This window comes from Vitis riparia, chromosome 9 (genome assembly GCF_004353265.1).
Source record: "Vitis riparia cultivar Riparia Gloire de Montpellier isolate 1030 chromosome 9, EGFV_Vit.rip_1.0, whole genome shotgun sequence".
NCBI classification, from domain to species: domain Eukaryota; kingdom Viridiplantae; phylum Streptophyta; class Magnoliopsida; order Vitales; family Vitaceae; genus Vitis; species Vitis riparia.
In genome coordinates, this window is record NC_048439.1 from 737,604 (window position 1) to 807,936 (window position 70,333).

The 70,333-nt window shown below is 36.0% G+C and overlaps 9 protein-coding genes and 1 non-coding gene across 20 annotated transcripts in view; 8 read left to right on the forward strand and 2 right to left on the reverse strand.

Moving 5' to 3' along the window:
* Positions 1-1,626, forward strand: part of LOC117922343 — a 7,632-nt gene extending 6,006 nt beyond the window's left edge. For all 3 annotated transcript variants that reach the window (XM_034840465.1, XM_034840466.1, XM_034840464.1), the window contains 2 exons: positions 1-114; positions 486-1,626. The exon at positions 1-114 is cut by the window's left edge and continues 63 nt beyond it. In XM_034840465.1, the coding sequence (XP_034696356.1) occupies positions 1-114; positions 486-1,316 (945 nt within the window). In that variant the 3' untranslated portion in view covers positions 1,317-1,626. The remainder of the gene's footprint in view (positions 115-485) is intronic.
* Positions 1,627-8,104: 6,478 nt separating this feature from the next.
* On the forward strand, positions 8,105-10,247 carry LOC117921451. Of its 4 annotated transcripts, XM_034839309.1 has the most exons (4): positions 8,105-8,464; positions 8,705-8,769; positions 9,075-9,601; positions 10,124-10,247. In XM_034839309.1, the coding sequence occupies exons 2-3, from the start codon at positions 8,731-8,733 to the stop codon at positions 9,570-9,572; spliced, it is 537 nt and encodes a 178-aa protein (XP_034695200.1). In that variant the 5' UTR covers positions 8,105-8,464; positions 8,705-8,730; the 3' UTR covers positions 9,573-9,601; positions 10,124-10,247. The 4 variants fall into 4 exon arrangements, with proteins under 4 accessions (XP_034695200.1, XP_034695202.1, XP_034695199.1 ...); XM_034839311.1 differs by lacking the exon at positions 8,705-8,769; XM_034839308.1 differs by lacking the exon at positions 10,124-10,247 and having other exon boundaries at positions 9,075-9,757.
* A 5,608-nt stretch (positions 10,248-15,855) lies between these two features.
* On the reverse strand, positions 15,856-23,129 carry LOC117922584 (aldehyde dehydrogenase family 7 member A1-like). 5 transcript variants are annotated; one of them, XM_034840742.1, is made up of 16 exons: positions 23,037-23,129; positions 22,645-22,781; positions 22,201-22,287; positions 21,943-22,074; positions 21,162-21,237; positions 20,999-21,021; positions 20,846-20,909; positions 19,261-19,306; positions 18,393-18,573; positions 17,686-17,862; positions 17,425-17,595; positions 16,935-17,072; positions 16,757-16,854; positions 16,396-16,500; positions 16,129-16,196; positions 15,856-16,026 (listed from the first exon to the last, which is right to left on the reverse strand). In XM_034840742.1, exons 2-15 carry the CDS (start codon positions 22,777-22,779, stop codon positions 16,163-16,165), a joined length of 1,467 nt encoding a protein of 488 aa, XP_034696633.1. In that variant the 5' UTR covers positions 22,780-22,781; positions 23,037-23,129; the 3' UTR covers positions 15,856-16,026; positions 16,129-16,162. The 5 variants fall into 5 exon arrangements, with proteins under 5 accessions (XP_034696633.1, XP_034696631.1, XP_034696632.1 ...); XM_034840740.1 differs by having other exon boundaries at positions 16,396-16,512; XM_034840741.1 differs by lacking the exon at positions 23,037-23,129 and adding an exon at positions 22,864-22,995 and having other exon boundaries at positions 16,396-16,512.
* A 2,891-nt stretch (positions 23,130-26,020) lies between these two features.
* On the forward strand, positions 26,021-28,701 carry LOC117922598 (cation/calcium exchanger 4-like). The gene has a single exon (XM_034840759.1). The coding sequence runs from the start codon at positions 26,349-26,351 to the stop codon at positions 28,320-28,322; it is 1,974 nt and encodes a 657-aa protein (XP_034696650.1). The 5' UTR covers positions 26,021-26,348; the 3' UTR covers positions 28,323-28,701.
* Positions 28,702-29,921: 1,220 nt separating this feature from the next.
* LOC117921417 (subtilisin-like protease SBT1.4) lies at positions 29,922-32,497 on the forward strand. Its single transcript, XM_034839256.1, has one exon. The coding sequence runs from the start codon at positions 30,006-30,008 to the stop codon at positions 32,310-32,312; it is 2,307 nt and encodes a 768-aa protein (XP_034695147.1). The 5' UTR covers positions 29,922-30,005; the 3' UTR covers positions 32,313-32,497.
* Positions 32,498-33,969: 1,472 nt separating this feature from the next.
* On the forward strand, positions 33,970-36,640 carry LOC117922156 (subtilisin-like protease SBT1.4). The gene has a single exon (XM_034840188.1). It carries the CDS (start codon positions 34,092-34,094, stop codon positions 36,405-36,407), a length of 2,316 nt encoding a protein of 771 aa, XP_034696079.1. The 5' UTR covers positions 33,970-34,091; the 3' UTR covers positions 36,408-36,640.
* Positions 36,641-36,827: 187 nt separating this feature from the next.
* On the forward strand, positions 36,828-36,909 carry TRNAS-GCU. The gene has a single exon. It is a non-coding gene; the product is annotated as a tRNA-Ser (tRNA).
* A 573-nt stretch (positions 36,910-37,482) lies between these two features.
* On the reverse strand, positions 37,483-40,799 carry LOC117921577 (RING-box protein 1a-like). Of its 2 annotated transcripts, XM_034839495.1 has the most exons (5): positions 40,547-40,798; positions 40,409-40,459; positions 40,219-40,278; positions 37,861-37,932; positions 37,483-37,769 (listed from the first exon to the last, which is right to left on the reverse strand). In XM_034839495.1, the coding sequence occupies exons 1-5, from the start codon at positions 40,692-40,694 to the stop codon at positions 37,732-37,734; spliced, it is 369 nt and encodes a 122-aa protein (XP_034695386.1). In that variant the 5' UTR covers positions 40,695-40,798; the 3' UTR covers positions 37,483-37,731. The 2 variants fall into 2 exon arrangements, with proteins under 2 accessions (XP_034695386.1, XP_034695387.1); XM_034839496.1 differs by lacking the exon at positions 40,409-40,459 and having other exon boundaries at positions 40,547-40,799.
* A 14,080-nt stretch (positions 40,800-54,879) lies between these two features.
* On the forward strand, positions 54,880-55,438 carry LOC117922374. Its single transcript, XM_034840508.1, has one exon. It carries the CDS (start codon positions 54,880-54,882, stop codon positions 55,276-55,278), a length of 399 nt encoding a protein of 132 aa, XP_034696399.1. The 3' UTR covers positions 55,279-55,438.
* Positions 55,439-55,785: 347 nt separating this feature from the next.
* LOC117922208 lies at positions 55,786-56,350 on the forward strand. The gene has a single exon (XM_034840254.1). The coding sequence runs from the start codon at positions 55,870-55,872 to the stop codon at positions 56,200-56,202; it is 333 nt and encodes a 110-aa protein (XP_034696145.1). The 5' UTR covers positions 55,786-55,869; the 3' UTR covers positions 56,203-56,350.
* Positions 56,351-70,333: the final 13,983 nt, after the last annotated feature.

Below are 70,333 nucleotides of genomic sequence, written 5' to 3' on the forward strand. Positions count from 1 at the left end.
ACTGTCTATCGTTCTGCTTCGGCTTTGAGTTCCCGTCTTCCATCCATTGCCAGTGCTAAAGCAAAAGTTGCTGGGGCTGGGGCAATTTTACGCCCAGTTTCCAGCAGTACACGGGTAGCCCTTTTTCTCAGCACAATCTATTTCTCCATGCATTATCTAGTTTCCATGGATTATCCCATGTCCTTCCATCAAATGGACATAACAATAATATAGTATCTTATTATTGGAAATTTGGCAAGTAATTTCAACTAAAAACATTATTTTTGTTTCTTTTCCCGACGAGTTCCCTTGCTTATTTCTAGGTCCTCTTGGAAGCATTGTTACCCTTATGAGCAATGAGGGAGCATTCTCCATGTTTTTTGAATACTGTTAGCTGAATCAGTTTTTAACTTCTTAAATTGGTGGTTTATTTCTGTGATCTGTACTCATAATTAGGGCTAAGTGCCCTAGTGACTTTGGTTTAATTCTGTTTCTAATGTCCACAGGTTGTGATGAGAAGAGCCCAGAGCATGGCTCAAGCAGCATGGATTCGTCCTGCACTTTTATCCTCATGGTCATGTATGGGACCTCGTCATCGAGTGACAGCAGTTTCAAACTCAAAAGAAGCAGGAAATTCCTCAGAACCTTCCTCTAGAATCGAATCGTCTGAGCCTCTTATCACATCCCCCACCAGAGCTAAAACTACCATTGAAAGTACAGAACTTCCCATATCTTCATCAGGACTGGAATGGAGTTCAGAAATCGAATGTTCTTGTTCTGATGAAATGGGTCCTCACTCTCATGGGGATGCTTGTCTTGATGAGGATGAGGACATCATGGCCCAGGATGGACATGAAGACCGTATGACTGAAGTTGAGTTGTGGCAACAACTTGAACATGAACTTTACAATCGGCCAGATGGTGAGGAGTCTGATGTAGCAAACGAAATAAGGGAAGAAGAAGCAGCAGCCATTGCAGAGGTCGGTGAGGCGCCTCAGAGCTCTGCTCCAGAAATGAAGGAAGCACACAGATTCTTTCCTCCGGGAAAGATTATGCATATTGTTACCCTTCTCTCTGAAGGAGCAGAATGTGAAGGTGATGGCACCATCTCCAATGATACAGTTGATGCTCAGTCAATAGAGACTAATAAGGTTGGGATTTTTCTCACTCCAAGGTCGTTGTATAGCAAGCTGAGGCTGTCACAGACCATGATCAGTGACCACTTCATGCCAGTTTATAGAAGGCAGATAGAAAAACTGATTAGAGAACTTGAGAAGGAAGAAGTTTCAAATACTGATGATCATTATAATACGGAGGTCGGAGAGGTAGCATTATAGAGAATTGGACCACCAGACCTACCACAATACTGAAAGAAGAGCCAAGTTCTTGTCCCAAGGTTTTTCCAGATCTAACCAACCTAGAAATTGTAAACATTCATCGTCTTCACAAAATTGGGGAGCATGGTGTTGGAACCCACAGGTGTAATGCTCTGACCGGAGTCCTCAATTATGTTTATCATAGGTGAAAGATCTTGGAAGGTTGTATCACTTCATAGCCTTTCAAAATCTCAGTCTTTTGTACAGTATTAATATTTGGGTTGAAACTTTGATTCTTTTGTTCTTTAATAGAATGAGTTGATTTGTTCAATTGCCTTGCTCTATTGAATTGTATTTATTATGACAAGTTCATCATATGATGCTGCCTTTCTTCTCTTGGTTTCATTTATATGGCAAATTGTCAAAAATTACTTAATGGGCTTTGTGAGGAGTCAATTCAGATACAGAATGAGAAGCTCGACTAGTGGCCACTGATGGGTTTTAAGCCTGGCACCCTTGCTTGTGTGCCATCTATGTAACTAACACAACTGGTAAACTAATATTATAGCCTGCTAATGCAATTTACAGGCAGCTTTCTTGATGTACTGTTGTGGATTATGGAAAAGGATCGAATTCTTGATGACCAGATTGATGGTGGAAGTGATAGAATTGTTGGTGACCAGATTTATAGAAGAGACCGCTAAATTTCTGCTATGCGGATGTCAGCTTGGATCTCAAACCCAGAAGGCTAGCAATCAACAGTCATGAGCAAAAGGTGCCTGCAGCAACTCTAACAACCGCAAAACAGGTTATGAGAGTCTTTATCTTTTATGGTCCCAGAGAAAACAACACTTGGATTATGATTTGAACTTGTTGAATATGACTTGAATGTTTTTAAAGTTTTCCCACACACCTATCTATCACATTGCATTATTGCTTTCGTCACACATAACTAGTCTGGTCCAGCTAATTTATTAATTTTGGCTTTCATTCTGTAGGAAGAGCATCAATGAGTCACCACTTGATGGCAATCTCACATCAGGAGCACGATCTTAGACCTAATTATAAAGTAGTTTCTTCATTGATAATTGGTTGTAGTTCATAGAAATGTTTAAACTATACGGGTCATGGAAAATTATACACATGGTATATATATGAATATCCTTGTGACATAAGGCATAATCCCTATACAAGATCTCCAGGTTGTTTAACAAATGCTAGGAATCCATAAAATATGATAGAAATTGTCCATATTCCCGGAACCCTTTTTTTTTTTCCTGGTGTATAATCATAAATTGAAAAATGTTCTAAACCAATCCAGAGACAAAGAAAGTGAAATTCAAGCAATCCATACATAAATAACCGTTAAGAAAAGCAAACTCCAAGGCTATCCAAATGCACAACAGAAGGGTATAGTTAACACTTTGCCTAAGCTTTGGATCTTGGAAGCATCAGGAGAAGGGAAAAAAAGAAAAATTGAAAGAAAAGTAAATTGGAAAAGAAAAATCTAAGGTACTGAATCAATACCTACCCAATATTAAATCCGGGCCGTTCAAACATACCGGATCGAGGTTAAACAAATGAGACTAAAGTGCAAAGGAATGAAGATAAGCTATAAAACAAAGAGACTTAGGTGCACAACTATAAGACCACAAAGTTGTGGGCAATGAGACTTGACTTGTACATGTGGTATCACCTTATGGATGATGCCTTTGGTCTGAAGAAGTACCCTTTGGTACTATAGATGGACCCAACTAGAAATTTTGGTGAAAATTAGTAAACAATGGAACTCTTCATTTTCTATTGTCAAAAACTTGAGTTCTATCTTCTTTCCTTTTTCTGATTCTCTTACTTTTATTCTTCTACTTTCCAGTGACCTAACTTAACCTGAAGAGGAAATGATATGAAACAAATGTGCTTTTGGAGAAGGCGTTGTGGTCTGTGTGGACACCCTTGTCGTGTATCACGTTTCTAGATTATATAATTCCTTTCTTTATAATTTTCTCTGTGCCTTTGCTTGATTTCAGTTGGTCAAAGCAAATAAACTTTCCTTTATTTCAGTTTATTTAAATGACACACTTGGCTCGAAATGTCATTTTAGAACTCTGCTTTCAGCACATGTGCTAATAGAAAAATGATCAAATGATTCGATTCAATCCTGTATTTTGGATTACAGACCGAGTCTAATCCTCTGATAGAGACCCATCTGAACGTGTGTAGTTTAGCTGGTTCTACGCTTTATCAAGTTGCAAACTGTTGCCTCAACCCCCTTTTATTTTTGTAGGTTATTCTACCTACAATCAACTAGTATATCCGTGAATTCAGGGTTGAATAGTACTGGTGAATACTGGTACGAATCAGCCAAGTTGTATCCACTATCCAGCTCGACTAGGGTTGCAATTGCTATTGTGTGATTCGACAATGGCTTGATTCGAAGTCAAATCAGATCACTCGCTAGACACGCAGAACCACCGAGAGTTATGGCAACATGACTCGGGTCTAATGGAAATGGAAGTGAAAATAATTAATGATTTCCCCTCGTGGATCAAGGAAAAATGGAACAAGAAACCATCCAAATTGACTTTTTTTTTTTTAATCATTTTTATTTTTTATTTTCAAGTTACCCCAATTGTCAAAAATTAATGTCTGGGTGTGAAATTAAGATGAGAATGTTTTTATTTATTTGACCAATTCACTATTTTTTTTTTGATTTTTTTTGAGCTTTTTAACTATCATATCATATATATAATTTGCTATCGAGACTGATGCGTCTCGGGATTTGCTCAATAACTAATACAATGACTTTGAACCATATATTAGGTTGATGAATCCTTTATACATATTAGAGAAATGATGCTTATTACATCCCAAAGATATCATCGGTCTATGCGATTAATTGCTTTGATTTGGTGCTCAGTACTTAATATGATTTTCAGACCTAGTCATTAATGACAATGTTCTCAATATAGGAACCTGCAGACCATAATATAGCTTGTAAAATTATTTCCATGATGTTGCATACACCTAACCCTTTGTGGGTTTTTATTAATGACAGGTATATCGAGACATACATTCAGATTTCTTTCTTTTCTGTATGACAAGTCGAAATTAGTATTAGCTACTCAGATGGACCCAGTCATCAATTTCTACGAGTTTAAAGACCTGACAGCAGGATATTTTTCTTCATTAATGAGGGATTAGGGTTCATGAACAGAACTGTACATGAATTCAATCATACAAGTACCCCTGTTGATTTTTGCTTATGGTCTCATCTTCATCTGGGTTGTTTTGGTCAATACATGTACTGGGAAGAATCCCTCCATTTAATGCTAGGACTTTATTGCAATTTGCTTTGCGTGATGAAGACATTTATCGTCTTGATTAAGTTGACCATAGACTTTTAGGTATTTTTATCCGGGTTTTTTTTTTAATATTTAATTTTTTTTATAAGCAAAGTAGTATATATAAATATATATATGAAAAAGGAAAATAGGAACGGATACACAAACAGAATATTACATGCACAAAGTGGCATATTCATGAAAGAGAGAAACAAAGAAAAAACAACTCCCTCTTTATAGTTTTTCTTTTTTCATAAATGTTCTTGATTTTGTTTAAAATTAACAAAAACATTAAGAAAGTACAAAGAAGAGAAAAATCGGTTAAGAAAAATGGTTTTTATATTTGATTTTACTAAATATGAAAGAAAATCAAATTTATTTAAAATTAATTAGAAATTTATGTATTTTTAAATAATATATATATATATATATATATATATATATATATATATATATATTTTTTTTTTTTTTATTTTCTCTTTTCTTCTAATTTTATCTTTTTTTTTTTTTTCATATTTTTGAAACCAAAAGATGTGCTAATTTTTTTTATTTAATTTTTTTGCTAACAGAAAATTTGTGAATCCTCTGGAACTTGCATTGCATGGTCAGCATTGTTTGGACACTCAAAATTTTTTTCCTAATTATTTCAAATAAAAATTTTAGACAAAAAACCCCCCACATGCAATTGTTGTTCAAAGTGATCTTGGAAAAGCATGATCATGTCTCCTTGTGGCTGTAAGCAAACCTATCCAAGAAAAAAACTCAAGTCATTTTACAACTTGTCCTTATTCCTTTCCTACCAATCACTTGTTTTTCCCTCTCTCTCTCTCTCTCTCTCTTCTTTTTCTTATCTTTTATTTACTTATTTTTGGGTTTCTGTCCAAGTTTTTTCATTATTGGTAATGCACCTTTCCCAAACAGTAAAAGGACAGGACTGAATTTTGTTTTTTATAGCATAATGGGAGCAATGATTGACATAAAAAAAAGTATATTTCAAGTCATGCACCAAAAATAATAATAATCATAATATTAAATTTAATAATTTTGAGGCCACTTGATGATGAGTGTGTGCCACGTATTGTCTAATGATCACGTCATATCAATTTTATTTACTTTATCTATCCTGTCATCTTTCATAAGACTTGTGTAGGCTCCATTTTTTGTGGAAGATAAGAGTGCCAAAATTTACATGCAGGCATGAAAAAGAATTTGGCCACTACTTTTTTTTTTTTTATTATAATTTTTTTAATATTTTCAAAATATGGACTTTGTTTTTAAATTTAAAAATGGTCTGAAAATCATTTTTATTTTATATTTTAAAACAGAAGAAATAGAACAAATTCTCTGTTCTCATTTCCGATTTCTATGTTTCAAACTCACCCTCCAAGAACTCACACTGCAAAGGCATCTGAATTCAAATCTATGGTTCCCACTCATTAGGCCCAGTTTCTGAATCCCCCAAGTGTTTCCCACATACAAAGGCCAAGATAAAGAGCACGTTAACAATATGCCATAATTCCCAGGACTGTGAAATGGGGAGAGAGAGAGAGAGAGAGAGAGAGAGAGGGTCAAAGGAATTTAAGGAGGGAAACGCAGGTGGAAAGTGGAGTATTCATCATGAATTATGGGCATATGGTGATGAATGGGTGTAAGTACTGGGGGTAGTGGAGGTCCCCTTCCCCTCGATGGAGGAGTTAATAATTTCCTTTAGGCTTTGGCTGTGGGGCGGATGGGGAGGACTTGGCCGAGTTTGGACCATTGCATTGCCCCTAAACCAAAACAAACTGAAGGCGACTGGTCAGTACAGGAGGGCCACCAAGCCATACCCCCCCATGCCGAGATATAATTATTATTAGGGGTGGGGGGTTGGGTGGGGCTGCTTGCCCTTGCTTCCCATCCACTCCTTCCTGCTCTCTCTCTCTCCAACCTTGGACCAAACCATTGATGGTTAAATTTATTTCTACCCCTCACATCTACCCTTTTGATTTTCGTTGATGTTCTATCACATTCATGTGTGAAAGCCCATCGTGTTTTCTCTTAGATTATGTGGCTATCCCACATGTTCAGACATTATAAATTATAAAAATCACCCTTCTTTTAATATATTTATTAAAAATTTTAAAAATATTTAATTAAAAGGGATGAAATAGTATTCTTATTCATAAAATAAATGAGATAAATCATTACGCGAGTATCGTGCATAAGAAAATTTTCCTTACATCCGATGTAAGATATTATAATTACTTTCTTATATACAAACACCCCCACATCACATGGTGAATTTAGTTTTGATATTATTTATAATAATCTATTTTTAATTATGAAAATATTATTCATTTAAGGTTCAATGTGCCCTTATATATGTAGGATTATAATTTTTTTTTCTCAATTGGCATATCATGTGTAATTTTATTTTTAACATTTTTCACATTAATTTTTTTTTTTTTTATAGAAAGAGAGTATAAAATCTCCTATTTTAAAAAATACAAACAAAATTTTAAACTTTCTTTAAAAAAATACTTTATTTAATTTTGTGGAAAATTTTTTGTCAAAATTTAATTATGTTTTTTTACATAATTGAATACTGTTAATATCAGTATTTATTTTGATATCCCATATCGAATAAAAGAAAATTTTTAACATTAAAGAAGTATGGGTTCGTTTAATTATATAAATGTGTTTTAAAACCATCGAATTTTATTAGGTTTGGTTAGACAATATTTACATAAGGTGATTTGTACATATGCCAAAAAAAAAAAAAAAAATTCTATAATACTCTATAATAGTTTATAAAATTGCTTCTAAGCCATCGAAAAAAAGCTACAAAACAAAGATTTTCCTAATAAGATTAAATCCTTTTTATTCAATCACTTGTTTTTTTCTATATTGAAATGATTAAAATTAAAAAGGACAATCACATTACTTAATTCAACATAAAGGAATATAATAATATTATTTCAATATAAAGATTTTTTTTTCTAAATTTCTATTTCTAAAGAACTCTAAAATAAATAGGAAATAATTTAAAATCTCATTAAAAAATTATTATTATTTTTTCCAAGATGGTAATGAATATTCTTGTTTTATGCTAATATCCACCGAATACGAGATTTTCTTTTTCTGAAACCTTTCTCCAAAACTAAATAAATAAATAAATAAATAAATAAAATGGGAAACCGTCTTGAAAGCTGTATCGTACACGTTGGTGGAACACACTAGGCGGGCCGAGATTGGTCGTAGAATGGGAAAATTTCCGAACAGCACATCTTGGCTAAGACTCTGAACAAAACATGATAATGCTGAGCTGGCAATCATTATTCTACGGCCAGAAATGAGTGCCAGCACTGCGCGGACGTGGAATTAAAAAAAAAAAATTTACTGTCTCCAAACCCACCAATCATTGGAGACTTTGCAAAAGCCAAACAATCGAACATCTCTATATCTATATACACCTATATATATATTCTCTCTCTCTAGACGCTTCACTTTCCAGAGCCAAACACCAATTAATTTTCTTTCTGATTCTCAGCTTCTCTCGCTCTGATTTTCAGTTTGTTTTATTTGTGGAAGTGGTGTTGGATCTCTGGAATTTTTTACTTTTGTGTTTTTTTGAGAGATTGATCTGTTGGCTGATTGATTGGAGTTGTTGTGAGGTGTTTTGTTTTTTCCCTGAAATGTCTTTGATGTGTGAGGTTTTTGACATCGGAGAAGCGAAGGTTGAAGGAGAGTGGGAGAAGGAGAGATAGCGTCGAGAAGAAGAGTGAAAGAAGCAGAGTTAAAGCGAGAAAGAGAGAGAAAATTTTGATTTGTTTGGATTCGCTTCTTCTGGTAATTTTCTTGTAAAAAAATCTCCATTGATTGTTTTGTTTTTCAGTTTTTTCATTTTTGAGATGAATAATGCTGTTTAACTGGAAAAGCTTCTTCCAAGTGCTTCTTTGAAGTTTAAATAGGCAAATAGCCTTGATTTTTATGAAATCGGTTGTTTTACCAGTGAAAATATCCGAGAAACAAATCGGAGTGGCTCTTTTTCTGATTTAGTGTTTTTCTTACGAGTTTTGATTATCGCAGAGTTTGCTAGAAAATCAAGGCGCTGTATGGTTTCATTTCCAGAGAAACCAAGTTTGTCAGAAGAGGTTGGGAGGAGAAGAATGAAATATGTTAGAGTTTTACTATTTCTGGAAATCGTTTTCCAAGAACACCGAAAAAACACACCAGTTTTCCACGTCTCCCTTTCCAAAACAGCTTTCAAAAATTGTTACCAAAAGGTGTTGGCCTTCTGATTGTAGAATACTGTTTTAGAAAACCAAACTCGACGCTCCAAAAGTATAAGAAGTGTTTTCCCAAACATAAAAACAAGAAACAAAAGATTCGAATTTGGATTTTCGAAATCAAAATTTTATATCATGTATTTATTTATATACTTCGGTATTGTTCTTAGGTTTTCCAAGAACGGATGTCTGCAACAGTGATCAACACACAAATACTAATAGTGATGTCGGCGCAAGAAGCTTCAACCAAGATCATTTCACAAATCGAAGTGGAATTCGCAAAATGCGATTGCTGCGGACTCACCGAGGAATGCACGCCTGAGTACATCGAGACGGTTCGAGAGCGATACAATGGGAGATGGATATGCGGCTTGTGCTCCGAGGCGGTGAAGGAAGAGATGATTCAGATGAAGAGGTTCCAGAGGCTGATAAGCACCGAAGAAGCCGTGGACCAGCACATGAACTTCTGCAAAAACTTCAGGTCCTCAAGTCCGCCGTCGAACCCCACCGTCCACCTCATCTCCGCCATGCGTCAGCTTCTCCGTCGAAGCTTGGATTCTCCCAGAGCTTTGAGGTCGACGCCGACTAGTCCAGTGAGGCAAGGCCAAGAGATTCCGTGTCCGGCGCTGACTCGATCGGAAAGCTGCTTTCCGACGTTGTCTGGCTGATTAATTTAGGGGCGATATGAAGAAGGAAGGTAAATGGCTATGAAGAATAAAACAGTTGTAAACATCGAAAAGTTTTATCTCAATTGTGAAAAATAAATATAAAATATTAAAAAAAACAAACTGGTTTTATGATTTAGAACTTGTTCATGTCCCTAGAATTTAAATTTATAACCTTTTTTTCTCTATTTTTTTTCTTTTGTGATTTTCTGCATAAAATAAGTGGAACAGTGATATTTAATTATTTTAAGAAAAATGATAGGCTTCTCATGATTGATATGATAAAGGAAAAAAAAAAAGGGGAAATTTAATAATATTTTTTGAACAACTTTTTAGGGATCAAGTAATTGAATTTAGAAAAAAAATTTCCTCTCAATTATTTCCAATATTCTGTTTGGGATTCAAATATTAGCGGAAGATTATACAATAAAAAATTATTTTTTATTTTAAAAAGTAAAAAAACTAATTTTAAAAAACACTTCAAATACACCCCAAATTCATTCAAAAGCACAAAATAGCAAGAATTATCCCCCTCTTTGGTCCGTCAATTTCAGGAATTTAAACCCAACAAAGGAGACTTTTGCCATGGAGGAGATTCGATGCAACGTGGAGTGTGTACTTTTGGTTCTCATTCGGTCTACTGGGCATTCAATGAATTTTCCAGGTGTTATTCTGCGATTTAAAGTGTATGGAATTTGTCTAATGGAAATCTAAGGGCCTGTTTGGTTGCTGTTTTTGAAAACTGTTCTGGAAAACAGTTTTTGAGAATAGTTTTTAAGAACAGTTTTTGGTGTTTTTTTTAAAAAAATTGTGTTTGGGAACTGAATTTTGAAAAACAGTTTTTGTTCTCAAAAACAAAAAAACATGTTTGGTTGAGTTAATAAAAAAAAATTTAGAACAAATAAAACAAAAAGCACGTTTGAAAGATGTTTTTTTTTTCTTTTCTAATTAATAAAATATTTTCTTCAAGTAATTTTATATTATAAATTTATAAATATTTTTTTAGATATATAGTTCATTTAAATTAAAAAAATTATTTATTTTATTAATTTTAAAATAAAAATATTTTTTATATTTCTTAATAAATCAAACATAATAAAATCATTTTTATTAATATTTTTTTTATTTGATCTTTAACTTTATTAAAAATTATAGCATATTCTTAAGTTGAGATAAAATTGTTCTCGTGATTTGTTAAGTTTTTTTTTTTATCCCTTCTCTCAAAATAATGAAATGACCTTTTCTCACTCGGGCATCAAGAAGCCCTTTTCTGAAGCCCTTTTCCGAAGTTGCCCTCCAGACGAGAGAATCCCTAAAAAGGCCCTATTTTCCTCTGCCACTCTCAATCCTCCCAGGTACTAATCTAATCTTGTTATTTATTTTTATTTTTCTGCAACCCCGTTTGATTCCCAAGAAAATCCATGCCCGTTCAATTTTTGGGAAAATTCATCCTCGTTTGATTTCCGACTCCCTGTGTTTTCTGGATCCGTTTTAGGGGTCTCTTTGCTATTGTGCCATTGGATTTAAATTTCACGAACCCTGAATCAAAACTGAGAAACGGGAAAAATCAAGAAAGAGGCGACGCGACTGTGCTGGAGAAGAGATGAGAATGGGAAGAAAAAAAAAAAAACACGAAGAACAGATGATTTTTTTTTTTTTAATTTTGTTCTGTAAACAGTAAAAAAACGAGGAAAACAATATTTTGTTGTTCTCTAAATAGTGCCATTTTGAGAACACGGGGAACAACAAAAACAAAAACGACTCTCTCAACCAAACGAGTTTTTGGTGTTTTTTGTTTTCAAGAACAGAAAACAGTTCTTGAAAACACTAAACAAACAGGCTCTAACTTTCGATTCTCGTTTCATTATTTAGGGCGTTCGGCACTTTCTTTTTGGGATTCTCCAAGTGTAGTGTTTCTTGGAAGTACGAATCCCCCTTATCTTACAAATTTTGCTCCCTTCACTCGCTTGGGAACAATGGATTAGTGCCTAATTTTGCCTCCATTAGAGAAGAAGATGCAGCTAAGCTAAAGACTAGGGAAAGAGTCTCTGAATAATCCTAATAATTGGCAAAAAAAAAAAAAGAAGTTCATAGAATTGAATTGAGGTGGACGTGGCCACCACCACCTTGTGCATGTGATGATGGATGGAAATGGGGTTGGTGAATGGTGGGCGCACGACCTTACTAGATGAATTATGATTAATCGGTTGAAAAAATAAAAATAAGTGACCTTACAAAAACAATTGTAAACAAAAGAAAAAAAAAAAGAAACACCTGAAATTATCGATAGAGACAAAAAAATAAAAATAAGTGACCTTACAAAAACAATTGTAAACAAAAGAAAAAAAAAAAAAAGAAACACCTGGAATTATCGATAGAGACACAATAATATAATACATGATTATCATTATCATTATCATCATTGTTTCAATTTTTTTTTCAACATCTACAAATCGATCAACATTTTATATATATTTTGAGAAAAATATGAAAGAAAAAAAATAGAAAGAAAAAGTAAAAAAAAAAATATTTTAAATTTATTTTTACTTCTTTAAATAAATTAAAAATATGTAAATTTTTCATTAATTTTAATTATATTTGATATTCTTTTCTGAAATCATACATGAAAAAACAAAATTAATTGTTTTTATCAATTTATTTTTCTTTAATAAATTTTTGAAACTAAGCATAGCATTTAATATATTTTTTTAATCATATAAATATTTTACTTAATTTTATTTAAATATTTATAAAATAAACACGAGTCATTATATATATTAAAATCTAATGAATAATATTGAAGTGCATACTCTATTTCAAAGCTTTTTCATGGTGATTTTTTTTTTTTGGGGTTATTTTAATTTCTTTAAAGGGATCTCAGTGGCACAAATAGAGAGAGTGACAGCAAAGATTTGAGGTTGATTAGTTAATAGGAGTCAGAGCTGCACTTAATTTGTTTTTTTCTTTTTGCTGTAAAGGAGCTTCTGGAAATGATGGTGAAGTGGATCACTGGTTGCAGCGGCCAAAAGTTTTTAAATTTTTAAAATTTTTATTTAAAATATTTTATTAAAAATTCTTTCTCATTAAGAAATAAAAAGTAATAAAAATAAAAAAATAAAATAAAAATTTAACATTTATAAAGTGAGCAAATGATGAAATTAGTCAGTACAAAATGGGTGGCTAAAAAAAAAAAAAAAAAAAAAAAAAAAAAAAAAAAAATTATTGTTCAAAATGGGGTCACCTGCAACCACAAAAACTTTGGACTCATCTGCATAACCAAGCTCATAATTCTCACCACAGATTCTCGTACTGCAAAAACAAATTCTCACATCAGAAAAGGCCAAAACCAAAATCAAAACGAAATGACCTTTTGTAATCATGCTTGTTTGGTGTACCCAACATTGAATCCATTTCTTTAATCTCAATTTAAATGCTTTTCACTTTGGCAGAGAACTAGACTTAAACCAAACAGATCTAAATTCTCACGAACCAAACACCCCCAAGAAAGCAAATTTTCTAGCCAGCTAATATGATGTAGAATATAATACTTGGCAATTAACTGTCATAATCTTTGAAAATGGAGGTTTGCATTTTATAAAATAAATAAATATCTGTACACTACTTCCTTATACAAGTGTGTAGAAACTTCCAACAATTATAAGACTTTGTTTCTCCTACCTTCCTTGAAAATCACTTCACCTAACCAACCCAATAATGGAGCTCTGATTTTTCAGACTTGTTCTCACCCATCTTCAATCTCCTAAATTATACAAGTATACATTAAAAATTTATTCATGTGATTCATTCATCCTTTGTCTTATTTGAATTATGTGTGATTGGACATAAATGTATTCACATGGGGGAAGTTATATTTGACTTTGAAAATTTCAAGGAAAAGAAAAAATTTATAATTTTTTTTATATGAGAAATCTTTAATGAGAAGAGAGTTTAATTATTGAGGAATGCATTTATCTTGACTTTTCTTATATTCATTGAAGAAAAATAAAGTAGAATGAAAATTATAATAAATTAAAAGTGAGTTTGAAGGTATTTCTACTTAAATTATTTATAAGGTCGTGTTTTCTCAAAAACCACTATGAATAATTTTTTCAATATAATAAGTAATTTTTCAAAAGTTTAAAAGTATTTTCCAAATTATACCAAACTTTTAATGTCTTTTCAAAATCAGTTTTTAGATTAAAAACGTTTTTTAAAATCATTGTCAAATAAATTATAAGATTTAGAGTGCGTTGATAGTGATTATAGAAAGTGTTTTTAGTATTTTTAATAGATAAATTTTTTTAAGTATTATAAATATTAGAAGCATTTTTTAAAATCCCTATTAAACACATTTTTAGTTTTATTTTTAAAACGTATGATAAAAATAAAAAAATGAAAAAAAAGTGAAAATAATAAATAAATAAATAAAATTCCTAATAAATATTTTATACTCATTCACGCAAAGTTACTTATTTTATTTTACATAACTAAATAATCATCTCTATAATTTTTTTATTTTATATGAATCAATTAAAAAAAAGATTTCTTTCTAATTTTATTTCTTTTTCTAATACTTTTCATGATCAAGCCAGCCATAACGAAAAACCCCTTTAAAAATAAGTAAAATTCTAATAAATAACACCAATAAGATGGAAAGCTTATCTAGTTATCCTTTTAACAAAGTTTCCACCTTGAGAATTTCTTGAAAATTCTCATGGGACCAAGTAAAAAAAAAGTCCAGAAAGTCCTTATCCCTCTTATCCTCCTGTGATTTTCTTCATCTCTACTCATTATACGGTTTATACCCAATAGAATTTTCCTAAATTGATATTTTCTTTTTCCCTTTTGGTATGTGGAATTGAATTAGAAGACTTTCTCGAAAATGAGGGCAAAGGGGGGAAGCATCATCTATATTTGATTATACGTCAAGTCCTCTGAATTAATCTTCAAGTAATAATGATAACAATACCAAGTTGCAGGAAGGTGTGTAGAGTTTGAACCAAATCTCCATTTATTTTAATTAATATTATTTCAAATTATTTAATGCCAATTATAAGGTATAGGCAGGCGTAAACGGAAAAAAATTTCTTTTTTTTTTTTTTTTAGACAAGAAGAAAGGCCCTACTTGCTTTATGATCTGACAATTTTAGATATTTAATTGAAAAAGGTGGCTCAATAACGTAGCCTCTACTGGCCAAAGCAGTGGTTGGTGACGTTATATAAATTGAAACAGACATTATCAATGTTCACAAAGGCTATGCCCATTTAGGGAATTCATGGACTCTCACTTCCTAAATTCAAACAATTTGTGCCAAACCAATATCATTAAGGAAAATGGGCAGATTATGGTATGGTGTATAAATGTACTTGTTGGGTACCTATAGAAAATGCACTACTAATTAGATGATGTTACGGGATCTTTTGTTCTTAATTATCAGGGTACCTTAACATTTTCCTTAGAATTTTAAAAATAAAATATCAACTTCATCTTTGAAAATACGTGGTTACTAAAAGAGGGCAAATGCTCCATTTTGGTGGCTGATGCCAACAATCTTTTCAAGAGACCATACCAAATAGGGTAACTGATAACTGACCAAAAAGACAATGTATTTATTTTGCTCATTAGGAGCCCCATCTCACAGGGCACTGCCACGGTCAGCTTGAGAGTGTGGCGGCTGTGGCCTTTAACATTTGGCCTACTCAAGGGCCGTGATAGCGCATAATGCAGAGATATAGAAGAGAGGAGGTAGTGACGTACCAATAAAGCCTCTCACATGGCCTTGCACCACAGATGGAGGGATACGAGAAGGTTACAAGTGTAAAGTTGTGTTTGATAATAATTTTTAAAAACAGTTTTAAAAAATAATTTTTAAAAATAAAATTCTATTTTAAAACTTAAAATATTTTTAATTAGTTTTTAATATTTTTAAAATAATTTTTATGAGCTCTCATTATATTTCACTAATAGAAAAGCTTGCAATTCATATTACTTTGATTTGACTACAGAGTTTTAAGTTTTATTCTAATGTATTTATTTGGGTTAGCAGCCTTGAGGAATCTATTTTTTCTTTTCGATAATGGAAGAAGTTTCCATGGTTGAGCATTTCGGACTTTCCATGGGACAATGCTGATTGCATCTGTCATAACCAGTACCGGATCGAACCAGGACCGGACACTCTCCTACACATCATGACATTCGTTCTAACCAATTGGGCACCTTAACGGGCTGCTTGGATGGAGATTTTCAGGGAAATGCAAACTAATACACCAAGAGAAGGCTATATTTGGTGTGATTTTTCTTTGTTTTATTGTTGGCTCTTATTTAGAAACAGAAGGGATCAGTACAAACTCAGTTTTACACTAATGAATTCTCTGGCCAAAGCTCTATTAAGAACAACTGAAACCACCAAGGCAGACAATGTGGCTCTGGCCGGGGTTGCAGAGAAGCTGTTGGCCCCTACATACAGAAAACAGAGATAAGCCATAAATGCTACAACTAATAATATATAATAAAAAATGTCTGGAAAGTTGAAGATAATAAAAGCACAAAGTACCGTACCATAAGCATATCTACAAGCAAAAAATGATTCCTGTCAAAATGATGATTCATCTCCGTAGTTGATTGTACTGTCAAAATGTTACTTGGGTATCAATGTGAAATGTAGATGATAATGAAAGCTTGAAAAAGAGAAAAAAACAAAGGATGAGCTAGGAAAATTTGGACACTCAAACAATATAAGAGACTGACAGTAGCTTAAAATATCAAAAGAAGGATGAGAAATGTGAGTATTGACTCGGCTAAGAGAATCAACAAGACTAGCTTTACCATATTGTGCGCCGCGTGTATTGTTCCCATGAGTCACTTCCTGCTCCACCGCGGCCCCTTGTAGGTAAGTTTACATTGACAATGCCACAGTCAATTCCAAGCGACCTGTTAGTATGTCTTACAATGAATGTTAAGGCTTTCGTTCCCTGAAATTTTGAGTGGTTCTTATATTGGTAATTTCATTCACAATTTTTTTGCCAGTAAAACAATTAAATTAGAATTTTTGGACATTTTTGAAGGTAATTTGATTTTTTTTATCAAAGGCCATCAGGAGAGCCTCAGTCAAGTATTGCTCTCATTCAAAGTGAAAAAGAATTTAATTGCCTTATAAAAACGAGTAATAAATTACAGAAACACGCACCTAATCCCTGGGACGACAAGATGAGGCTTGCGGGTGAAGATAGAATTACTTGATCCTGGGGAGATGGAGTTGTTTATTTGCATTGCCTCTTCAAAAGTCTGCATAAAGAGTTTAGTTTTAAGAAATGAGAAAGTGTGAATACATGTATAAACTAATACTTGAATCATGAAGAGGCTACCGTAAACTTGATAGCATAAAGAACTGGAACAAACAATTCTTCTTTCACAACATCTGCATTTGGAGAAATCTCAACAATGGTGGGCCGCACAAAATTTCCCACAGAGCTCACTACATCACCTATAAAGACCTTCCCTCCCTGCAAAACATCAGTGACTGGAGTTACTGATTTACTGACAAAGATGAAATAATCAATGTCCAATGCAAGATTTTGATAAAAACGGCAATGAAATAGTTGCAGGGCAATCTTGTAATGGTATGTAGAAATCGATATGTACAAGCCCCAGGATGGAACTAAAGGAGCTTCACATCTCAGAATCATTTAGATAGCTCAGAGCTAATGGAACTTGAAGAACTAGGGAACAGAAAGTCTCCATCTGTATATTGTTGTGAATAACCAGTTATATGTAAATTCAAAACCTTTGTCACATTAAGGAGGAAAAAACTTGACAGTTTAAAACATTGGTTGAGGTACAAGAGAGAGTACATACCTGAGACTTGATTTTCTGCATCACCGTCCGGAAGTTCCTCTTTAAGGCTTTGGTATGTAATGGCCCAAGTAACGTACCTGTCTTTAATGGATCTCCCATGCCAATGGTAACAAGTGTGTATTCTAGAAGTAGTCGCTCAATTACTAGTTCATATATAGTTTCTTGAATAAACTACGGTACAAGCAAATAAAAAATTTAGCTTCAAGATTGGCCTCTGTCACCATATAAAATTTCAGTCAAAGGTAAAAGATTTTTGAATACCAGCCTGTGACATGTTATGCGGCATTGACCAGCTATGCCAACAGCATCAAGCAGAACAGCTTGAACAACTAGCGGAATATCAGCATCACCCATGACAGTTATGGCATTATTCCCACTTAATTCAAGCAAACATTTACCAAATCTATCATTCACCCTCTGTTGAACCATTAGCCCCACCTGTAGTTGGGCATAAACAGCAGTGAATCGAATGCAGATTGAACTATTTCAATTGCATAATTTAATTGCAGATCGAAGTTGGAAAATGTGTAGCCCAGTAGAAATGAACAAGTACACATAAAATTGTCATGGGGATTGGTCTCTTGGATCAAAATAGGCATGAAGATTTTCAGTGTCTCAGAACCAGAAGTATATAGATATTCCACAACTAACAGGGGCAAGAGAATGTTTTATATCTCAAGCTGACGCATGAAGAAAGGTTTCTGTTTTATCTTTATCTCACTTTGAAATTTTATCAATGGAAATTTAAGAAATATTCTCATATGAACATCCAAAATATATCTTTTCAAACAGAAGTAGCTTAAGATATCAGAAGGGTAAATACAGATCTGATAGTACCAAGTGAAGCAAGCCTGTGGTTTGATATTCCTCGAGAAAAAGATGCATTTATATTGCGAGTTGCAAGAATGAATGAATAATCAAATGGCTTTTGAAAACAAATCCATAAACAAAAACATCATAGAGATTACCTTGGAAGTTCCTGTGAATGAAACCAGCGGTATGCGTTTATCCTCTGCCATTGCTTGACCAATTGGAGCACCCCCACAAAAGGAAGTGAAAATTGCACCTGGTAAATTGTTGTTCTTTAAAACCCCAGCTACCAACTTTGTAATTGCAATGGTCACCAAAGGTGTTGATCGAGAACCTTTCCTGCGATTCATTGCATAGAAGGAATTAGTCATGTTCGAATATGAGTATGCATTGAGATATGCACAGAAAGGCAAAATGGGGTTATATAACATAGCAGAAATGGCATATTATGGACTGATGTACCAAGGGAAGACACAAAAAGAAGCCTCCCAGAGTTGACCTCTTTCTCTTTAAAAATACATTCTTAATCTTCAACTGTTCCTATACATAATAAAAACTACACCTTCAAGTTTCTTTACTTGTTTGCTACAAACAATACAAACTGGACGAGGCACCCAGATAGTTTGTCTAAGTTCAAGGTCATGTTAGAAGCTGATTCATAGTCCAGAGACCACAGTTAATGCCAGATTTATTACAATTTACAAGCAATCCAATTATAATATGCAGGAACGGAGAAGGAAGATTTTCCAGACTGGAACCATTGGCTCCATAAAAAGGTGTAGGCATCTTTTATAGAGGTGCATAATAGATAAGAGTGCTTTATTTTTGGACGTGTAGAAATGATATCTTGCATTAACAGGAAGTAGACAGGAATTGGTCTAGCAATGCATTAATAAATCAATGAAACATGAAAGGCACTATTGAGAAAAAATGATTCATAAGTTCGTGCAACCAATATAGAAAAAAAAAACCTTTAAAGACAATGAAAAAGTAGAAAATGAGTTATGAGTCAGAATCAAAGGTTACCAGACAACACAATTACCAGTGACTAGTGCCATGCAAGCATTCCGACCTATGGAAACACATTACATAAAGATAATATAAGAAGGTGGAAGGGAGTTCATTTTATTTTTCAATGAAAAATCTGCTGAAAATGTTCTATTTGATACATCAACTAAAGTTAAATATCAAACATACTTCAAAGATAAATATTTTGGTTTGTACAAAGATAAACCATTTTCTAATGCAAAATTCAAAATTTTATTAAATTATGCTATATTTTAAACTGATTAAGTATAAAGCTTAATCCTATTTTTACCATTATCGATAGTCAAATTGTCTGAAAAATAGTTAACTGTGGAAAAAAGTGTCCGTACCAACTATTAATAGGGAGAGAAAGATCATAATAAGTAATAACAGACATATTAAATGAAATGCATATATAGATTTGTTTGCTAATTACTTTTCTAAAAAAGAAAATATAAAATACGTTTGATAATTAGAAAATAAAAAATAGTTTTTTGTTTTAAAAAAATAGAAAATAGAATATTTAATTTTTAAAAATATCTTTTAATTGTTTCCACTTGGTTTTTTTTATGGTAGTTTTAAAAAATAATTATATAAAATGGAGAATAATTAAAAATAAAATACTACATATAAAAGTTATTTTAAAAATATATTTATAAATATAAAAATTTAAAATTATTTTATAAATCTATTCTTTTAGAACTACTATTTTAAAAAATACTTCAAAAATAGAATCTTAGTTATGTCTCTTCTTTATCCAAACATTGAACTTACTCTTTTAATGAAAAATGCAAAACAAAGCATCTCAACCATAAAGATGGGGAGAACACTTGAATCATTATGTATTTGCACAAAATAACAATTAGTGGATCTATGTAAGTATCATTTATTTTTGTAAAAGGGATCCTTGCACAAGCTATCCAGAAAAGTATATGTAATTTTACAACCATGCACTTGCTTGCTTTTAGAGTAATACTTGCTTCACAAACACTTCATAGGTATAATATAAATGACTCTGGCAAAGATATGGAAGAGGTATCTTGGCATTGCTAATTTTCCCCATTGATTTGTGGGTCAAGAACTCAATTGGGTAGGGTTCTTAAAGTTTAAGTTCTATTTGATAAGTGTTTTGAAAATAATTCAGAAAAATAATTATTTAAAATAATTTTTTAAAACTTATTCTTTAATATTTTTTAAAATAGAAATCTAGCTATTTGAGAATTTGAAATATTTTTAACTTCTCTTCCATAAAAATAATACTTATATATATATTACTTTATTGTTTTAATCATTCTTCAAACAGTTAAAAACAAGTAAAAAAATATTTTAAAAAATTACTATGCTTTTTCTTTTTAAGAAAATAAAATTGTTTTCCTCCTTTTAATTATCAAATATGATTTTCCTTTTTTTTTATAAAAAAAATAGGAAATTATTTTTGAAAATACTTTTCAAAGACGGACACACCACATAATACAAAATAAAAGGAAGGAAACAACCCCCTCTAATGACCTTACTCTGAATTTAATTGACATATCAAGCTCCCAAGTATCAAATTAAATTCATGCAAATCACGAATGAAACTCACCGAGAACAGCACAAGGAAAATTGAAAGGTGTAATTACACCAACCACTCCGAAAGGATTCCGTACCTGCAATAGACAACATACACAAAATGTCAGCAGTAGTATGACCCATATACATATCTAGCCAAGTCCAGAAGCAGAAACATGCGGCACACCTGCAATGTTACATGATTTTGACCTGTTGACGAATTAATCAAAGTTAATCAAAGGAAATTCCAATCTCATGTGATGATTGTTCGAAAGTAAAGGCAGTTGGATCAAAGATAATATTGATCACTAAATATATATTTCAGCAATGGTATCAATGTGTAAACTCACGCTCATGTCTGATTGATGCATTTAGATTCAGTTTCTCACTTAACCCCGCGGCATAATCACACATGTCAATAACTTCCTGCAAAAAATGGCGCGGCTGGAGTTGGATTCATAAATTTCAATTGTAGACTACTAAGGTTTTCTTCCAGCACGGGTTTCCATTCACATTGTCCAAAAACAAATATTCACAGGAAAAAAAAAAAAAAAGAAATGTAACAATTAATATGATAAACGCAATTAATATTTACTCCAAAAGGCAATAATAATAATAATAATAATAATAATGTTGAGTACACGGGAGCCTTTTTCCTCACATCTATATCCCATTTTTCTCTTATAAATTTTTTCCACTAAAATTTAAAATAGTTATAAAGATATTCTCGTTAGCTTTCCTTATTTATAGATTTTGAGTGGTTTTCATATTTCTATTTTCATTCATGATTTGGGCCAAAAGACATGCCGCTGAAACAATCAAATTAGGATTTTTGTGCATTTTTAATTTAATCCTAAATATTTTTGAACAGATTAATGTGATAGAAAAAACATAGGCTGATGTCCAGAGAAAAAAAGGCCATAAAAGTTGGATTGTTACTTCATCCAATGAATTATGCTTTTGATCCACAACATCACATGAAGGGATGAGATATTTCCAATGTGCAATTCTTTCTAACTAATACATATTTACTTCAATAGCTAATCATTTAGCGGGAAGTCAGTTGACATTCATGCCCGACAAATAATTGATAAACAATTTTACTGCTAATTTACAAGTGGTAAAACAAACCTGAACCTCCCCAATTCCTTCCACTAATATCTTTCCCACCTCAAGTGACACAAGCCGACCGAACAGCTGGAGTTTGGCTCTCAAAGCATCACCTATCTGTCTAACAATCTCGCATCTCTTACTTACCGGAGTCTGAGACAGTAAATGCAGCATATGCATTATGAGTTGTAATACTATGTAAGATATTCCAGAAGGCATATTTAAAAAGGAATGAAAAAAAATCTAGAAAGCAATAAATCTCAAAGATGATGATCTCACTTTCATCCATAGCTTGGCTGCTTTACTGCAAGCTTGGATGCCTTCCTCATAATCTTCAATGGAACCCTCCGTAACCGCAGCAATTGTCTGAATCAGCAAGATGTGTGATATCTTCATCAATCCATCTAATATTTTGATTTTTTTTTCCCGAAAGTTTTTGTCCGCAATTTCCATGTCTTGGTACTAATTTCAGCCCTTTTTTCTCGATCCTAATGTTTAAATAGCAATTATTTTTCAATGCTTATGACAGAAAATTTTCTTCTTCTATTTTAATTTCAAGAGTTATTCGTAATTTGCAATTCTTTAAGCAAATTTAGACGAACAATGAAAATACACGAATCGACTGAAATTACGATCATTTCACTACGAATCGAACAGAGTTTAATTTCTCGGATTTTGGATTAAATTCCAGAAAACAAAAGATCAATGGAACAGGATCTGAACCTCATTGTTTACAGGATTCACAGAGGTGACCATCGAGCTGCTGCGGCCCTTCCACTTGCCATTGACGTAATAGCCTGGATGGACGACGCTGAGATCGATCTCACTCAAAAACATGTACTCGCTCCTCGCGAACATCTCTGCACATTCAACGATCATCCCACAGTCGACTTCGGGATCAGAACTCACAAGTCAAAAATCAAAATCGATTAAAAAATTCACCATCTGAAAGCGAAGAAAACCAAAGAAACCGAAAGAAACTCCAAGTTGTGACGATACTAGGCTCAGCTGACACCCAAAACAAGCAGTTTCTTTCATGTTTCCTAGAGTTTCTCAGCCTTCAAACAGATTAAAAGAGTTCGTTGGGTATGAAGAGAGAGGAAAGAGCAACGAACTGTGAATTGAAGAGAGATTGGGAGCATAGAGAGAGGCGAGGAGCTTAGAGCTGTGGAGCAATGCAGACTTGCTGCTTTAAGCGCTGATTAGTCAGTTATGAGTTAGAGGAGTCGTTAGAAGTTTGTTACAGAGGAGCTTTTCTGTTACACAGGAGTTCTTATGATCACAAACACTCGCATGCCACATTCTGAAAGAGAACAATTGACTCAACCTTCAGCCAAAATTCTTTATGCAATTTTCTTGTGTGTTTTCTTCTCTTTAGCTCTTTCAAAAATCTTTATTTGAACTTCAATAACACTACTTGTACAAACGAAAGGCCTTGTATCACTTGTTAGAAGCTTTATATTTATAAGTGAAAATTTTAATGCTAATATATTAGTGTAAAAAAACTTTTCAATACTATAAGAAATCCATTTAACGTGGGATGTCAACCATTGATATGTTTGATTATTTTGTCATGTGCTCCTTTTTTTATAATATTATAATCATATTTTTCATATTTCATTCATATTTTTCATATCATATAACTCATATTTTTAATAGTTTTCATTACATTATTTATAATTTGATCACATCTTAAATTAATGATGACAATGAAAAGTGCTACTCACTACCAAAAAAATGGACCACTATATGAGAATGTGGATGAAAATTAATTTGAAGAAAATTCCATAAAATTTCAATTATATTTAATATTATTTTTAAATAGTTTTAAATAATAATTGTTTCCATCTTATAAATAAAATTTTGAGATATTAGATGTAAATAAATAAATTTGATTTCTGAAAATTGCATTAGTGATTTAAATTATTATTATTTTCCATAATTCCTATTAATTCAATCTAAAATTTTGTGATTTTTTTTATCACCTGCCAAAGATAGTCTCCTCTAATACAATTGAATGATTTTATGATATAATTAATCTAATAGATGAACTCAAAATTATTAAGAATTATTTGGATGACTTTTGAAAAGCTAAAATCTTATTTTTTAGAGTTGAAATTAATATTGTTCTGGCTTTTACAAAAATCATTTTTAGTTGTATTAAAAGAAAAATCAATTATGAGATAAAACATTTGAGTGGTTTGTAAACTATGATTTTCATAGTTTATTTAAAGGTATATTGGTAACATTTTTAAAAATAATTATGAATTTTAAAAAATAATTGTTAATTGTTTTTATTTTCAAAATGATTTTTGAAAATAAATAATGTAAAATTTTCCTACTTATGTCCATATTTTTTTTATTATTTAGATATGTTTTTTAATTTAAAAATTGGTTTATATTCTAAAAAATAATTGTTTAAAGTGCCCTAAAGTTATGTTTGGTTTCCAAATAATTATATAAGAAATTTATATATTATTTAATTTTTATAATTTAAATCTATTTTTTATTTTTCTTCCATTCTCCTTCTTTTTAACTTTTTTCTCTCAGATTTTCTTTTTCTTTCGTTTAGAGTTTACCTTCAATCTTTCAGCAACAAGCATAGCTTAAATGTTTGGTGAAGTTGTTAAATCGGAATAAGCATGTCAATAATCAAGGGCATGTTAAAAATTCAGTCAACTTTCTCTATAGTGTATTTAAACACAATCTTTAATTAAATAAATATAAAAAATAATAATTGAATTCAATTAAATTTCTTATTTTAAATTGTCTGATAAACAATCTTAAATATAAATTTAAAAAAATATTATACATAAAAAGTAAAGGAGTTTTATTTAGCATTCTATTACTCATTAAAATTACAACATAGAAGTTCTTAAATGGTTCATTTAGTATGATTATGGACAATTGATAATTAACTTTAAATATTAAAAAAAAATTGATCCAAAAAATTAAATTATTTAAAAAATAAGAAATAATATAATTTAAGGGCTTTCAAAGTCAATGAGAATCACTTTAACTAATCGGATTGGAGAGAGAAAATTATAAGTGGTTATGAGGAATATATAGATTAAGACTAAAGAAAATTTGAGGAAAATTGCAAGGAAAAGAAATTAGAGGAAAAAAATAAAAGAAAAGAAAAAATGAAGGGAAATTAAAAATAGATTTTGAAGTCTATAATTATTTTTATGTATTACTTTAAACTAATTTCACTTGTTTTTTATTTTCTATATACAAATTAAATAAGTAAGTTTTAAATTAATTTTAATTATATTTGATTTTTATATTTTTTTATGGTATAATTGAATATAAGAAAAATAATTTTTTTAATATCTTTAAAATTTTTATATAGAGGAGCTAAATAAGTAAAATAAATTTTAATTAGTATATAAAAATAAATTAACTTTTTTTTGTTCATTTTTCTTTTCTACTACTTTTCTTTGATATTTTCTTTTTTTCTTTTACTATTTTTCCTGAAATTTTTTGGAAACCAAATATAACTTACGGGTCCATTTGGCGGTGCATTTAGAAAACACTTTTAACATTAAAAGTTTTTTGAAAAAATAATCAAACATTTATCAAAATTTTTAAAAACACTTTTAAAATATATATATATATATATATATATATATATATATATTTGTAATGTTTGTTGAAGAACTAATGTATATATAATTTTACTAAAAATGCTTCCCAATAAAATACTTTTACTAAAAGTATTTTGAATAGAAATATTACCAAATGCAATGCTTTTAACCTTCTTAAAATCATTCCCGAATGATGTTTTAATCTTAAATGACCTAAATTTAATAAAAATTTCAATTTTTAATTTTATAAAAAAAAAATTACCTAAAAGAAAGTTGTACGCACACAAAAAGAATACTACGTTTTATAAAAAGTCAATTTTCACTTTAATAAAAGTAAAAGTAAAATAATTTCTATCAATATAATAATAATAATAATTTTTAGACATGAGCTAACTTTCTTTATCCTGTTGAGGGTGGAGTGGAGGTGTCCAAAACGCTGCGTTTTGATGACCAATGACAAAACGATGCGTTTTGGAGAGCTGGCCGACGGTTGATAACGTTATACGCGGACTTTGAAAACGTTATACCAATCACAACCAAACAGTCCTTTAGCCTCCCATTCTTTGCGCAGACATTGAAAGAGAAGGTACCATCTTGAAACCCTAATCTTGCCGTTTTCGTTCAATTTTTGTTGTTGTTTTTCTTCGATTAAGATCAAGAGAAGTCTGCAACTAGTAGAATTTCGTTCAGGTTTCTCCCGATTCAGAAGGAAACTAGGGTTTCGTTGCTGGTGAATCGAAACCCTAGATTTTTTATTTCTGTTGGCAGAATCGGGTTTTTGAATTCAAGGTTAGAGGCTCCGTAAATAATTTTTGAGAATTTTTGGGATTAGATCGAAAAATGAAAGAGTTCAATGGTTTGAACCGTACCAGACAACCCCAATTTCGTGCAATTTTGAATGGATTATGTGCCATAGTCCTATTGTTCTTCTTCTACAACCGGGAAGATATTCTGAGGAATCCTCTCCTCAGGCAATCATCTTCAACTTTTGATAAACCCTGGAGCTCAAGAGATGGCTTTCACGATCAGCTGAATGGAATGGTGGTAATTCATCGCCGCACTGGTGAAATCGGTGTTAATTCATCGGGTTTGATTGAAGGGTCTGATGATAACAATTTGAGTAAAAGTGATCCGGCCTCGTGTTCTGGATTAGTTGATCATGAGGGTTTTGCTAGCAGATGCGAGTTCTTGAAAGCACACCCGCATTGTTCTTCAGGAGGGTTCTTTGATTACATAAGATTTTTCTATTGTACTTGTGAGAAATTTAGATTCTTGGGTTATGTGATGTTGGGAATTTGGCTTGCTACGTTATTTTATCTATTGGGTAACACTGCAGCAGACTACTTCTGCTGTTCGTTAGAGAAGCTCTCAAATCTTTTGAGGCTGCCTCCCACAGTTGCTGGGGTTGCACTCCTTCCACTCGGAAATGGAGCACCTGATGTGTTTGCAAGTATTGCTGCTTTTGTGGGTAGAGACACTGGTGAGGTTGGACTTAATAGTGTGCTCGGTGGGGCAGTGTTTGTTACTTGTATTGTTGCTGGGACTGTTTCTTTATGTGTTGCCAACGAGAGAGTTCAGATTGATCGGAGATGCTTCATTAGGGATATATGTTTCTTCCTATTTACGCTCATTTCTCTTTTAGTGATTTTACTCATTGGTAAGGTGAGTGTTGTGGGGGCAATTGTGTTTGTTTCAATTTATGGGGTTTATGCTTTTGCTGTTGCTGCGAATGAGATTTTGAGGAAACATGCACGGAGGTTGAAATTGGATGTCATTACACCTTTGATTCCTGTCAAAGGAAGTATCTTCTCTCAAGAAGGTGAAGAGGATGATTCTATGTACAGCCCTCTGCTTGATATCGAGACTGAAAGTGATCAGCCCCAACTCCATGCTTCCTTGCCACAGTGGATGTGGGCTTCAAATGTGGCGATATATTCAAACCAGGCAATAAAGGGTAGTATGGCAGATGGTGAAAGACATTTGTGGGGCTGGACTGATGAGGGCATGGAAAACAACCAGCCATTGTTTTCATTCTCTAAGTTTGTTTCACTGGTGGAGATGCCCTTGACAGTGCCAAGGCGGTTAACAATCCCTATAGTTGAGGAAGAAAGATGGTCAAGGGCATATGCTGTAGCCAGTGCTTCATTGGCTCCTGTTCTTCTTGCATTTTTGTGGAATTCCCAAGACGATGTGAGTTCTCAAGGCATAAACGCTGCATATCTTGTTGGTGTTACAGTTGGTTGTAATCTTGGCATTCTTGCATATCGTTACACTGTATCTGATCAACCACCTCAGAGGTTCTTAATTCTGTGGGTTTTGGGAGGATTTATAATGAGTATCATCTGGTTCTACATAATTGCAAGTGAGCTTGTTGCTCTGTTGGTGGGATTTGGTGTTATTTTTGGGATTAATCCATCTCTCCTTGGATTAACTGTATTGGCATGGGGTAACTCAATGGGTGATTTGATGTCGAATGTTGCACTGGCAATGAATGGTGGGGATGGTGTGCAGATTGCCTTGTCTGGGTGCTATGCGGGTCCTATGTTCAACACTCTCATTGGTTTGGGGGTCTCGATGCTGCTAGGAGCCTGTTCAAAGAGACCTGGTCCATACATAGTTCCACAAGACAGTAGCTTGTTTTATACTTTGGGCTTTCTCATATCAGGACTAATCTGGGCACTTGTGGTATTACCTCGAAACGACATGCGTCCTAGCAAGACATTAGGCGTGGGCCTTATAACCCTCTATATGATATTTCTCACTGTTAGAGTGAGCACGGCTATGGAGTTAATATCAATTGCTGGTCTAAGTTGATCATAATTAAAAGGAGCGAGCCTCGTTGATTTATTAACACTTGGAGATAGAGTTGCTGGTCAGCCTGGATTTGGATTTGGATTCAGATTTCTCCAAGTAGCAGTAACCTTCTTAACCCAGGGAGATGATTATATGGATGAGTTCACTGGTCAGCTTGACATTGTATCTCAAAGAGGGCTACAGGGATGAGAAAATTCTAGTACTGTAATATACTAGCAAGCTATACTGGCAAAGGAGGGGGTCATTGTTTGTATACGTGTATGCAAAGAAAAATCTAATGTTACATTGTGGGATCATGTGTTTTGTGGATAAATTTGTTGATTGCTCTTTTGCTTGATTGACTCCTTTTATAATGATAAATGGTTATGGTTTTCCTCAACACCAAAAACACTCTTGCTTCCCCATCAGGCAGATTTAACTCATTTCTGCCATGGTACTGAGGTGAATTTCTTTTCTAACTCTGCAGAAACATGTTGTATATCCTTGTTGTCTATATTACTATAGCTGTTGATGCACATTAGGACTCCACCCTTCTTCTATGTATCTTTGTATTTTTGTATTCTAATGGGGTGGATCCCACATTTTGATTGTGGGCTATTTTGGAAAAACATCAATCCTAGCTAGGATGTCACCAAGTCCGGTTACGCCCATATTTAGTTAATGTTTCAGGTTTCGGTTTCGGTATCATATTAGTCCATAAATTGAAAAAGTTGCCGATTCATAGTTCAACAATCCAATAAATGATTTTTAGTTATTAACTCTAAGAACAATAGTCAAATTGGTTGAACTTTGATTCAATTAGTGACTTATCATGTCCTTAATTTAACCATGAAATTGTCATCCCCAAACCTACATTTTCAAAGGCGATTTATCTTTAACAGGGTTATTTTGATTCAACCCAAACAATCACTTTAGCCTCTAATATCCCAAGCAGCCCATGCTAAACCTTCTCCAACAAGTAGAAAACTTACCCTTCCCATCTCTTCTCACTCCATCTCACCCAACAGCTCCAAAGATCCAAGGATTAACATGGTTGAAGTTGAAGTTAGGTAGAGCCTCCAAGAAAAGAGGCAATGACCATATGGAAAATATGAGATCACGTCAGTCCAAGAATCATACTCATTCATAGTAGTCTAATCTTTGATGTTGAGAACCCATGATCCAAATAAAATGCAATTGGCTACAGAATATAAACAAACTATGACAGGTTTTTTGGTTGGCTCATATAATTTTTTTTCTTCAAAATTTAATCATTATATCATATTTTTCATACCTTACTTATATTTTTGTTTGCTTGCTTCTGTGTTACATGATTAGTAAATCTTTATAATTGGTAAGTAGAATTCTGATAAAATCAACAAGTTCATGCCATTATGATTCTTGTCCTTCTCAGTAAAGCCAGGACTTAGCTTCATGCAAATGACCCACTAATTTGATATTTACATTTTGTTTAAATCACATTTTTTTAAAAAAAAATTATTAGTAAGATGACTAGTAATTAAAAAAATACAAATGACAATCAAAATAAAATAAGTATAAATTGTTTTTTATGCCCTGTGATATTAGTACCAACTGGTATATAAATGGAAGGAAGAAAAGAAATATATCATAAGGCAGTAATGGGACATACGTGCAAATAAGGTCTTGGTTCCAATTTGTAAGGAGAGAGTCAGAGAACAGCCCATGGAGATTCCTTCTCTGTTTTTCTTCCTCCTCGTCCTCTGCCTCTCTCTTGTCTCTGCAGCATTCTCATCCAACGAATCACAGAATTTCATCGTCCACGTGTCTAAATCTCATAAACCCACCGCCTTCGCCTCCCACCACCAATGGTACGCGTCCATCGTGCAATCACTCACCTCCTCAACACAGCCCTCCAGGATTCTCTACAGCTACGAACATGCCGCCACTGGCTTCTCCGCTAGGCTCACCGCCGGTCAGGCGTCGGAGCTCCGTCGCATCCCTGGTGTCCTGTCCGTGTGGCCGGAACAGGTCCACGAGGTTCACACCACTCACACTCCTCACTTCCTTGGCCTGGCGAACGACTCTGGCCTTTGGCCAAACTCTGATTATGCTGATGATGTGATTATTGGAGTTCTGGACACTGGAATATGGCCGGAGCTACGGAGTTTCAACGATTCGGAGCTATCTCCAGTGCCAGAGAGCTGGAAAGGTGTTTGTGAGACCGGGCCTGATTTTCCAGCGTGTAACCGAAAAATCATCGGAGCGAGAACTTTCCACAGAGGATATGAGAGCGCTCTTGGACGGCAGATTGATGAATCGGAAGAGTCCAAATCACCGAGAGACACAGAAGGGCATGGAACTCATACGGCTTCAACAGCAGCTGGATCCGTGGTTCAAAACGCCAGTATGTTTGAATACGCAAATGGAGAAGCGAGAGGCATGGCGACAAAAGCTAGGATTGCTGTGTACAAGATATGTTGGAACCAAGGCTGTTTGGACTCGGATATACTCGCAGCGATGGATCAAGCCGTTGCCGATGGCGTTCATGTCATCTCACTATCCGTTGGCGCCAAAGGCCTAGCTCCTAAGTACGATCGCGACTCAATCGCGATTGGAGCGTTTGGAGCGATGGAACATGGTGTTATCGTGTCTTGTTCCGTTGGAAACTCTGGCCCCAAACCTTTCACCGCCGTAAATATCGCGCCGTGGATTTTAACAGTTGGTGCCTCCACCATTGATAGGGAGTTTCCTGCCGACGTGGTTCTCGGCAACGGTAGAATCTTCAGAGGTGTGTCACTCTACACTGGGGATCCACTCAATGCCACTCATCTCCCATTAGTTTTAGCCGATGAATGTGGAAGCAGACTTTGCGTGGCTGGAAAACTCAATCCCTCTCTAGTTTCTGGAAAAATTGTTGTTTGTGATCGTGGAGGCGGCAAGAGAGTAGAGAAGGGACGCGCCGTTAAACTCGCGGGTGGTGCCGGAATGATCCTTGCCAACACTAAGACTACAGGTGAAGAGCTTGTTGCCGACTCACATCTAATCCCGGCGACCATGGTCGGTAAGACTGCCGGCGATGAAATCAAGCGATATGCAGACTCAAAATCATCTCCAACTGCAACCATTGCCTTCCGAGGAACGGTAATGGGAAATTCTTTACTGGCCCCAAAGGTCGCCTCATTCTCCAGTCGCGGTCCGAACCGGCTCACCCCAGAAATTCTTAAACCGGATGTCATAGCCCCAGGTGTCAACATTTTGGCCGGTTGGACCGGGTCCAATTCTCCAACCGGTTTAGACATGGACGAGAGACGAGTCGAGTTCAATATAATTTCCGGCACGTCCATGGCTTGTCCGCACGTGAGCGGATTGGCTGCTTTGCTTCGCAAAGCTCACCCTGACTGGTCCCCAGCAGCCATAAAATCTGCGTTAATGACAACAGCTTATAATTCGGACAATTCTGGGAGCCAAATTACCGATCTTGCCAGCGGCAATAAATCAACACCGTTGATTCATGGGTCCGGCCACGTGAACCCCATCGGAGCCCTCGATCCAGGTTTGGTATACGACATTGGTCCCGACGACTACGTAACCTTCCTTTGCTCCGTTGGATACTCTGAAAATATTGAAATTTTTGTAAGAGACGGTACAAAGGTGAATTGTGATTCGCAGAAGATGAAACCAGGCGATCTGAATTACCCATCATTCTCAGTGGTATTCAACGCCGACAGTGCTGTAATTAAACGCGGCGGGGTGGTGAAACACAAGAGGGTGGTTAGAAACGTTGGAAGTTCGAAGAATGCAGTGTACTCAGTGAAGGTGAATTCTCCGCCATCCGTTAAAATCAATGTTTCACCGAGTAAGCTTGTGTTCACTGAAAAAAATCAAGTGGCATCGTATGAGGTTACGTTCACAAGCGTCGGAGCTTCTCTCATGACGGTGTTTGGGTCTATAGAATGGACCGATGGGTCCCATAGGGTGAGGAGCCCAGTGGCCGTCAGGTGGCATAACGATTTAGTGGCTTCGATGTGATTTTGATATTTGGGTCGGTAATTTAAGGGTGTGACTTGTGAATTTTTCTTCTTTCTCTTGAAATGTTAGATGTGATAAATCTTCTCATGTAAGAAGCCTATGCCGTACTTCAAAAGCTTCTTTTCACTGTTCGATAGCTTAAGGAAATACCATTATGACCTATAAAATAATTGGCTTTCATAGAATTGCATACTTCTATAATTAATTTTATTTCATTACAAAAATTAATTTCACTCCAATACTTTATATAAATTAATTTGAAGAAATAAAGGCAATAAAAGCTTTATCCTTAACTTACTTTTATCTTTGGCCATGCTTACACGTGAATAGATATTTATAATTTAATTGAAATTTTCTATCCATCAATTAAATTATATCTTAATCTCATCAAATAATCATCTTAAAAAATGGTGTACAAGAAAATTGAAATAAACAATTAATTTTATTTATTATGTTTCAAATGTCTTTGCTTTCGAACACGTATGTCTACCTAGTGAGAAACTACACTGCAAGTGCCATTCCTCCCAAGGCTATTGATCATCATAGTCCTTCTCTCCATTGCCTTTTTTTTTTTTTAATTTAGATCCATTAAAGCTTATTGTGCGATCTTTTAGTTCTTGAGAAATGAGATTGAGTGAATTAGCTACAAGATTAAACATTAAGGTGGTGTTTGTCTTTTGATTGAATAGAAAAAGTCAAAATATTTTACTTTTTCTATCAACTAAAAGTAACTCATTGACATCAACCGACATAATTAAACTAAACTTATTGATAATAAATTCACTTTATCTATGATGGTTAATATCAATAATGTACTTTTAACTTAATACAAAAAGCTAAATATTTTGATTTTTTTCTATTCAGTCAAAAAACAAAAACTACCTAAGGCTATATTTAATTCCAAAAATTAAAGAAAAATATAAAGAGAAAAAAGTAAATTTAAAATCAATAAACTACTTTAATATGATACTCCAAATTTATTTAACTTATTTTAACACTTTTATGCAAAAATTAAATAATTTAAATATATATAAAATTTTCACTCATTATAATTATATTTGATTTTTCTTTATATTTTTTACAATACAATCATATATGAGAAGAATATTTTTTTTAATATTTTTTTTTAAAAAAAATTGAGAACCAAATATAACCTAAAAATATATTTCATCATTAAAGTATTTTTATATATTATATCAAATCCATTTAGCTTATTTCAACTTTTCTCTATAAAGATTCAAACAAAACATGGTGTAAGGAGCAACAATAATTGAAGGTAAACCTTTTTATTATATCATATTTTTCATACCTTACTTTTGTTTCCCCCTACCTTCTTGTTACCTTCCCTAATCACTATCCCACACATGGAGAGAATCCCACCACGCCAATCAACAAGGTGCCATTATCATTCTTGTCGTTTCTCCATAAACGGCCATAATTTAGCTTCATGGAAGGGAAAGTGACCCACCAGCCTTATCTCTCTCATTACCATATCACAAACCTCCAATAAAATTGAGATTTGTATCTCTTTTTTTAAATCATATATTTTTTTTAAGTTACTATAAAAATACAAAATATAATAGAAATATAATAAGTATAAATTGTTTTTATATCACACCATTATAGTTATAAAACGAAGAGAAAAAAAAAAAAGGAAGCATAAACCGGCAATGGCATTCCAAGGTAAATAAACTCAATCCCTTTTGTGGGGCTGAAAACTCCATACCTTTCGTTGCATTTGAAGTTCCGATTTCTAAGGAGACTGAGTGAGAATCGTCCATGGGGATTCCTTCTTCCCTTTTCTCCCTCACTCTCTGCCTCTCTCTTGTCTCTGCAACTTTATCGTTGGACGAATCACAGACGTTCGTCGTCCACGTGTCTAAATCTCATAAGCCATCCGCTTACGCCACCCACCACCACTGGTACTCCTCCATCGTTCGGTCACTCGCCTCCTCAGGGCAGCCCTCCAAGATTCTTTACAGCTACGAGCGAGCTGCCAATGGTTTCTCCGCTAGGCTTACTGCCGCTCAGGCGTCGGAACTCCGTCGCGTTCCCGGTGTGCTTTCGGTATTGCCGGACCGGGCACACCAGATTCACACCACTCGCACTCCTCATTTCCTTGGCCTGGCTGACAACTATGGGCTTTGGCCCAACTCTGATTACGCCGATGATGTGATTATTGGAGTTCTTGACACTGGGATATGGCCGGAGATTAGGAGTTTCTCCGATTCGGGGCTGTCTCCGGTGCCAAATAGCTGGAATGGTGTTTGTGACACTGGGCCTGATTTTCCCGCGTCGGCGTGTAACCGGAAAATTATCGGAGCAAGAGCTTTTTTCAAAGGGTATGAGGGTGCTCTTGGACGGCCGATGGATGAATCGGCTGAGTCGAAATCGCCGAGAGACACAGAAGGACATGGGACTCACACGGCTTCAACGGCCGCTGGATCTGTGGTTCAAGACGCCAGTTTGTTTGAATTCGCAAAAGGAGAAGCTAGAGGCATGGCGGTGAAAGCTAGGATTGCTGCGTACAAGATCTGTTGGAGCCTAGGTTGTTTCGATTCAGATATACTCGCAGCGATGGATCAAGCGGTCGCCGATGGTGTTGATATCATTTCACTCTCCGTGGGAGCCACAGGCTTAGCTCCTCGGTACGATCATGACTCCATCGCAATCGGAGCGTTTGGAGCGATGGATCATGGTGTCCTTGTGTCGTGTTCCGCAGGAAATTCTGGGCCCGATCCGCTCACTGCGGTGAATATCGCGCCATGGATTTTAACTGTTGGTGCCTCAACGATTGACAGGGAGTTTCCGGCGGATGTGGTTCTTGGCGACGGGAGAATCTTCGGTGGTGTGTCTATATACTCCGGCGATCCTCTAAAGGACACTAATCTCCCATTAGTTTACGCTGGTGACTGCGGAAGCAGATTCTGCTTCACCGGAAAACTCAATCCCTCTCAAGTGTCTGGAAAAATCGTCATCTGCGATCGTGGAGGCAACGCGAGAGTAGAGAAGGGAATCGCCGTCAAAATGGCACTCGGTGCCGGAATGATACTGGCCAACACTGGAGACAGCGGGGAAGAGCTCATCGCCGACTCACATCTTCTCCCAGCCACCATGGTGGGCCAGATCGCCGGCGATAAAATCAAAGAATACGTTAAATCAAAGGCATTTCCCACTGCAACCATTGCCTTCCGTGGCACTGTGATCGGAACTTCACCGCCGGCGCCCAAAGTCGCAGCGTTCTCCAGCCGCGGTCCCAACCACCTCACCCCCGAAATTCTTAAACCGGATGTCATAGCCCCAGGCGTTAACATCTTGGCAGGTTGGACCGGGTCCAAGGCTCCAACCGATTTAGACGTCGATTCGAGACGAGTCGAGTTCAATATAATTTCTGGCACCTCCATGTCCTGCCCGCACGTAAGCGGATTGGCCGCTTTGCTTCGAAAAGCCTACCCGAAATGGACCCCAGCTGCCATAAAGTCTGCCCTGATGACAACCGCTTACAACTTGGACAACTCCGGCAACAACATCGCCGATCTGGCCACCGGCAACCAATCATCACCGTTCATTCACGGCGCTGGCCACGTGGATCCCAACAGAGCTCTCTACCCAGGATTGGTCTACGACATTGACGCCAACGACTACATATCATTCCTCTGCGCCATTGGCTACGACACCGAAAGAATCGCCATTTTTGTAAGACGCCACACCACTGTGGATTGCAACACAGAGAAGCTCCATACTCCGGGCGATCTCAACTACCCAGCATTCTCAGTGGTATTCAATTTTGATCATGATCCAGTACACCAAGGAAATGAAATTAAGCTGAAGAGGGTGGTTAAGAACGTTGGAAGCTCGGCGAATGCGGTGTATGAAGTGAAGGTGAATCCTCCGGAAGGCATCGAAGTCGATGTTTCGCCGAAGAAGCTGGTGTTCAGTAAAGAGAATCAAACGGCGTCGTACGAGGTGTCGTTCACCAGTGTTGAATCCTACATCGGGTCGAGGTTTGGGTCCATAGAATGGAGCGACGGGACTCACATTGTGAGGAGCCCAGTGGTGGTCAGGTTTCATCAGGACGCGGTGTCTTCCATATGATTGAGAGTATAAATTATTTTTGTGTTCTTCATGTGATCTGTAAGTGTTGTGTACGAATCCACAGAGGATGGATTATAGGAAGTTTCTGGAACTTTCCCAATTTCATAAATTTGTATAGCTTGAAAACTTTTTAAGGTTAAGATTTTGGTGGGCTGCTCTGAACTTTTGATGTGAAAAACAGAGCTAGTGGCTGGCGATGTTTATTAATAAAAGGGGAGAATTATTATGTTTTCTTTTTTTAAAAAAAAAAATTTCTCCTTCTAAATGTATGATTAAATTAAAAAATCTCATTTGTATTCTGAAGAACAATTTACTTATGATTGATTATCATTGTATAATTACGCCGTTATGCTAATTTTTAAAAAATGGTACTAAAATAATCAAGGATTTTCCTCATATCTTGAGCTAAAAAGGATACTTGTCGCTTTGGCCGAGTGGTTAAGGCGTGTGCCTGCTAAGTACATGGGGTTTCCCCGCGAGAGTTCGAATCTCTCAGGCGACGTGTTTCCTTTTTGCTTTAATAGGAAAATCAAGATCAGCAAAACCCTTGCAAGTGAAGGAATCTTCTTTTGTAGTTTCGAGAGACAGGACATCTCGCCTTTATTAGAAAACACGTGGGGTGCTTTTAGGAATGCTTTCAAATCTGTACTCAGAAAATAAAAAATTAATTTTCTTTCTATCCAAAGTAAAAAAGTAATACCATAAATTTAAAATAAAAATTTATTTAAAAAAGTAATACCATAAATTAAATATGTTTCCAAAAAACACATCATTTTTAGAGCAAATTCTAAAAAAACTATTTTCTGTCTAAAAATTTACCAAACCATTTTAGAAGACAGCTCCCAAACATACTCATGGAAGCTCCATGGTTCATAGAGAGGTAATAGCAGCATATATTAGGTTCACCAAATCCAGGTAAATAATATGTATGCATGATTCCTTTTTGGGACCATCTCTTTCCCTGGGCTACACCTACAAACTCATTATCTGGATTTTAGTCCAGCAACAAAACCACTCTCTATGCTTGGCAAATATACCAATATTGCAACTCTGAAATATTTACAAAACCAACAAGAAAATGGAAAGAGACATTGAAAATTGAATAAGCTTCTATATGAAATCAAAGTGGAAAGAACCAAACTCAATCATCATAATACAAACTGGTTCACATCCAAAATGCTGTTCAGAAACTAAGAAACGCTGTAATGAAGTAGAAAATAGAAGGATAGACATATGCGGCTCCAGCTTCTCCACCTCCAAGTGGCCGGTTCAAAAGAAAAATGAACATGAGGTATTTGAAGGTCCCTGATTGCTGCCACAGGTTCTAGTGACCGTATTTCTGAAAATCCCACTCACTGTTATCTGCACAAGAAGATCCAGACAAAATTGAGGCATTCAAGCCTGCATTGTAGAGATTATTCTAAAATGTAGATGTCAAAGAATTGGTACATACCCAATGGACAAACATGGCGGGTTTTGAGCCACCTGCTTATGCAGTGGAAGTGGAAGGCATGGTTGCATACGCCTATGAAAATATAAACCATGTTGGTCAAAAGTAAACATACACTAATTGACAGAAACAAATCTAATAAACAAGTATGAATCATGTGTGTAAATGAAATAAAGGTCTTGTGCATCAAAGCTTGGCCTGTGATGATTCTAATGCACAAATGTGACCAAGGCCTGTGAGTGTTTCATCAAAGTTTGGACTTAGAGCTGACAGGGCTCAAGAAGTGCACTGAATGGCTTGAATCAAAACTTCAAAACCTCTAGAATAACAGCTTAAGCTTTTTGTTGCACTCCTTTACAACACATTGGCAAAAACTCATTCTTAATGAATGCACCTTTACTCGAGCAATTTAAATTTTGAGCCATGCTTAAGGGAAGTAGGGAACTATGATTGCAAGACAAAACTGGTCTCCTACCAACTATCAGATGCGGAAACATGGCCATCTGACGGAGTTGAGCAAAGTATAGATAAATTGAGATGCTATAGTGAGTATGATTGGGTTCCTCGACAGAACCCAGGAAACAAAAATCTAGAAATTAGGCCATTCAATTGCTGAAGTCCTATTTCTATAAGGGAGGGATGCTAAAAGATAATCCAGATTCTATATTGGAAAAGGGGATATGCATCATAGATAATGGAGAGTGAATTGTAATATCATTTTGGTAAGTGATATTGTGCCATCCCACATCGGATAGGAGGGAAAGTTCTTGACATATGGATTCTTCTTAACCATGTAAATGCATTTTAAAGTTGTGAGGGTCCCTTTGAGTCCAGAGTGGACAATATCTACACAGTTAGATGCGGGTCGTTACAAATGGTATCAGAATCAATCCCGACCTTGGTGTGGGGGTTTGTTTGGCCTTATAGGAGGTGTTTGACTATTTGGCCCCACAATCCCGTGGGACACAACAAACACTTTGTGTCTACATTGGGGGAGAGGGTTTGTGACATCCCACATCGGATAAGGGGGAAAGTTTTTGGTGCTATATAAGTATGGACTCCTTTTAACCCTATAGACACGTTTTAAATCTATGAAGGCCCCTTTGGATCTAGAGCGGACAATATTTACATGATTGGGTGTGGGTCAATACATATATCTAGTATGTTAGGGAAAAAGGGAAATGTGTACATTAGCTGTAGTACGCTATTCTGGATGGATTCCAACTAAAGCACCATCCATGTATATGGTGTGTCCAAGTAGATTGTATTTGAGAAGACCATCAACTCATGGTGTTGATCAGTCACCCCACACCCAAAAGATACACCACAGGTGCCATCCAAGATGCTGGTAGTGGAGTCATAAGGGTTGCAAAGCCACGACCCAACCCATGATTTGGCAATTTTTTGATAAATAGGTCCATGATCCAAAGGGGCAGTTATTTTGTACTTCCATAATTAAGAGAATTGATGGGGAAAAAAAAAATACATATTCTCTTAGTGTGTTTTTGGCTCCCACATTAACCATTCATACATATGTACCAAAAGTTTCTAATGAAGCAGCTATTATAATCTTAGAGTCAAAATTCTTTGCAGAGAAAGAAATCAAAGAGGAAATATTAAAGAAAAACGGGGTTTGTCTTCTTATTATGTGTGAGGCTGCAGCAGGGATTAAGGGGAATAATGAATTCTTTGGAATTTTCCCTCTTGGATAGGTAAAATAGAATTTATTAGCAAGATGCCTAAAAAACGACAGAGCGCATCTCCGTCCGCAAGGAGTGTACAGGGACCACCAAAGCCCAAGTTCCAAAAGGAAAGGGAATGAAGAATTAAGACAAGCAAGTCAAGCCCAAGTTATCCACAAAATCCAACAAGGATAAATTGGCTTCCTCCATGACACTAGCCCAAGACAATAACATTTTAAGTAAAATACTTTTTAGCCAATATCACGAATTGCTCCACCGACTAAAAACTGTACTGTTTTTTCTTTTCAAATTATCCCACGTAATCCAAGAATAGCCATTATCCAAACTTCCTGCACCATTGATAATGAATTCTTGAAGGGCATTGGTCATCTTTTGCAGAAAAAGTGAATTTTCAGCATGAAAAAGTGTCCAAAAAACCCACTAAAAACCAAAAGCTTTTGGAATGTTAGTTGGTCAATGGCAAGTCACTTGGAGGGATAACAGTTTCAGTTCACAAAATTCTAATATTATTTCAATTTTTTACTATATCCATTCGACCCAATTTCAAAATTTTTTGCTTCTACTTCTTTTCAAGATAAAGAAACAAATCCCAACAGCACATAAAAAACAGATTGATAAAAGGGAAAATAATAATAGTTATCAATAAATTATGCCTTACCCCAAGCAACAGTACACTCGTTGCTAGCTGCACTACCTTGATTAGCTTGGCATTCAATGCCTAATCAAAACAAAATCACAATCAAACATCACCAAAAATACGGAAAAAAAAGGGCGATAAAATTGAAGAGAAAGATAATTAACAAAAACAAAACAATCATGGAGAACAAAATCAAGATGAGATCACTCACAATGTTCCATGATGTGGTTCCTGCAAATAGCGCAGGTATCCACAACCATATCTGCGTAAATTCACACAGCAATCACAACCCAATAACAGAAACAACGAAGAGAACCAAAATTAGGGTTAGGGTTGTGGTTGTACGGACCCCAAGCCCAGAGGGCGACGGCGTTCCACTTCTTGGTTTCAAAACGCTTGATTTTCTTGGATGAAGAAGACGAAGGAGAGACGGAGAACAACGGACCAGCGGTGCCTGATCCCTCGCCGGCGGGAATTACTGTTATGTCGATGTCCATGGCTCAGAAAGAGAGGGTCTCTGAAAGGAAGTTAGGGGTTAGGGCCTTGTTCGCGTGAGAGAAGATTCGGAAGGAAAGTGAAGAACAGAGTTGTGAGAAGCAGTACTTCTTTCGTCCCTGGTAATTTAAGAGTGCGGTAAGTAGACTTCGGACCCAATCCAACCCAAGCCCGTATTCTATTTAATTTCCAATTTGAGTTGGAGTTAAAGACAAAAATTAAAAATTAAAAAATTTTAAAAAAAATTAATAATAATAATAAGTGGAGAATTAACTCGTGATTATATAGGTAAGTATTGTTGAATTAATTTTGAATGATGCCATAAAAAGCATATAGTGAACTTATATGGAAATTGGGAATAAAATTAATATGAAAATAATTTTAAATTGAATTTTTAAATAATAAAAACAATTTTAGAAGAACAATATTTTCAAATTTTGAAGAAATTTCAAGAGGATTTAATTTAAATATTTAAGAGGGAAAATGTTTCTAAAAAGCTTAAAAAATAAAATCTATTTGAATCTTTTAAATGATTTTTTAGTTTTCTAAATTATTTTTAGTAAAATATGAAAATTTTCTAAATCTTTTTAAGATTCTTCAACAGGTTTGATCATGTGTGCACCCCACGTTTCGGCTCATACGCTTCTACTCGATGGCGAACTCGATATTTTTTTGAAAATTTATTTTTATTGATTAAGAAAATGACTTGAAATCGCCACTTATTTTTGTTTTATTTTTAAAAGGGTAAACAAAATAAGAAAGAAAACCTTAAGTGTGATTCCTTATATTGGAAAAGGTGGTCTGAGAAAAACCGAATCGGGTTTGGGGGTCAGGTTACTTATCAGGAAGGTACGGAAAAGACCGTAGCACCCCTTTTAGTCTCTAAAATCGGGTATCTACTAATAAAATGAAGCTGATGTGGCAATTGATGAAAAAATCAATGAATACCCAGAACTATCATGCACATATGAGAATCAAAACATGCATAGAGAAGACCCGAATGGGAATGGATGCGTACCTGAGCAACGAGCCATTATGTGCTATCAAGAGAGGAGGTTAGTGTACAATTGAGGAATAATCTCATGCATGTCATAGAACATAATAAATCAAATATGTATAACAATCAAATCAATCAATCATAAAATCCCACATGTCGGGCCCCCACCAAAGCCCATTTTTATTTTTGCATGAATCAATTATATAAATTCCATAACTTGGAATTACAGAAATTAATTCTTGCTTATTTTAAAACATTTTAAAAGCAGAGGAGATGTGAGAATTGCTTGCCAGAAAAGAAGATTGTGGCAAAATTTTTATTGAAAAGCAGGTTTTTGGAACCTAAGAAAATACTAAAGATGAAAAAATGGGATAGTTGAAATTATTAACAAATAAATAAATAAAAATTGGAAAATTATTTGAAAAAAAAAAGATTTGGAAAAAATTATTTTTAAAATCAAATGACCCGTAGCCTCAATGAGGCCATGCAAACCATGCAGCAGGGATGAAGCTATTTTGGAGGGGTAAATCTTCAACAAAGATCAACATCATGGGCATCGCCTAAAGGCCTTTATTCTCTCATTAATTGGGTTGCTTCTGATGGATTCACCGCGAACTGCTTGAGCAATGAAATTGCTGGCAACACGCCCATCATCAATATTCATTCGAGGTCCATAAGTATTGAATATCCTGGCAATCCGTATCTCTATTCCATGCTGCCTGTGATAATCAAACATAAAAAAATTCAACCATTCGTTTTCCCTTATCATAGCAACTCCTGACTCATATCAGATTGACATTGCCCCAGTAACTCTCTTCCTATAAATGCACAGCAGGCTTGCAAGCAATTTCATCCAAGAAATACACTGTAGGATAGGGTCCTTGAATTGTTGGGATATGAGATGTTGATATGGCATTGACACTGGGCCCACCAAATTGCATGAACTGATGATCTGACATTGCATAACCCTGTACTGTTGTATAACCACGACTGCTGGGAAGAGTCTGACCCAATTGTCCATAAGGATAAATAACTGTATTAATTGTCACAGGCACCCCATATATCGGAAGGTATTGCCGGCTTGGGTAAGGATTGTAAACACCCTGTGGATAGACATATTCAGGTCCATATGCTGCATATCCATATGAAGGGTACATAAATCCTTGCTGGTAACTGTAAGAAATTGGTTGTTGGTAGCCAAAACCTCCAACATAGCTTCCCTGACAAAACTCCTGATGCACTTTGTCTTTCAGATAGTCAACCTTCTGGGCAAAGTTCCATTCTAGTGCCCTAGACTCAATACTGAACTTCTTACAGAATATGACCCACTTCCTAGCAAACTTAGATGTCTCAGATAATCAAATGTCAACATAGCCACTCCATCGTCAGAGACATAACAAGAAACCTTGTCAATTGGGTAGTCAACCGCAAGAATGGACAGAACGGTATTCGCTGTTACAAGAGGTGGCTCCTTTAAATAGTCCACAATACTGACAAATATGTCAACAACAGCTAACTGTGAAGGCTCTCCTTCTCGGTCATATCTTAGAGCGAGCCTGTCAAGATATGTTTCACGGTTTACTGGGAGCCATTTTGGGAACTGATCCAATATCCAGGATATTGCAAACCAAATCTCACATATCACAAATAGCAGCCACAGAGGATATGCATCATTAATAGGATTTGTTATTCGGTAGTGCAAGAAATTTGAGAGAATAATCTGCCGCAGAATAATGACCATCTTGTAGGGATTTATCCTAGATGATGGAATAGAAACCTTCCTTGAGAGAGGCTGTCGAGCTTCATCATTTAGGAGAGAGTCATCCACAAGCACATCAATGCTTGCATCAATATCTCCAACTCCTCTGCCTTCAAAAGCGGCATGGCCAGTGCTCAATGGAACAACATTCTTCTCCTGCTTCATTCAGACTTTAGAGACCCATTGAAACACAAGGAACATTCAACAAAGATGATTTTTGGGTCCAGATTAGTGCCCTCGTCTAGAGCACAATCAACTAGAGGTTTACTGGAAGTCTCTCAATAGGCAATAACGTCATGTTAAACAATGGCCAATGCCGCGTGGAAAATGGGGAGTGCTTGGTAAGCAATATGGGTCGGGTTGATGGTGATATGCCTATGGTATGGAGGATAAGATGAGTGTGAGGTGGTGATTGGTTTAGTGGAAATGAGAATATGGGTATGTACACGGGTATTATGGAGGATGGCCATGCATGTAGGATAGGGTAGGGTAGGAATTAAATCAATGGGAAACGAGCGGTGGGTATGAAGGGAGGTTTAGGTTAATGGAGGTGAGTAATGGCATGGGTAGGGATGAATGACCATGCATGCATGGTTCCATTTGTAGCATCTCCAGTTGTGCTTATTAGCTACTGAGATCACCACAGTGAAGCACTAAAAGTTTGAATGATATAAACAAACTAGGCTTGAACGAGTCAAGGGTGCGCAACAGAGTGGACATTCAGGCTTTTCATTGCACTATTCCATAATGCAGCTCCAACAGAATACATGACCACAAGGTGTGGTTGTTGGGTGTTGGCGATTATTCAAGCAGAGTGTGCATTTGCTGACCTCACTTGCTAGAGACTTAACCTATGTGGAATCAAAGACCCAATTTTCCTTATTTATATAGATCATAGATACTTGAGGCATTGTTCTCATTTTCTTACTTATTCACCTCTAGCGGTTGCATGGATCACAGTTGCAGCTATTTCCGCACTTACGGGCATTCCCAGACTTACAACCTTTCCCTCCTTCTAGGCTCAGCTCTTATCTCTTAGAGTACATTTTCACTGGTGCGACCCCAGTGATGATGGTGGCAGCGGTGGTGGCTCTCTCCGAGGAACTCCATGTCAAAACTACTGACACTACTTCAGATTGTTCTCAATGGCCCTGATTTGTTCTCATGTGTGATTTGTAAGGGTACTTCTTCCTCCACCAGGCTTGAAGCTGAAAATGGTCTGTTTTCTATATCCTCAAGGGGACCGGAGCTGTACTCCATGGTTATGAACAACGTGACATGCCCGTATGTCAAGCGTGGGGTGATCCCTACAGCATTCCACCAACTACTATCTGAAGGGTCAAGATCACCTCTCAAGTCTGAGTCCGGACCTGAAGATTCCTTCTTACTACAATAATCCCCACAAGTCTCATATTTGTCGTTGTAAATCAGTTTTAGTGCCTGTACTACTTCACCCATGAAGGGTCTATGAGTCACTTCAGGGTGGACACGCATGGAAGCAATGGTTGCAACCTTAGCCACGTTGTCAAAGTCGCAATTTCCAGCCAAAGAAGGATCCACCAACTGCTTCAAACCTTCTCTAACAGTCAACAGAGGCTGCTTGTTGAAACACCTCATGAATCATCCTCAACTGGGTATCTTTTGGGCCTAGATATATCTGAGAGAAATCATCACTTTTGCTATGGAGTGACCTGAATCGTTTCTCCTAACCCACAACCACAATGTCGAGACTCCATGCATGAGAACCGATGGGTATGAAGGGGTGGATATCATTAGTAACATGGATAATGGGAGAAGGGTGTTAATGGGCATGAGGATATGGAGAAAGAAGAGGTTGTAGTGGTGGGGTTAGATGGGTAATGAAGACAGTGACGATGGTTCTTCCTTAATAAATATCCAAAATGCATGTTGTAAACAGAATCCCAAAATTATGGCAGCCCATAGAACAAAAATTGCCCAAAATAGAGCCTATCTTGAGCAGCAAAAACATCAACTCAAGCATTGACTTCAGGGAGCTCTAGTGATTTCAGAGACAACATGTAATTTCAGGGATTCAGTAGGATCTGATGAATCGGAAACCTTGGATGAATTTAGCGGGCCTGAAGGAATGGGACCGGATGTAGTCAGGCCTGGAATGGAGATAACTGGGTTAATGGGCCAGAATTAATCTTCTGCAGCTTATTTTCTTTCAAATCGATCAAGGGGCTTTCTTCAAATGGGCTTTATGAACCTCCACTTGTCCATTCCAGTTATGAGGATCTCAGTTGTGGGTGACTTATTGAAACAGTCATCATGCTCAGCAACCATGTTTGATTTTTCTTATCAGGAATTGCATACATCATCATTTATTTCACCATGATCTTCTGCTTTAGCATCTCTTTTCTCAATATCTCTTACAGAAGTACCATACATCCAGGATGAATCAATACGAGAAACTCAGACCCACAGGTCACCACACCATAGAATGCTAAGTTTAGCTTCAACTCAATTTCCCCCAACCTTGAAGCCTTGAGTATACACACAGAGGGGAAAAAAAACAAGGGAACAAGAGGATAGCAACAAGAAGAAGAACATGAAGACTTTAACAAGTATATTGGACCCATTTCATCATTTCATCCATGGGTCCAACAGTCAATGGGTTAAGATGGAAAATACTCATTAGAATAGGGCATAAAACACAGTAAGCTCTTCAAATATTTAATCAGTAATCACCAAATCAAAGCAACCCAACAAGTAAAGTTGAAATCACAGAGAATGGGACAAAAGAAATATGAAAGATGAGGATATATGAGAAAACCATAAATGGCCATACCTGAAGATCTCTTTCCCACACTGGTAACTACTATGCTTCTCCTAAAACTGAATACTTTTTCCCCCCGTCTCACTCCTCTAGCTTGCTTCTAAGGAATACCCCCTTTCCTCCTGTAGATCTCCCGAAAATGCCCTCCATTTTCTTTCTCGTATTTTCTTCCTACAGCCAAATCTATTCTTGTCTTTCTAGACTTGTCCCCAGCCAAAAGAATCCTCCCCTAGAAAAATCTCTCTCCCCGCTCACCTCCAGACTTGAAAAAGCACCACCTCTGCCAATTGATACACCCTATCTGACAACAGCCTACTCCCTTCTAAAGCTCCATGACCCCTCAAAAATATCTCCTAACCGAAAATCCGCTCCCCTCTGATTCTCCTTGACATGTGTCCAACTCCCATTTCATCTCCCATCCATTATTGTGATTCTTTAAAGACCTCTTAGGAGTCGACATGTGGCTGACTCCAATCCTAGCACCTGGCAAAATGAACTGCAGGTAAATGAGCCCCAAATGGGGTCTACAAATATGCCCCTCTTCGGTAGAGCTCACAAGTGTAAGGAATATGAACACTGAAGTGAAAAGAAAGTGTGAATAGTGAGTGGAATGAAGTGAACTCTACCGAAGAACAAGGAGACCCTCAACAGGAACACCAGTGAAACCCGAACTCACTCAGGCCAAGGGACGAACACCAAGGCTCTAATTCTGAGAGAAAATGATGCCTCAAAATGCCTCTGAAACCACACTAAGGCCCTAAGTTCCCTCTAAGACTTCTCCAAAAGTGACTTGAAAGACCATATCAAATATGAGCAACGATTGAACCACCCATGAATACACGAAAGAAATGCTTAAAGGAGACTATCCTATGTGAACTATATGAGATGCCAAGTGTAGGGTGCTTAACAACATGACCAAAGTATGCGCCGTGAACTCGAAGGACCATGTCATGTGTAGTGAAAATGGGAATATGGAAGAGCAATGAAGAATAGGCGATAAACACAGGGTGACGAGGTGATGAAAATGAGATTAAGTGCAAACCTGTGAAGGTAAGGTGTGCAGTGTCAGTGAACATGAATGCCAAGGACTGTGACTTTGAATGATATGGCTAAGAAGGAATGACACTAAACGTAAAAAACACGGAAAAAATGCGGTGACTATAGGTGCCTGAATGAACAGGTACAATGGCTCTGAACGCCGAAACTAGAAAAAGATGATGGATGCACTGAATGTCACTAAACAAAGACTCTGGATGTCGAACTGAACTGATAGGAAAATTACCGATCGATATGGATGCGACCTTGACTCAAACTGAACGAAACTGATGTGAAGATGACCAATCGATATAAGTGCAGTCTCGAAGACTAACTGAACATAAACGGATAGGAAGATGGTCGATCGATATGGGTGCGGCCCCGACTCAAACTAAATTGAAACTGACAGGATGGATGACTGATCGATATAGGTGCGGTCCTGACTCAAACTGACCACGAAAATTGATATGAAGATAGTTGATCGATATAGGTGCGACCTCGACTCAAACTGAACGAAATTGACATGAAGTTGACTGATCGATATAGGTGCGGTCCCGACTCAAAACTCAAACTCAAACTCAAATTGATATGAAAATGGCCGATCGATATAGGTGCAACCCTAACTCAAGTTGACACGATGAATGACTGATCGATATAGGTGCGGTCCCGAAAAACCCAACTCAAACTGACAGGAAGATGGCCGATCGATATAAGTGTGGCCCCGAAAACTTAAACTGACATGACAATGACCGATCAATATGGGTGTGGTCCTGAAAAACTCAACTCAAATTGACAGGAATATGACCAATCAATATAGGTGCGACCCTAAAAACGCGAATTGACAAAACAATGACCGATCGATATAAGTGCGGCCCCAAACTCTAACTGATAAAACAATAACCGATCGATATAGGTGCGGTCCCAGAAACTAAACTGACAAGACAATGAGATGACTGATCGATATAGGTGCGGACCCGAACTCTAACTGATAAGATAATGACCGATTGATATATGTGCGGTCCCAGAAACTAAACTAACATGATAAGGAGATGGCTGATCGATATAGGTGCAACCCCGAACTCTAACTGATAAGACAATGACTGATCGATATAGGTGCGGTCCCAACTCAAACTGAACATGAAAAGTGATAGGAACATGACCGATCGATATAAGTGCGGCCCCGACTCAAACTAAACTGAAACTGATAGGATGAATGACCGATCAATATAGGTGCGGTCCCAAAAAACTCAAACAAACAAGGAAATGATAGGAAGATGGCCGATCGATATAGGTGTGGCCTCGAAAACACAAACTGACACGAAAAATGACGGATCGATATAGGTGCGGTCTCGAAAAACTCAAACATACAACGAAATGATAGAAAGATGACCAATCGATATAGGTGTAGCCCCGAACTCTAACTGAATTGACAAGATGATGAATGACCTGATCAAGTGGCCCAAAGCCAAAAGATAACTCAGATAATGATGCAAGCAAACTCGGTCGGAGGGGATATGCCCCAGTATGACAACTCATAAGGATCGATAACTAGGTCAAAAGATAAAGAAGCCTGTGAAATGTCCAACGATCTCAAGGAAGGAGGGTATGCCCCAATATGCAACTCACGGGGGTCAACAACTAGATCAAATGAAGCTTGTGGAAGGCCTGATGCTCTCGGAGAAAGGGGTATGCCCCAGTATGCAACTCGAGGGAGTCAACAACTAGATCAAAAAGTGAATGAAACTTATGGAAGGTCCGATAATCCTAGGGAAATGGGGAATGTCCCAGTATGTGACAGTGAACAGACTGGGGTACACAATGTCTCAAAACTACCGTTCTCTGAAATACGCTCATTCGTCATGTAATGAAAATGTCCAACCTCAAATAGGTAATGCTAAACAGGACCATGCATCATGATACCATGCTGACAAAACAAAACTAACTGGTGAATAAAAACAATGATGACCACTGCTCGAAATGTGAAGAGCAAGCAAATCAACACTCGGCATGCCAAGTATCAAAATGAAAACATCATCACTAATAAATCGACAATATGTCAGGTCTTGCCATCATGGAAGATGTTGAAGCTAAAGTCTGAAAGATGTATGAAAGCACAACCAAGATGATTGAGAACTGATCTACATCTCCTCCTAATCGAGATAGGGGTGAGGTCATGTGCCACGGTAGGATGTGTAGGATAAAAGAAGATGATGAGAGTATCCAGGGTGAAATGTCTGAGTACGAAATGAAAGGTATGTAAGTATCCGAGATCATCCAAGTATGCCGAGAAGACTCTACCCAAGGCGTCAATAGCTGCATAATCTATCGAAAGCAACAATCACAAACAGGAAGTCAAATCTCGATGTCAAAACATCCAACTAGGTGGCTATGCCTTAGTATGCAATGAGGACAACATGAAATGATCCAATAATCTCCATTTCACTCGTCAGATGCTCCAACATCAAGAATCAATCTGATCTCCCTCCAAAAGATAGACATGCCCCAATGTAAATGATCCAAATAGGGTGACTATGCTCCAATGAAACATACTCTCCATCCTGGCTATGCCCCAGTGCAAAGTAGTGTATCTAAGTCAACAAATCAATCAATCTCTACTCCTTGTGCTAAAAATGGAAACATCTCAACATAATCCATATGAATCAGAATCCCTGAGCTCTATGAGTACGAATGAACTGGCTATGCCCTAGTATAAACCATCTGAAGTGACTATGTTCCAAGATAAATCAAAGTCCATCACCGATGAGAGGACTATGCCTCAACATAAATCATCATCTCGGAAATCAACCATCAATGAGTAGAGTGTGTCCCAGTGTAGAGTATCGAGTAGAGTGAATGTATCTCCAATAAAGGCGCTCCCTGAAATGGCTATGCCCCAGTGTAGGGTCATCCCACAACTCTTAATCTATCATAATCCAAGTGAAGAAGCGAACTGAATATGCCTTAGTGCAAAGCATCATCCCGAAAGAAACCGTCATCAGTGATTGGGGTATGCCCTAGTATAGATTATATCGCTTCCGAAAATCCATCACTGATAAGAGGGGTATGCCCTAGTGTAAATCATCCTCTCAACTTCCCATCCATCATGCTTCGAGAAATAATCTCCAACCAAGCTCAAGTATTGCCCACGTGTGAGCTGTAAAACACAATGTGAAGTAATGGCCTTAGGGTGGTCTTTATACACGAGACATAACGTAGGCTAAAGTAATAGGGTGAAAGAAAAGAAATGAAACTAGACTCAGAGATCCCAATGATAATGATCCTTATACCCCTCGTGCATGAGATGCAATACGTAGAAAACATCATGAGTCCCGGACCTAGGGGTTCCCACACGAAAAGTGATGATAAATGAATGGTCACATTGAATAAACAAGAATAAAGTGTGGATGTTGAACCCATATCAAACATCAAGCAGGACGAGAAAATAATGAAATCAGATGAAGTAGATTGAAATAGAGGGATAAAATAAGGATAGAAGAAGACAAAAAGATAGAAAAGTGAGTGATGGTCAATCTATATCAAAGCATGGAAAGTAGTCACATCCGAAATAGATGGAATGATGGGTAGAGCAAGGATCCAAAGATACTAAAGAAAGGTCGCTCGTCTCTCTCACAAAAATCGAATGAGCGACTCATACTCTCACCCAAAATATACATCAAGATGAATCTCATAAAGAAGCTCTCATACAAACTCTCTCTAACACATGAACTCAATAAAGCAAACTGACACATCCATACACATGGCCAATCGAGAATGATACAATGAAGAACTCGGGTTTTAATGAAATCGACGTTTTAAAGAATAAACCGAGTTTTCAAATATGCATGAAACATGTAAAAATCCTAAGTGCACTCATGCATTCATCTTACATTAGTTTCCTATGATCACAAGTCTTCCAAGCGTCTCGATCTTTTATCCATTTGGTCATTTGATGAATTTTCGAGTTTATACTTGAGATTCTTAAACATTTAAACCAATTAGTCACTTAACCATGGTTTGTTATCATCAAAACCTGATTAGGAGAACCCTTGGGCTAACACTCACTAACAAGACAACCTCTCAAAATAAGATCTTTGAACCACTGCTCAGAAGGTGAAAATGGGGGAAAAACTTGACAATCCTCCATGCAGTGACGTGTGAGAAACCACCACTCAAGGTGAAACAAGGATAATGCCAAGTAAGCAGTGATGAAAGAAAAGACAGAGAACGAATATCACAAGTGGTGATATGTGATATCGGAAAATAGTGATGAAATGATGTCCAAGTGGAAAACATCACAATGAAGAGTGAGAAATGAGGCCTGAATATGTATGTCAGGTCTAGAACTCATGATGTATCAAATCATAGCATGCAAACACTATAGGGTCTCCAACCCGGCATAATAGGTTAATGAGGTGATGAAAGAAAAGGCTACATGCTCGTGTGAGGCTCAATGGGTTAGCAACAGGTAACTCTATATGAGAAGGTGATAGGGTAAATGGGCTCATGAAAGGATGGTCACCCATCATTCGACCACTACTTCGAACATTGTGTTTTCAAGATCTCACATGGCTAATACTAAAGACTAGCATCCATCCAACATAGTCATATCAATCTCTCTGAAATCATGTGAAAGCTCTCACTGATACTCCGTGACAATCCTCAATGCCCTCTGACAATCACCTCACTCTATCATCACAAGCCACTCACTATCGTCTCATAAAATCACCATCTCTAATCATCTCGACTCTCTGAAGTCATGGTGATGATATTTAATCAGTAATCACCAAATCAAAGCAACCCAACAAGCAAAGTTGAAATCACAGAGAATGGGACAAGAGAAATATGAAAGATGAGGATATATGAGAAAACCATAAATGGCCATACCTGAAGATCTCTTTCCCACACTGGTAACTACTATGCTCCTCCTAAAACTGAAACTCCTTCCCTCCGTCTCACTCCTCTAGCTTGCTTATAAGGAATACCCCCCATGTAGATCTCCATAAGATGCCCCCCATTTTCTCTCTCGTATTTTCTTCCTACAGCCAAATCTCTTCCTCTCTCTCCAGACTTGCCCCTAGCCAAAAGAATCTTCCCCTAGAAAAATCTCTCCTTACTCACCTCTAGACTTGAAAAAGCACCACCTCTGCCAACCGATCCGGTCTCTCCGACAACAGCTTGCTTCCTTCTAAAGCTCCATGACCCCTCAAAAATATCTCCTAAGGGAGTGTTTGGTACGTCGGAATAAGGAATGAAAATAATATTTTGTTTCCTTTCCTATTTCTTAGTGGAATGGAATGAATTTGATGATTCTATTTCTAGCATTTGGATGAACTTAGGAATGCAAGATTGGAATGATTATTTGTTTTCATTCCAATGTTTGATAATAATAGGAATGGAAATGAAAAAGAAATAAATTTACAATAATATCCTTACATATAATTTAAAATATTTTTTTATTTTTACTTTATTTTAAAAAAATAAAATTTGAGAGGTTTTTTGTTATTAAATAATAAGACTAAAAAATATATATATACTAATAAATAAAAAATTAACCATAAAAAATCGTATAACCCTAATGCACAAATATTCAATTATTATTTTTATTAAAAATTTGAATAATTTGTCATGCTTAAGTAGTTATAAAATTATATTTTTCAAAAAAAAATTATTTATTATAATATTTAAATTCTCAAAGCTAGCAAATATTTTTCCTATTTTCAAAAGAGGAAATAAAAGAATTCAAATTTATTCTAATTTTCAACAAGTATCATATCCGATAAAATCCATAACCTTAAAAAATTTTAAATATTCGCTTTTTTTTATCAAAATTTTAAATAATTTGTCATGCAAAAAAAGCTATAGAATTATATTTTACTAAGAAAAAAAAAAGAGAAAAAAAACCAAAAGTTTTGTTTTTGTTTGTTTTTTTCTTTTTATTTTTTTCTTAACCATTAAAAATTTTCAATCTTGTAAACACGTGAAATCGAAAAATCTTTTTCCAACCATTTCAATTTTTCTCTCCAGTTTCCATTAATACAGGATAAAGAAACATCAAAGATTCCAAACATAAATTAATAAAAAAAAATTAATCGATTTATAGAGAAGAAGAAACACATATAAAGAAGTAGAAGAAGAAAGAGAAAATAAGGTAAACCTGATCGAAGATGTAGAAGGGAGTTTTCAGAACCTAGTTGCAGCAAACAATGACGAATCCTAGATCCAACAATCAAAATGAACATCCAAAACCCTATAAATTAGAAATTGATTTTTTTTTTTTTAAATATCGTGGAAGGTTTAATTGATTCAATTTGGAAGAATCACTTGTTGCAGAGAATTGGATGATGAGTGGGTCTCTAGCTTTGCAAAGAAGATAAGAAGTAGATGATGAATGGATCTCTACCTTTACAAAGAAGATAAACATCAGGTTTGAAGAACAAGATAAGAGGGTAAAATAGTAATTTAGGTTATTTTATATTATCAAATAGGTTTAATGAATCAGAATACCACCTACTTTTAATGAATGCAAATCCGACTTATAAGTTGGATTTGATTTCTGCCGGAATAATTTTTTATTTCATTTCCGCCTTCTTAACATTTATCCAAACATAGGAATAAGGGAGAAAATGAATAAGATGTCTATTCCCACTTCCTATTCCCGTGTACCAAACACCCCCTAAGTTCCTAACCAAAAATCCGGTCCCCTCTGATTCTCCTTGATAGGTGTCCAACTGCCATTTCATTTCCCATCCACTATTGTGATTCTCTGAAGACCTCTTAGGAGTCAACACGTGGCTGACTCCAATCCTAGCACCTGGCAAAATGAACTATAGGTAAATGAGCCCCAAATGGGGGTCTACATCATGTTTTTTAAAATTTGTTTTTAAAAACTGTTTCTCGAAAAAATGTAGTTAAGTGGGTTTATATTTTTTTTTTAAAATTGATGAAAACAACTTTTAATTATTTTTTAAAAATTATTCTCTATTTCACTTTGTTTTTAAAAATTATTTTTAGAGAACAACAACCAAATAATATTAAGAATTTTTATTTTTAAAAATAAAAAATTATTTTGAATCATATGGCCAAACTTTCTATTTTCTAAAATATTGTTTTAAATTAATTCAAAGTGCATTGTTTTTTCTAATCAATTTCAAAACTTATGATAAAAACCTTTTTTATCATTAATAAAGGTTTCACTAATAAAAACTTGATTTGTTATCATTAAATTTTATATCGAGATAGAGAAAAAAAACTAGAATTAAAGTTTGAAAAAAAAAAAAAAGGAATATACCTCACTTAAAAAAGGAAAAAAAAAGGAATATACCTCACTTAAAAAAGGAAAAAAAAGAAGAAGGTATATTTGATTTATTCCTAGACAAGAGAAATAAAGGACAGAGGGAAGGCATGTGCGCCATATGAAAGCGTTAATTCAATGACTCCCAAGGATAAAACCATCATGTGACGTGCAGTCCAAAACCTGAAACTGTGGGCCCACGGGCCCACTATATGGATACTAATCAGAAAGCCCAAACCGATGGGCCCACGAACCCGAAACCTCTTATATATAATACTCTCTTTTCTTCTACTCTTTTCCCAAGCATGGCCACAGATCATGAAGCTCCTAGCAAGCCTCAAGGCTCCTCCGCTCCACGGTGGGACTCCCGCCGGAAAAGAAGCTTCCCGAGGCGGAAGAGGCTCCCAGTCGTCCGCCTGGGAGGCGGTCCCGCGGCGGCGAAGCAGCGGCGAGGGCCGTCGCTGGTGAGGATGATGCGGAGAATCAAGCTGCGGTGGCTGAAGCTTCGGTACTTCTTCACTCTGAAGAAGCTGAAACAGTACTATCGTTCTATGGTGAAGGACTTCGTAGAAGCCGGAGCGACTCTGGAGACTTTCCAGCAGAGGATCTTGATGGAGACCTCCTTCGCCGTTCCGGTGTTGGGCGTCTCGTTCTCCACCTATCCATCCGCCGCCGGCGGTGCCGGAGTTGGCCGGCTTTTGTGAATTGTTGAAAACATTTAAAAAAAAAAAAAGATTTTCCGTTTCTTCTTTTTCCTGTGTTTCTTTTGTGTTGTGTTGATGATGTCAATTTATTTTGGCCGAAACTGGAATGAGAATGGAAACGTAAGATTGATCTTATCCCTCGCGTTACATGTTTTATATATATTACAATATTTTTCCTTTCATGTTTTATATCCCGTTTGGTTGGTCGGAAAATGTACAGGAAATGATATTTTCAGATCTTTTCACGCGTTAGTTGAATTGAAGATCTTGTTTTGGTTCTTTTGGAAGAAAAAGAAAATTATCATTATTATTATTATTATTATTATTATTGTGAGAAAAATGTTTTTTATTAAATTAAAATTTTTATTAGCATAATTCCAAGAATTAAATTCTGTTATAAATTTTTAAAATCAGTTATAGTATAAAATTGCAACGCATCCTGCATTTATATTCAGGATATAAATAAAATAAAAAATCCATATACTTAAAAATTTCTTTATCGATCTAAATTTTCACAGAGGATTATTCCATTTTATAGAACTTCAAGATTTAGACACCTCTACTGTAATCTCCCTCCTTCGCCTCTCTCCAATGCCTTCAGATCCTGAACCTCCTTCAAAAACTGGTAGCATTACTTGCCGTCGGATCCGGCTCCGGCTCCGGCTCCGGCGGAGGAGGAAGCTCCCGATCGTACGCCTGGGCGGGGATGCGGATGCAACGCCGCAGCAAGGGGAAGAGCTGGTCAGTATGACACAGAAGATGAAGGTGAAGCTCAAAGACTACTACCATACGGTGGTGAAGGAGTTTGTTGAAGCAGGAGGGAGCGTCAACTCTCTCCAGCAGAAGATCATGATGGAGAGCTCCTTCACAGTTCCGATCAAAGGAGTCGCCGTTTGTAGCTTTCCTTCTGTTTCCGGCGCCTGAGCAGCGAAGCGCCGCGGATGAGCGGCTTATGAGGTCGCTGTTTCATGTTGTGTACTTATTCAGTGAAACTGGAATAAATAAGAATGGAAGGTCCGTTTTAAGATTTTATTTATTTTTAGTAGGTGTGTATTCCTTCTTTTGTTTGGCTCCTGGGAAATTGTACAAATCCGTTTGATTTATTCTCTGCTTTGGCAGGTAAAATAAAAATATTTTCTTTTTAGAAAAAAAGGAATTTTTTCCTTTTAGTAAATATATTTTATTCATTTTTAATATTTTTATTTTCTAAAAAAATCACACAAAAAAAATTTTCTAGACTTAAAAATATGTTCCTTTAAATAATAATTGAAAAGATAAAAAATATTTTCGAAATACTTTCAAAAAGTAGGTTGTATTTTCCACCTTCAAGAAATTTAGAAAAAAAAAACAAATAGAATTAAATAAATATTTATCCGTCTTTCTTTTTATCGATTTCTCTCCATTGTTTTTTCTTCTAAAAGAACATTAAGAATTAAAAATAATTTATGTACAGTATCATTAATGGAAGTTAATGTCTTGCGTACAAATTCATGCACAAACCATTAATGTTAGGTTTGATTCCCTAAAACTATTTAAAAAATAATATTAAGAACAATAGTGTTCTTATATTTAATTTATTATATATATATATATATATAATTAAATAAAAATTTACATATTTTTAAATTATTTAATATTTATATAAAATAAAATTATATTAAATGAATTTTAAAATATCTAAAATTATCTTTTTATATTTCATCAAAAAATGGGACCATTTATTTGCTTGCTTTTGCAAAATGCCAAAATTCAATGGTCGCGGGATATGTTTTTTTTTTCTTTTTTTCTTTTTTTCTTTTTTTTTTTTAAAAAAAATATAATGGGAAAATGAATCAGTGCTCATTGTGGGTGGTGGCACCATTAAACAAACATGTGGGCAGACAGCCAGCTTGAAGGTGTACCCAAAGATTGGGCTGTCCTCCAATAATAATTCTATTAATAATAAGTAAATAAATGAATAAAATAATGTTTATCATGGTTATGATGTCATGCATTGCGTCATTGTAAATGGGCCATTCAGATGGGCCCATGAAATGCGGATAGAACAAGCAGCCCATGCAGATGAGCCCCGGTTATAAAGGACATTGAAGGTGATGAGGTGGCACCTACTCATTAAGATAAGTTCGATGACGTGGGCTCTTTATATCATGAGATGGAATGACCCTGGCTTTTTATTATTATTATTATTATTGTTGATTACCTCTTCATTATGGTTAAAAGTGAATGATGAAATCTATATTATTAGGTGATGATATAAATGTGTGATATTATGACACAAATAAATAAGATTAAAATATAAACAAATTTCATCAAGATACAAAGCAATGATATGTAAGCCCGAGATATTTTAATTAGACCAAATTGTATATGTAACATATTATGATTGACCTAACTTTTCAATAAATATTGAGTCATCATTTTAGCATAATCCTTTGAAAGAAGGCAAAATTACAAAGGAATGTTGCATTGAATATGAGACATATTTTATGTGTAAGTTTTAAAAGGGTTTTCAAGATGAATCTCAACCATAGATTACATCGGATAAGAGGGTGAAATATGTGTTTTTACAAATTTGAGATGACTCAAAAAAAAAAGTCATTACTCCTTAGAATTTTATTTTTTTTCTACTTTAAACTTTTCAAAAAACAATCTAAGGCGGGTGCATGAATGGATCACGAAAACTCTCTCAAGTCCCAACAAGTTAATAAGAACAATCGCATGCAAATGAATTGATACTCTCGTATCAATATTTACATAAACTATAAATTGCACTAATCATATATCCAAATATCCATTAAATTTGTAATCAAAGAAAAAATTATATCAAAACATTCAAAGCTTAAATGATCAATCAAATTTCAATTCATCCCTCAAGAAACAAACTCATTAAAATAGTGTAAATGTTATAAGCAAAGATAAACAAATGAAAAGATGAAAAGAGAGATAATGACATAAAAATCTTCAAAGAGAGGAAAAAAAACACAAACCTATAAGTGATTGAAAAAATCCATTATTAAAAATAAATAAAAAATAAAAAAATCATTTGAGCATAAAATTTTCTTAACTCAAATACACCAATCAATTTTCAAACTACTTAACTATCACTTTTCAACTTCAACAACACAAGTTCTTCTCTCTAAGAGTCAATATCAAGTTCACTCTCAATCATTTCTTGAAGTTCAATCAAGAAATCAATGACTTTTACCCCAATCCAATGGCAACAATAGAAGATTTGATGGAAGAACTAAGTGAATCAACATATATTTTGTGACAAAGTTCGATGAAAAATAGTTTTGTAGCTAAAAACATAGATTTTCTAAGGAAACAAACATCTTGGAAAGAAAGAAAACCATGATGGGAGGATTAGGAATGACAACAGGACGGGTTTGGGACGGGTCATTCTCATCCCATTCACGTACCCGATTATATAATTATTTCCCATCCCCGACACAAACCTGTGTCAGGGCAGGTTGATTGGTCCCCATCCCCATTAACAAAAGAATTAATAACCTCATTCCCGCCTTGTCCTGAATGTCCATTGAGCCCTAACCATAATTGGTGATGAGTAGATCTTATACCTAAATGCACTTTTCTTTCATTGCAAAATAACGAGATTATGATAATATACCAAATAAGAAAAAATAATATCAAAGTTGAAATTAACACTACAACAATCAATAATTTTAAGCCCATAGTTAGCTTAAATAATTCAAAATTAATGCAAAACACAAAAAAAAAAAAAAAAAAAAAAAAAAAAATCATCTAAACAATTTACAAAAGAACATAATGAATAATGAACCAGATGGGAAAATGGGTCAATATCAGCCATGGATGTGAATTCCTCTTCAAGCCGATATTTGAGCCAAGATTTCATCAAATCCACTACTTCAAAGGCTTTCACGTTCCTTTTTAGTTATGCTCTCGGATAAAGACTTCAAGGTGATGTTTTAGATGATTGTGTAGCACATATTTAGGGTAAGGAGATCAAAGTCTATGACTAGTTTGATGTCACGATAGAGGAGTTTTGGGCTCTGAGGCTAAACCAAGAGCAAAATGGAATTGATTTCAGAGTATTTTAATTGGTGTGGGGGAGGAAGAAAAAGTGGTATTGATCCTCGAGATAGGGTTTCAAGCAGTGCATCAGAGGAAAAAGAAGAAAAAACGGCTATTGGAATTAGGGCAAATGGGAAGAATGAAAGACAACGTATCAAAGGAAGAAGAAGAAGAAGGAACGACCGTTAGAATTAGGGAAAATGGGAAAGAATGAAGTATATATATACGGGGAGTTTTTTGACACTTCACTAGTAGTTAAAGGATAAGTTTGTAAATTTATATCTGGGGTGAGGCGGGGTGGGTTGGAACAAAATCCATACTTGTCCCAAACCAGATTTGGGTTTTTAAATATTCTCAAACCCGACCTATACCCGTTTTTTATATTTCACACATGTCCCAATAGGGGCAGGACGGGGCGGGTTACCCGATTAACCCACAAAATTGTCATTCCTAGGGAGGATGCGCAATGACTACTAAGTTTTCCTTAAATCCTAAAATGGAAAATTGGGTCTAAATAATGAGACTTGCGATCAATCCAAGATTTTAAAAGAGGTTCTTTTTATGAATTGGTAAAATTTTGATCTAGATAGATAGATACATTTATCACAATACAAACTTAATTTTGAAGATGGATTGATCATGGTAAAGGTTTGAGCGATCATAAAACAAAACATAAAAAAGACTTGACTAAAAAACTACCATCCATGGACTCCTCATCTCAATTGCAAAAAATTAATCAAGGCAATTATGATTTAAAAAAAAAAAACCAATTGATCTTGAGAAAACAAAGGCTATGTTTAGTTAAGAAAAACACCCAAAATGAGGGGTGAATTGAGTTTTTAAAATCTTTTCAATCACAACAAAATTAAACAAAAGATAAGCAAAGTAAAGAGATAGAGTTGAGAGAATTCAAACTCGGGTTTATAATGGTTCATCACTTCCTTGCCTACGTCCATTCTCCTCAACCTCCTAACCGAGTAAGGGTTCCACTGACTTGAAGCTTCAACCAAGCTTCCAATCTTCTTACACGGATTCCGGCTCCAATGGGCTCTTACACAACCTCTTCAAGATTCAACCCTCTTGAAGGCTTTAACACTCGGATTGTTACAAGATATAATCACTCAACCTAGCTTAAAGATGGCTCAAATACAAGACAAGGCTAGGATGACAAACAAGAGTGCACTAAAGGATATGCAAGTGGTGATTTAATGCACAATGAAGGAAATGAAAGCTTTTTGATCAAGAACAGGTAAGTAGGCTTTGAATGCAATTGTTCTCTTGACAATAAATGAAGTGGAGTTCTCAATTTATAGGTTTTTAAGCTCGGGAGTCAAAAACAACAAAAGGCAACCTCGTCCGGTCGAGCTAGGGGTCGATCGGTTCACTAGCCGTTGGAGCATTTAATGCATGACAGGTTACCGTTGCCTCAACTGGACCTCGATCGGTCCTTGACCGGTAAAGGAATCACCTCGACCAGGAAGAGAAGGCTACTGGGAGAGAAAAAGGTTTTTTAACCTTCCTCAGCCGGACGACCTCAACCAGTCGACCGGTTCCTCAACCGGTTGACCGGTTGGCCATAGTCTCAACCGGTTGAGCCTTTTTGGCCCCAGAAAACCTATTTTATGATTCCTTTATTTTCTAATACTTAGGCAAGGTCTTTAGGTAAATTATTAAGCCAATTTTGAAACATTTTACCTAAGGTAAATTAGTTAAAAACTCGGGTTTTAATGAAGTCGACGTTTTAAAGAATAAACTGAGTTTTCTAAGATGCATTAAAACGTATGAAAATCCTAAGTGCACTCATGCATTCATCTTACATTAGTTTCCTATGATCTCAAGTCTTCCAAGCGTCTCGATCTTATATCCATTTGGTCCTTTAATGAATTTTCGAGTTTATACCTGAGATTCTTAAACATTAAACCAATTAGTTACTTAACCATGGTTTGTTATCATCAAAACCCGATTAGGAGAACCCTTGAGCTAACAATCTCCCCCTTTTTTATGATGACAAACCTTGGTTATCTAGGAGAGAAAGAAATCTCTCTCTCAAACCAATCATGGATCAATCAAACTATAAGCAATGTAAAACACGAAAAATCAATGGATAAAAATATCATATCATATATATAAGGAAATCTCACATGTACAATAAGATAGATATGACAATGATAACAATGACATGCATGAGAGTCTCCTAGATCCTATAAATATCTTCCTCTTTGGCAACATAAAAAAGAAACGAATGGGGATGTCTAGCTAATCTCAAGGCTGAGGGGGTGGAGGAGGAAACATAGAGCGGAGATATGCCATCATCTCCTCATGTTGACTCGTCTGACGGCTCTCAATACGATCCATGCGCTGCTCGAGATGGTCGAAGGTAGCCTACTGCTGATCCATACGCTCCTCTATGCGCTCAAATCGCTGCTGGAAGTGATCAAACCGAGAAGTGACTCCAGTCTGATACTGATCGAGATGCTCCTCCATAGAGTAGAAGCAGGAGTCATGGACTAGGGCAAGCACCTCCATACGAGTCCCAAGAGAGCTGATCTACGCGGAGAGATCCATCCAAGGTGCATGATCAGGAACATGAGGTGCCTGAGATGGAAGCTCGGTAAATGATGGCTGAGATGAAGGGTCTGCTGTGAAAGACGACTCAGTCATCATAGGCTCGGAGAAGGTAGCCTCAACATGAATGCCCTCTGACTGATGTGGAGGCGGAATGTCAAACTCGGGCCCTCTCTGCTCAAAGTCCCTCTAAGGGTCCAACCCATCCTCCATCTCTCCGATCTTGGCCTCCTCCTCTACTCCGGGGTGTATCTGATCATGTCCCCGGGCTTGTCGCTCGGCTTTCCTAACCCAGGAGCCATCGGGTGCCTTCTCGAACTTCATGCGCCTCAAAGATTGCTCATCATACGTGTCATAGCTAGTGGGGGCCTCAAAATCTGTCTCTCTACTCAAGTCGACCCCGACATCCTTGAAAGCATGGGTAAGGAAGCGGCCGTAGGGGAGTACTCGTGTCGAGCTCTCAACACAGGAGATCATATGCATCATCATAAGGTATCCAACATGAATCTGTCTCCCGGTGAGGATCGAGTCCACAATGAAAGCCTCGAGGTAGGAGACCTTGTCTCGATGTCCTCCATGTGGCAAGAGAATCAAACAGATCATATGGTGAAGAACTCGGCTAGTCACCGTCAAGCTGTGAGCCGATGGTTTGCCCATCCCCTGGGGATCGGCAAGTCCACATAACCTCTGAACAGCCTCTCTAGGCTCAAATCCCGGCATAGTGGGCCACGTCTTGGCCTCATAAACACGGAGTCCAATCGAAGGGATGTCGAGAATGCAGTAGATGCTCTCGGGACTCAATCAGATCTTAACGCCTCTCACAGTGGATAATACGGGTCCTCCAAGCCCGTAGGTCACCCGAGAATAGAAAGCCCGCACCAGAGTCGGGAAAACCGGCTCAGAAATAGTCACTACGGGCAGCCATCCCATCCGTCCGAATAGCCCCTTAAAGCCAAAGTGCTGAAGTTGGGAGAAGTTGACACTTTTCCCTGTGACGACTTTTCTCTGGGCAAATTTCTGCTTGTAGCATTGATAGTCTTCATTCAAACTGAAGAGTGTCATGTCAAACCTTGCCTTTCGGCAAGCCTCCGTCTGCTCGGGCAGAGATGGCTTAGAAGGGCGCTTGCCTTGAGCCCTGGAAGTGCCTGTCTCTCTCCGTGGTGCCATCCAATGAAACAAAAAGGGGAATAAAGAGTCCAAAGAGAGAAGGAAAACAAATAGGAAGAAGCAACCACCAACCCGAAACCCTAGACGCCCGAAGATGGAGCTGAACAGCCTTGAGACGCACGGTGCAGAGAGGAGACGCTCTCAAGAGGTGAAACCCTGGGTTTCAAACCAAAACCCTAGCTTAAATCCGTCCCAAAAACGAGTCCAAGCCTTCAATCAAACCAAAAAAACGACCCAAAATCGCCTCTGGAAGTAGGAATGTGAAGGGGCAACAAGCTTTGGAAGAGAAAATGAGAGAAATGAAGCACGCGGGGGGCGTTTTAAATTCTCAGCCCCGATGAACCGGTCAACCGGTTTATGCCTGGTCAACGGTCAACGGTCAATTTTTCCAATTTTTCTTGCATTTTCTTGTCTCGTGATCCTCCCCCTGCCCTTTTGCAATTGAAATCCCCAATTTTTTTTATGTCCAATGCCACGGGAATTTTGATTTTTTGTCAAAATTTGACCTCTTTCCTATGATTATTTCTATATGATGCATATGATATGAATTTCACGCAATCATAGGGTATATTCAAGAGTAATATCAACAAGAATTCATCAAGCAATCATTTGATCATAAAGAAATCACCCCTAGTTGTCTTCTAATATAAAAAAATTGTTCTTCACTTAGGGGTTTTGTAAAAATATCAGCAAGTTGATCTTTTGTGCTTACAAATTCAAGTGTAATGTCACCCTTTTGTGCATGGTCTCTAAGAAAATGATGTCTTATCTCTATATGCTTAGTCTTAGAGTGTTGTACCAGATTTTTTGAGATGTTTATGGCACTAGTGTTATCACATTTTATAGGAACATGCTCAAAAATCAAATTGAAATCACTAAGTGTTTGTTTCATCCAAAGGATTTGTGCACAACATAAACTGGCTGTTATGTATTCGGCTTCCGCCGTAGACAAAGCTACCGAATTTTGCTTCTTACTATACCATGAAACAAGTGAGTGTCCTAGGAAATGACAAGTGTCACTAGTGCTTTTCCTCTCAACTTTACAAACCGGCAAAGTCGGCATCCGAGTATCCAATTAATTCAAAGTTATCACCCTTAGGATACCATAGGCCTATGTCCATAGTTCCTTTTAAATATCTAAGAATTCGTTTTACAGCACTTAAATGAGATTCCTTAGGACAAGATTGAAATCTAGCACACAAGCATACACTATACATGATGTCGGGTCTACTAACGGTCAAGTATAGCAAAGAACCTATCATGCCTCTATACATAGTTGAGTTGACGAGCTTACCTTTCTCATCTATGTCAAGCTTGATGGATGAACTCATTGGAGTCTTCATTGTTTTGGCTTCCTCCATATTGAACCTTTTGAGGAGATCCCTTATATATTTGGCTTGATTGATGAAGGTTCCTTCCTTTAGTTGTTTGATTTGAAGTCCAAGGAAGAAGTTAAGTTCTCCCATCATGCTTATTTCGAACTCACTATGCATGCATTTAGAGAATTCTTCACAAAGAGAGACATTAGTAGCTCCAAAAATGATATCATCAACGTATATTTGAACTAAGAGCATGTCATTATCTTTGGTTTTAATGAAAAGAGTTGTGTCAATTTTTCCCATTTTAAAATCCTTTTTCAAAAGAAATTTACTCAATCTTTCATACCATGCTCTAGGTGCTTGTTTCAAACCATAAAGTGCATTTTTAAGTTTAATAACATGATTAGGAAAGTTAAAACTTTGAAAACCGGGTGGTTGTTCAACATATACCTCTTCATTTATAAATCCATTTAAGAAAGCACTTTCCACATCCATTTGATATAAAACAAAGTCTTTAAAACATGCAAAGGCAAGTAGCATCCTAATGGCTTCCAATCTAGCTACGGGAGCAAAGGTTTGTTCATAATTTATCTCTCTTTCTTGATTAAAACCTTGGGCTACCAATCTTGCTTTATTCCTTATAATTATGTCATTTTCATCCATTTTGTTTCTAAAGACCCGTCTAGTTCCAATAACACTTTGATTTTGAGGTCTTGACACTAATTCTCATACTTCACTTCTTTCAAATTAGTTTAACTCTTCTTGCATGGCAATTGACACTAATTCTCATACTTCACTTATTTCAAATTGGTTTAACTCTTCTTGCATGACACTCATCCAATTTTCATCAACTAGAGCATCTTTTATATTTTTAGGTTCAATTTGAGAGATAAAAGCAAGATTATTGCAAATATTTCTAAGGGATGATCTAGTTCTTACCCCACTAGATGGATTACCTATAATTTGATCTTGTGGGTGGTTGATGACAAACTTCCAATCTTTAAGGAGGTCTTGACTTGATTCACCTTGCATTTGTTGAGGAGGAGGTAGTGCCAAAGGTGATTCCTCTTTCTTGGGATCCTCTACAACTTCTTCTTGTTGCCTTCTATCTTCAATTTGTAATTTTCCCATGGAGGTCTCCAAGCCTAAATCATCATCAAAGCTCTCTCTTTCTTGGAGAGAATTGTTAGATTCATAAAAAATAATATGGATGGACTCCTCAACTACTATGGTTCTTTTGTTAAAAACTCTAAAAGCTTTACTTGAAGTTGAGTAACCAAGAAAAATTCCAACATCCGATTTTGCATCAAATTTTCCAAGATTGTCTTTGGTGTTTAATATAAAGCATTTGCACCCAAAGACTTTGAAATAGCTAATGTTGGGTTTCTCGTTTTTCCAAAGCTCATAGGGAGTTTTCTTAAGAATAGGCCTTAATAAAATTCTATTTAAAACAGAACAAGAAGTGTTAACGGCTTCGGCCCAAAAGTATTTTGGTAAATTGTTTTCATTTAGCATGGTTCTAGCCATTTCTTGAAGAGTTCTATTTTTCCTTTCAACTACCCCATTTTGTTGAGGAGTTCTAGGAACTGAAAAGTTGTGGTTAATACCATGCTCATTGCAATAGTCTTCAAAATCAATATTTTCAAATTCTCTCCCATGATCACTTCTTATACAAGTAATTGTAAAACCTTTTTCATTTTGAACCTTGTTGCAAAACTTTGAAAACTCATAAAAGGCTTCATTCTTTTGACTTAAAAATAAGACCCAAGTGTATTTAGAGAAGTCATCCACAATAATAAAAGCATAAGATTTTCTTCCAAGGCTTGGTGTCCTAGAGGGACCAAATAAATCCATATGCAACAATTCAAAAGGTCTAGTTATTGAAATGAAATTTTTGTTTTTAAAAGAGTTTTTTATTTGCTTTCCCATTTGACAAGTTTCACAAACTTTGTCTTTTTGAAAATTTATTTTGGGAAGGCCTCTAACAAGTTCATCTTTGTTGAGTTGGGAAATGAGGTCCATGTTAACATGTCCCAACCTCCTATGCCGCAACCAACTTTGATCATGCATGCTTGAAAAACATCTATCATGGCCATCATATTTTGAAATATTTATTGCATAAACATTATCACATCTATGGCCCATGAAGATGGTTTTATCATTTTGAATATCTTTGATGATGCAATGAGATGCTTCAAAAATCACTTTAAAACCTTTGTCACAAAGTTGACTTATGCTCAAAAGATTATGTTTTAAACCATCAACTAATAAAACACTTTCAATAAGAGAGGATGTGACATTACCAATGTTGCCTTGACCAATGATCTTTCCTTTTGAATTGTCTCCAAAGGTAACGTATCCTCCCTTTCTTTTTGTAAGGAAAGCGAACTTGGATTCATCCCCGGTCATGTGCCTTGAGCATCCACTATCCAAGAACCACTTATCCTTCATTGATCCCTACAAAATAAAATTCAAGTTGATTTAGGTACCCATATCTTTTTGGGTCCTTGAAGGTTAGTGACCTTGGATTTCTCAACCCAAACCTTTTTAGCTTTAGCATTAGAAATATTTTGAGTACCATTTCTTAAGGGACATGTATTACTAATGTGCCCTCCTCTTCCACAAAAGTTACAAGTGGTGGAAGGACTTGCACTTGTGGATTCTTTTACAAAGTAGTTTTTAAAATACTTTTGATTTTTTGATGATTTGAATCCTAGCCCTTATTTGTCAAAAACACATTTTTGGCTAGCTAAGATCATTTCAAAAGATTTTTGTCTACAAGAGAAAATTGAAAGAGAAGAGGTTAACCATTCATTTTCTTTTTCAAAATCTCATTTTCACTCCTCAAAATCTCATTTTCCTTTTCAAGATGAGTTTTAGATAATTCATCAATTGAAAACTTTTCTTTCACTTCTTCAAGTTCCTTTTCAAGATCTTGAATTTTCTTTTTAAGAGAATTATTTTTCAAACTAAGTTTTTCAAAATCCTCATATAATTCTTCAAAAACATCATGCATATCTTCATCACTAAAGTTAGAGTTTACCTCATCAAGATCATCTATTGCCATGAAGCACATGTTTGCCACTTCCTTCTCATTTTCTTCTTCGGATGATTCTTCACTTTCACTCCAAGTGGCCATCATTGCCTTCTTCATTCTTCTCTTGGCTTCACTCTTGTAGAGAGGACAATCGTATTTGATGTGTCCCGGTTTTTTGCACTTGAAGCATGTCAATTCTCTTTTCTCTTCCCATTTCTCCTTGTCACCATGGGATGAAGATTCCTTTTTAGAAGGATCCCTTCTAGAGGCGAATTTCCTTCCTCTAAACCTTTCACCTCTCATGAATTTATTAAGCTTTCTTGTGATGAGGGCTAGATCATCATCTTCATCACTTGGCTTTTCTTCTTCAACATCTTCTTCTTCCTTGGTTGTAACTTTAAGGGCTATGCTATTCTTCTTTTTGTCTTCACCCTCTTGTAGCTTCTTTGTCAAATTGATCTCATATGTCATTAATGACCCTATGAGCTCTTCCATAGGTAGCTTAGTCAAGTCTTTTGCTTCTTGAATTGCGGTGACCTTGGTATGCCACTTTGATGGGAGAGACCTCAATATCTTCATCACCTTCTCGAATTCCTTGTAGGTTTTTCCCAAAGCTTCAAGACCATTGACAATGTCGGTGAACCTAGTAATCATCTCAACAATAGTCTCAGTTTCTTTCATTGAAAACAATTCATAATTATGAACAACTAAATTGATTTTTGACTATTTCACTTGATTAGTTCCTTCATGAGTTATTTCAAGCAACCTCCAAATTTCTTTAGCCAATTTGCATTGACATATTCTATTATATTCATTTCTATCCATAGCACATTACAAAGTAAAAACGACTTTAGCATTTAATTAAAAGTTTCTTCTATCAAGCTCATTCCATTCTTGTTTGGGTTTTGGAACCAAAACACCATCCACTGGTTTAGTGGGAAAAATTGGGTCATCTTCAATGACATCTCATACATCTAAATCAATAGATTGCAAATACCAAGTCATTCTAGTTTTCCAATAGGGATAGTCGGTTCCCATAAAGAATGGAGCTCTATGTTTTGAAAAATTTTCAGCTTGGGATGAGCTTGATAGAATAGCCATTTCCTCTTAGATGATTAAGTCTTAAAAGAAGAGGTCTAGCTCTGATACCAATTGAGAAAACAAAGGCTATGTTTAGTTAAGAAAAACACCCAAAATGGGGAGTGAATTGGGTTTTTAAAATCTTTTCAATCACAACAAAATTAAACAAAAGATAAGCAAAGTAAAGAGATAGAGTTGAGAGAATTCAAACTCGGGTTTATAGTGGTTCGACACTTCCTTGCCTACGTCCACTCTCCTCAACCTCCTAACCGAGTGAGGGTTCCACTAACTTGAAGCTTCAACCAAGCTTTCAATCTTCTTACACTTGGATTCCGGTTCCAATGGGCTCTTACACAACTCTTCAAGATTCAACCCTTTTGAAGGCTTTAACACTCGAATTGTTACAAGATATAATCACTCAACCTAGCTTAAAGATGACTCAAATACAAGACAAGGCTAGGATGACAAACAAGAGTGCACTAAAGGATATGCAAGTGGTGATTTAATGCACAATGAAGGAAATGAAAGCTTTTTGATCAAGAACGGGTAGGTAGGCTTTGAATGCAATTGTTCTCTTGTCAATAAATGAACTGGAGCTCTCAATTTATTGGTTTCTAAGCTCAGGAGTCAAAAACAGTAAAAGACAACCTCGTCCGGTCGAGTTAGGGGTCGACCGGTTCACTAATCGTTGGAGCATTTAATGCATGATAGGTTACCGTTGCCTCAACCGGACCTCGACCTGTCCTCGACCGGTAAAGGAATCACCTCGACCGGTAAAGGAATCACCTCGACCGGGAAGAAAAAGCTACTGGGAGAGAGAGAAGGTTTTTTAACCTTCCTCGACTGGTCCTCGACCGGACGACCTCAAACGGTCGACTGGTTCCTCAACCAGTTGACCGGTTAGCCATAGCCTTGACCGGTTGAGCCTTTTTGACCTCGAAAAACCTATTTTATGATTCCTTTCTTTTCTAACACTTAGGCAAGGTCTTTAGGTAAATTATTAAGCCAATTTTGAAACATTTTGCCTAAGGTAAATTAGTTAAAAACTCGGGTTTTAATGAAGTCGACATTTTAAAGAATAAACTGAGTTTTCTAAAATGCATGAAAACGTATGAAAATCCTAAGTGCACTCATGCATTCATCTTACATTAGTTTCTTATGATCTCAAGTCTTCCAAGCGTCTCGATCTTATATCTATTTGGTCCTTTGATGAATTTTCGAGTTTATACCTGAGATTCTTAAACATTAAATCAATTAGTTACTTAACCATGGTTTGTTATCATCAAAACCCAATTAGGAGAACCCTCAGGCTAACAGATCTTATTAAGTCCATCTATGTACCTTCGCTTCTAAGCGGTTTGAAACAACATTGATATGATCTTTAAATAAGCAATAGCCTAAGGGATGATATGAAAGACTTGAGCCAAGAGTATTCTTAGGAGTTAAAGAATGTTCGATTTGGAATTATGAATCCATCTAAGGCTAACATTCACAATTTTGATATTATTATCTTTATTTTTATGAAGTTATTTTAAAGTCGAAAGTCATTTTAGTAAAATCATTCACAAAAAATCTCTCCATCTAAAGCAACTTTTTGTTATGGGCTTTAATTAGAAGTTAAAGTTGAAGTCAAATTTGTAATTTTCAAAAGAAAAAATATTGTTATTATGAAAGTTTTATTTATTGTTTTATAACTTCTTTATAAAAGTATATTTTTCTTTCTTAACTATTAAGCATTTTTTAAAGCTATAAGTTTTCGTGATAAGATTAATCAAATATATACAAAAGCATTCATTAAGTATAAAAGAGAGTTTTTTACTTCTCAAAAGCTAAT

What these genes read in the sequence shown, in the direction of transcription:
- LOC117922598 (XM_034840759.1), top strand. Translation starts at nt 26,349, where the DNA reads ATGAAAGAGTTCAATGGTTTGAACCGTACCAGACAACCCCAATTTCGT.
- LOC117922374 (XM_034840508.1), top strand. Translation starts at nt 54,880, where the DNA reads ATGGCCACAGATCATGAAGCTCCTAGCAAGCCTCAAGGCTCCTCCGCT.
- LOC117921577 (XM_034839495.1), bottom strand. Translation starts at nt 40,694, where the DNA reads ATGGACATCGACATAACAGTAATTCCCGCCGGCGAGGGATCAGGCACC. An exon ending in GAACCACATCATGGAACATT is followed by an intron (nt 40,279 to 40,408) that starts GTGAGTGATCTC and finishes TGTTTTGATTAG; the next exon opens with GCATTGAATGCCAAGCTAAT. An exon ending in CCGCCATGTTTGTCCATTGG is followed by an intron (nt 37,770 to 37,860) that starts GTATGTACCAAT and finishes CTTCTTGTGCAG; the next exon opens with ATAACAGTGAGTGGGATTTT.
- LOC117922156 (XM_034840188.1), top strand. Translation starts at nt 34,092, where the DNA reads ATGGGGATTCCTTCTTCCCTTTTCTCCCTCACTCTCTGCCTCTCTCTT.
- LOC117922584 (XM_034840740.1), bottom strand. Translation starts at nt 22,779, where the DNA reads ATGTTCGCGAGGAGCGAGTACATGTTTTTGAGTGAGATCGATCTCAGC. An exon ending in TTTTCCTTGTGCTGTTCTCG is followed by an intron (nt 19,307 to 20,845) that starts GTGAGTTTCATT and finishes GTGTTTCCATAG; the next exon opens with GTCGGAATGCTTGCATGGCA. An exon ending in TTTATGCTATCAAGTTTACG is followed by an intron (nt 16,855 to 16,934) that starts GTAGCCTCTTCA and finishes CTCTTTATGCAG; the next exon opens with ACTTTTGAAGAGGCAATGCA.
- LOC117921451 (XM_034839309.1), top strand. Translation starts at nt 8,731, where the DNA reads ATGGTTTCATTTCCAGAGAAACCAAGTTTGTCAGAAGAG. An exon ending in AACCAAGTTTGTCAGAAGAG is followed by an intron (nt 8,770 to 9,074) that starts GTTGGGAGGAGA and finishes TATTGTTCTTAG; the next exon opens with GTTTTCCAAGAACGGATGTC.
- LOC117921417 (XM_034839256.1), top strand. Translation starts at nt 30,006, where the DNA reads ATGGAGATTCCTTCTCTGTTTTTCTTCCTCCTCGTCCTCTGCCTCTCT.
- LOC117922208 (XM_034840254.1), top strand. Translation starts at nt 55,870, where the DNA reads ATGCCTTCAGATCCTGAACCTCCTTCAAAAACTGGTAGCATTACTTGC.